The sequence below is a fragment of the Canis aureus genome, chromosome 8 (assembly GCF_053574225.1).
Source record: "Canis aureus isolate CA01 chromosome 8, VMU_Caureus_v.1.0, whole genome shotgun sequence".
NCBI classification, from domain to species: domain Eukaryota; kingdom Metazoa; phylum Chordata; class Mammalia; order Carnivora; family Canidae; genus Canis; species Canis aureus.
In genome coordinates, this window is record NC_135618.1 from 65,997,404 (window position 1) to 66,065,204 (window position 67,801).

Below are 67,801 nucleotides of genomic sequence, written 5' to 3' on the forward strand. Positions count from 1 at the left end.
CCACTAGGGAAGTCTGCTCAGGGTACTCTGTGGGGCTTGGCCACCACCCTCAGCAAGCTCTGCTGTCCCCATCTCTCTGCATCATATTTTCAAGAGCCAAAACCCTAGACCAGAGCCTACAACTGCCCCAGACTACCACATAACTGCCAGGGTCCTGCCTCCCACATAGTCTGGGGTTTCCTCTTTTCTTAGCCAAATAGCCAGGACTACAAATATCCCTCAAATGGATGAGCTAAAATTATCCATTCCATATTATCAGATATCTATATTGCTTCCAATATATCTGTTTTATGAACAATGCAGAGGTGAACCTTTTCACTCATATATCATCGTGCACCATCTTGTTTCTCAGGACATACCTAGGATCCATTTCTAGATCATTGAGTAAGATGATGGGTGCATTTTTAGGCTCTGGATACACTTACCAAAGCTGCCCTCCAGAAACATGGTGCCTATTTGCATGTCCCTTTCCAATAGCTGCATGGACTCCTCTGAATAGATGTACCTTGATTTGTATCAGCTGGTTTGTACACAAAGCAGAAAAAAACAGAAGTCCAGAGGGGGCACTAAGGGAATCCAAATTCAGGGAGAGGCACACACTCCAGGGCTTCTTTGTAACACCAGAATATTCTCTGTGGGATCTCTCAGTGAACAGTGTGGTGGAAAGGAGTATAGTGTTATAATAATAGTAACTAGCAATTATTGAGTGCCTGGTGCATTTTAAAGCTCTTTTTTAAGAGCTTTTAAAGGATTCCTTTGATCCTTATAATGCTCAGTAGAAGGCCTTTCTCTTAGTATGAGTCCTGACCCCATGGCCTTGGGCAAGTCACTCCACCTAGACTAGCCTAGGTTTGCTTGGATGTAAATAAAGATACTAGCCCTGCTATCTTGGATGGCTGCCCTGAGGCTGGAAATGACGTCATTTGGGTAAAAAGCTTGCAACAGTGCTCAAGCAGGGCTCCCTTGGCAGCTGTCCTGTGGAGGTAAACTGAGGGAGGAAGGGAAGGAGGTGAGCAGGGTTCCGCTCTGGTCCATGTGGTCATTCACCAGACCCTTCCTCACAGGTGGATGAAATCTTGGGGGACCAGCCAACTGCCAAGGAACGGGTATTTGCTGCACTGAAGCAATTCGCAGCTGAGCAGCAGGTAGATGACCTGGTGTGGGCGCTCACCCTGGAGCTGCCCCTTGAGGCCCGTGCACCACTCCTGGACAACCTCAGGTACCTCATTTGGGGGAGGAATAGGCAGGCAGGGTGTGCCTAGCTCAGAGGTACCCACTCTCCCACCAGCACCCAGGCACTGCTGCTGCACGTCCTGCTACTGAACTGGGCCCAACACTGACCCACTCCCAGGATAGGGCCAGTGACCCTGAACGCTGACCCTGGTCAGGGTGGCTGTTGGCTCTGCTGGGTATGAGGGCATTGCTGTGGGTGAAAATGGATTGGCTGCTAGATGTTGGGCTGGCACAGGCTGCAGAGAGGACCAACCTCCTGCAGAAAGGACATCCCCATGCTACAAACAATGGGTACCCTCTGCCCTTTGATGATGCCAAGCCCTGTGCCGAGGACCTCATCAGGGCCTAGAGGAACACTCTCTGGATGAATCGTCCCAGCATGATTGTTATCCCCATTTCTTGGAAGCAAACTGAGGCTCAGAGAGATTAAGAGGCTGGCCCAAAAGTCACACAGCAAATGAGCAGCTGTCACAGGACCGTGAAACCATCAGCTATGCACTTTCTGTTCTTCTGCTTAGCTTTGGACCCCTGTACGTTTATCCTTTAGGAAAAAAAAATTCATGGTGGGTTTATCCCTGGAGTGGCCCTGGAATTTTCCGAACCCCCCCACACTCGCCACTTTCCTGCCAGGGCATCACTGACCTGTACAGCACAGCTTTGATCAGGCCCCCTCTGGGGCTTAGTGATGCCTTTGCTGCCGGGATCCTGTGGCGGGGAGGGGGTGGTTTCTCTCCTCACCCTGCCTCCAGGGCCTGCCACTGCTCCCCCCACTTCCTGGGCACAGCCCGCCCCCTCCCCTTGCTGCCATTCACCCCGCAGGCTGCCCCTCCCTCTGGGCCTGGCCAATGTCAGGGATGGGGCTGGCCAACCTCCCCCCCCCCAACAAAGCCTGGGCGCAGCAGCTCAGCTCTGCAGCGGAGCACAGAAGGCCACCGAAAGAGGCCATCATGAGCTGCCTGGGGTGAGTTAGGGGCTTGCCCCTTGCTAGGAAAATCCAAAGAGGAAAAAAAGTTATTTCTACAGCCTAATTGGCAGTGGAGATGATGCGCTGGCGCCGAGGGCTCCCTGGGGAGGTGATGAACGGGAAGCCCCCTACCCCGCCCAACTCCACCAGGGCTGGGCCAGGGGCGCGGGTGGCTGGCTGTCCCCTGGGAAGTTGGCACGCGTGTCACAAGGCTGCTAGCAGCTGGCCTCCGGACTCCGCTGGAGGCCCCCGCAGTTCCCCCCTCATCTCCCTTCAGAGCTGCCCTGGCTTCCATCTGTGTCGCCTCTGCCTCCCGGGACAGCCTGTCTCCCCACGCCTGCTTTCCCGTCTGCAGTTCATCCCCAAGCGACTGGCAGTGGGTCAAGAAGAGCCCAAGTGGGGGAGGCACCCCCTTGGGTGCACTCAATTTAGAGCCTGGAAAGCGGGAAACCTGGACACCTGGGGATGCCCGGTCCCCCGCAGCATCCCCGAGACGCTGGTGGGGAGGATGAAACAGCAGCCTCTATTGTCAGCGCGTGTCAAGCGCGACATGAAAATTGGGGAGGATGCTGGAGGAAGGGGCGGCGCCCAGCTGGGCTCTGCAGGGAGCGGGGTACCTTGGTAGTGTGGTTTCAGCCACCCCAACCCCCAACTCCTTACCCTCTACCTCCCCACCCCACCCCCAGGCTGTGGTGGGCCACATGCTGGGTTCCAGGATTGCAGTAGGGATCCTCATGCAGAACTTTCTATGGGAGAGTTCTGAGGGGGCATGGAGGAGTCACAGATACAGTTATCTGTGATTCTGAGGGCTGAGTGCCAGCAGCCCAGGGCTAACTCAGCGGGGGGCGGGGTGGGGGTTAATCAGGGCAGGCTCCTTGGAAGAGGCAACAGGTGCCAGTGCTCAACTCATTGACCCTCAGAGTCTGGCAGTATGTCCTATGGGGGCAGAAAGACAGTCCCCAAGAAGAGTTAATCAGGGCCAGGCATCTAGCTACAGAAGTGGACCTTACCAAGCAAGGGGTGGTGCCACTTAGTACCCAACACTGCATACTCAACAGTACCACGGTGTGAACCACCTTGCCTAGGATGGGTGGCCACAAAGAGCTACAGTGGTGGCCTTAGGATGCCCCATTGAGGAGAGATAAGGTTTAAATGAGAGATTGAGTGCAAATAGGTGAAGCTGTGTGTGTGTGTGTGCGTGTGTGTGCACGTGTGAGCATGTGTGTGTCTGTGAGCTTGGCAGAGGCTGGAACCCACCCAAGTCACTGTGTGACCTCTGAGAGGTGGTCTCCCTGGCCAAATCAGAAGGCTTGGGGAGGGCAGCCCCAGTGGCCCAGTGGTTTAGCGCCGCCCTGGGCCCGGGGCATGATCCTGGGGTCCCAGGATCGAGTCCCACGTCAGGCTCCCTGAGTGGAGCCTGCTTCTCCATCTGCCTCTCTCTTGGTCTCTAAGAATGAATAAATAAGAGCATTATCAATTGCCTTTAAGAAAAAAAAAAAAAAGAATGCTTGGGGAGAAAGGAGAAGGAGCAGTGAGACCAGGAAGCACAGTAGCCACATGTGGCTTTTTAAAATTAAATTCAGTGGATATTAAATAAAATTTAAAAGTCAGTTTCTCAGTCTCATTAGCCACATTTCCAGTGCTCAATAGCCCCATATGACTAGCAGCCACTGTGCAGGACAGTGCACATTTAGAACATGTCCATCATTGAAGGAAGTTCTCTTGGACGGTGCTGCCATAAGGGTAAAATTTGGGTCAGTGATGGTAATGTAAGCAGAGGGTCTCATCTTCCTTCATGACGGCAGTTCATCCTGCAGCTCAGAGTCTAATTTGGGTCTATACCCAAAGGGATCCCAGTTTGATGAAGTGATAAAATGACTTTCTAATTAGGACAGGCCAGGCAGCTTGGGAGGTGTGACGTGGTTAAGAGGGAGCAGCTTTGTGGTCGGCTGTATTTCAGGAAATCTGGAAGGAGAGGGAGGAGCAGGCAGTGCTGGAAGAAGTTAGGATCTGGAATCCTGACAGACCTAGCTTGGACCCCCCCAAGTCTGCTCACTGGCTGTGCAACCTTGAGCAGGTTAATTGACCTCTATGGTCTGCTTGTAAAATGGGGTTGGCAATCCTTACGTGTTCCCAGCAGGGATCTTGGTAGGAAATCATATAAACGAACACTGCCAACTGCAAGCAGAAAAGAGATTAGTTGAGAATCTGGGGGTAGGGTGTGAGGGAACACATGTATCCCCTTCATCCTCTTCCGCTTTAATGACAAATGTCAGACACACCATAATGCAAAAAGATTGGGAGAATTCTATGAAACTGTGTAGAAGTACAAAGGACATACATAGTATGTGCTCAGCTAGTGTGGGCTTCCCCTAAGGAAGGTGTCTTTCTCCGTCGAGCAGGTTTCTCAACCATGGCACTTGTGACATTTGGGGCCTGACATTTGGGGGCTGGCCTGTCTGTTGTAGGATGTTTAGCAGCATCACTGACCTCCACCCATTACATGCCAGTAGCACACTCCCCAACCCAATTGCCATTTTGTGACAACTAAAACTATCTCCAGGTAGTGCCAGATGTCCCCTGGAGGGCAAAATCACCAACTGAGAACTACTGCCCCAGAGAATGAATGAATAAATAAGAGCATTATCAATTGCCTCTCGCTGGGGCAGGTACTTCAGCCAAGGCTAGCTGTTGCTTGACCTCCACCTCCCCCATGCTGTCTTGGGCTATCTGGCCAGATGCACCAGCTGCTGTCCCTTTCTGACGGCCTCACTGTGCAATGGGACAGAGGGACAGCATACAGTGTGGACAGACAGGGACAGAGATACAAGAACACTGGGCCCCATGGAGATGTGCACTTCTGCCTCTGTCTGAATTTGAGCATGAGGATTCGCTCCATGCTCATGCCTCCTCTGCCCCCAGTGAGGTGGACAGCTGTCATAACCTTTGGGCTGGCCTGGTTCTGGATGCTGGGCCATTGCACTCAGAACCAAACTTCGGAAATGTCTCTATCATGATACGCTGGCTGTGGCCCTACAGATGTCAGGGAACTGTACTCACTGTAGAGGTTTTCAGGGATCTCTCTCCCTGGCAGGGCTGAGGACAAGGCCTGGAAGGATGTGGCATGAGTGCTGGCTCTGACTTCCTAATGCTGCTGGGGAGAAAAGCAGCCCTGATTGGTCACAGGAAGGTGGTGGCCTCACTGGGGCCAGGAACGTGGGGGCTGAGGTGTCGGGCAGCGTGGTTCGAACCCAGTACCAGTCAGACCATCAGGCCTGTAGGTGCCTCTCTGTGACCCGCTGCAGGAACCTGTAGGCAGAACCATGTAAGATGTTCCTTCCTTCTAGCGACTGAGACACAGGGAGAGTCCTAGGGTTTTCTGCCTCTGCAGCTCCAGTCTGTCTGGGTAGTGGCCAGTGCCTGGTGAGGAGAGAGCCTTGTGTTAATGTCCCCCAAGGAGCCCCTCCTCAGGATGTCCTGGGCTGGTTCCCAGGTATCTATGTGCCCTTCCACCCGCAAGTGGGACAGGACCACCGAGAAATGACAATGCAGTAGCTTCCCTGCAGTGAGCACCTGCTCTGACTTCCACCAGCAGCAGGCCCAGAGCCAAAGGTCCAGACTCCCTTTCTTGTTATCACCCTCTTTTACCTTTAGCTGGTCCTCCCATCCTCTCTCCCAGGAGGAGACCCTCTGTCCTCCCCTACACCCTAACCTGACTCTCCTTCCTCATTTTCACTCACTCATCAGATCTCATACATTCCCTTTCCTCTGTGTTTCTTAGAAGCTAGCCACTTGTCCCACCCCACACCCTTCCCTGTTCCCCTCTCAGCCTCACCCACTCCCCGAGTGCACCAAAACCCCTGGGGTCCCTCCTCCTCTCCTTAAATCCAGAGACCCTCCCCGGGCTCCTCAGTGTTCTCAGAGTTCAGCGATAGTATTCAAGGCCTCCCTCTCTAGCCGCATCTTGATTGGCGCTTTGCCCTGGGTAGGTGAGGAGGGCTTCCCCTCGCGGACCAGCTCCCGAGCGCAAAGGCCACACCCTCCGGAAAGCCTTCGCAGGCTCTACAAAGAAAGTCGGGGCTTCTTCCGAACTGTGGGGTTCAGTCTCGCCGCAGCCAGGTGCCAGGGACTCGCCACGGTGCCGGGGACCTGGGCGCGGCGGCCCGAGAGGTTGGAGGCGAGACACCTGGAGGCGGCCGAGAGGAAGCGGCGTTGGCCGCGCTGAACCGCCCCCCAGCTCCCCGGGAGCTAGCCGGAGGGTCCCCCGTGGGGGCGGGGCGGGGCGGGGCGGGGCCACCCGTAGGGGGCGGGCGCGGGGCCGCGGGCCGGGCCCGCTCGGGAGGGGCCGAGTGCGCTCGCCCGGCAGAGGCTGGCGGAGTCGCGGCGCCCTCGCTCTGCTCGCGGGCTTGGCCACCCATACCTGCCGGCACCTGCCACGCCGCCGTCGCCGGCTCCAGATGGGGAAGGACCAGGGCTTCTCTCGGCACTTTCGGTAGTTCCCCCCCGCGCCCCGCGCCCCGCGCCCCGCGCCCCCGGGAACTGTGCGCCCTAGGCGCGGCGGACCCGCCTCAGGCGGCCTGAGAAGGGGTGGGGCTGGGGTACTGAGGTGGACACTCACCCGGCGCAAGGGGGGCGAGCTCCCCGCGTTGGATGCCTGGAACCTCCACGCGCCCCTGGGGGTCGGGATGGGGGTCGGAGGGCACCGAGGGTCGGGACCGGAAAGCCCTCTTTCCTTTCTACGATTGGGCAGGTCTAGGGAACTGGGGATGTGGTGGAGAGAGAGAGGACCCTAGCGCAGCCTCTAGGAAGACTCTGGACACGGATTTGCACCTGACCCCCCAGGCAGAGGGAACGGAGCTGGCTGACAACATTGTGTGGCCAGGGAAGAGCCCTGTGGTCTCCAAGAAGCCTGTTGGCATAGCAGGGACCTGGACATCCTGGGGCAGCTGTACTGTCAGGGTCAGAGGAGCAGTGATGTGCCACAGTGGTCCATGAGGCCCCATTGTGCCTGGCTGTCCTGGGGTGGGGGGGGGAGTGGATTCAGAGCAGGCCCAGGGCTAGCCCAGACTCGTGACTGCATGGAGGGCCAACACAAGCCAGGAAGGGCATCTGGCTCATGAGGCAGCCTTGCGCTTTGGCTTAATCCCAAGGACGCAAAGCAGGGAAAAGGCTACCAATCATCTCCCACCTGTGCACTTGGTGACTCACCATGGTTACCACCGGGGTGGGGGGAGGTGAGGGGCAAGGCCTTTTTGAATTGCTGCTGGAGAGTAGGGCTGGGATGGTCATCTGGCCCCTGCCCAGGTTGGACCTAGGGTCCTCTGGAGCCTGAGGCTAGAGCCCAAAGCATGAAGTGGACAATCTCCAGCTTGTCATCCATCTTTGACTGGGCATGAGGCACATGGTAGATCTGGGAGGGTGTGGGTAATGTGCAGGCCAGGCAGATGGAGGTGTCAGGTTCCAGGGACCTTGAGTAACCATCTGGGGAATGAGGCCTAGGCTCTAGATTTTTGGGAATCACTGTGAATGGGTGAGGATGAGCATCAGGCCAGAATGCTCCTGGAGGAGTTGAGTAGGTCTTTCATTTTGGCCTCCTAGAACATTCAGACCCAGAACAGAGGTCACTGAGGGGCAGCCTTGATGCACCCGCCTCCTGGAGGATCCACATTCCTTCCCCCCCTAGCAGGCAGCTTATACTGCCTGCCTGGTCTTATTAAAATCCTACCCATAGAAGTCAGGAGAACTAAGTGGAGGACTCCAAACAACCTCAGAGGAGTTGTATTTCAGTTGGCTGCAGAGCCATTGTTCCCATCTTCCTTCCTCCTCCCCACCATGCCCTTGGCACTGGCTCCTGGTACAAAGAGCATGGAAGGGAACGTTGGGATGCAGTCAGGGAGGCCTCACTAGCAACCAGAACTTCAGAGGCCCTCAGCAGAGTCCTGCCACAGTGCTGAGGCTCAGAGGCTGGCCTTCTGTCCAAGCTGTGCCCAGGGCCAGCTGTGTAGCCCTGGCAAGTTAACAGATCTCCTCTGAGCCCCCTGATCCTCTGCCACAGAGAGTCCACTAGGATGTTAACTGCTGCCATTACTTGGAGAGGTACGTTTATGCTGCTGGCGGACCCCCCCCCCTTGTTTCCTGAGTCACTGAGTCCCTCCCCGTGCCAAACTCTGACTGGTCACTATGGCTCTCAGCCCAGCTACAGCTCTAGCCCTCAGGGAACTTCCAGCCTTGCAGAGGACACTCACAGGTACCAGGGAATCATCCCAGGGTGTACGCTCTGCACAGGGTCCATCCAAGCCTCCCCACTGCCTCCCATCACATCCAGGTGCCGTCTCTGAGAGGAGGAACCACAGAGCCTTCAGCTCTGAACCCAAGTGCCTGGCTGGCACAGACAACAGAGTCTTACTGAAGCATGTAAGATCAAACTCACAGAGGGCCAGCGCTGGGCGTTGAAGGTTGAGCCCAGTGTAGCTAGGAAGCAGAGAGAGGACCCTGGGCGAAGGGCTGCAGCCAGGGCAAGAGTGTAAGAGGTAGGGCTGGATGTGGCGGTTCTGGCAATTTCTGAAGAGGCAGCTATAGAAAGGGTTGGGCAGAGAAGCAAGCAGGACGGCTGGGAGTGTGATGAGTGTCTGGAGGAAGTCTGACCGTGACCGGGCTGTGGTTTCAATTTCCTCCAGCAGACTTGCCGGGCATCAGGTAAGAAGAAGATGGGTGGTGGGGGATCCCTGCTGGGGTTTGGCCTGGCAGGTGCAAGAGCATGAAATGAGGAGAAAGGCCAGAAGTGGGAAGGCAGAGACAGGAGGAGGAAAAGGTCCACGGATGGGATTTGGGGGCCCTGAGTAATGGGGGCGGTCCGATTGTGACTTTTCCGAGGTGGAGAACCAGGCACCGCGGTCCTTGTGTGCCCACCCCCCCGCCCCCGCCGGTTGGGGCGCAAGTGCCAGCACCGCGGGGGAGAATGAGGCGCCGGCTGCTGGTTCCCTTGTTACCCCTCGGGAGGGGCGGGGGGAGAGCCTAGGTCGGCGCCCAAGACAGGAGACTTTTAGGGCGCGGTCTGGGGGCGCGCCCCGACTCAGCGGTCCTCGCCGGCAGGATCTTCATCCCCAAGAAGCACCGAGCACGCTTCGACGAGGTGGTGTCGCAGGGTCTGCTGGGCAAGCTGTGCCGCGCTCGGCGGACGCAGGGAGCGCAGCGGCTGCGCCGGAGCCGCAGCGAGGAGCGTCCGGAGCGCCTCCTGGTGTCCACTCGCGCCAGCGCCGCCCCGCGCCGCCCGGATGAGCCGCCCCCGCGCAAGGCTGCCTCGCTGCTGGGCGGCCGCGCGGGCCCGGGGGGCGCGCGCAGGTACCCGGGGCGCGCGGGCACGGGCCGCGGATGCCTCCTAGTGGGCGGGCTGGGATGCACATCTGCGCAGAGGGCTGGGGTCTGGCGTGGACACCTGGGGGTGGGGGTGGAGGGCAGGACGCGGGACATCTCTATCCTCTACCGCCTCCACACCCCCCTCCCGGCCCAGTCTCCCTCTCCCGATGCTGCCAGCCCCCGACCCCGCCCTTTCTTTCTTCCCAGGACAGTCCGAGTCTACAAGGGCAACAAGAGTTTCGGCTTCACACTGCGCGGTCACGGGCCTGTCTGGATCGAGTCTGTCCTGCCTGGTGAGGGGTGGGCGGGTTGTCTAGGATGGGGTGAAGCACTGTAAGGCTGATATTCAGTAACACCCCCCCCCCCCCCACACACACACACACTCTGCCCCTAGGTTCTCACCTTATTTAGCCTGTGTCCTCTAAGTGTCCCAGAGTCACTGTCTGAGTTGGGGCAAACCTCTACCAAGCTCAGGGTCACTGAGCTCAGAGAGCCAAATGTTCCATCCAGACCTTTGGGGGCCCAGCCTCAGACACTGGATAGCCAGGACACACCTGTGCTTGCCCAGGCTGCACCCAAACAGCATGCCCTGTGTGGAGTGCCCACTATAAACTGGCACTTGCTGGGCAGGCCAGACTCCGAGAAGCATCAGGCCCTCGGGATCTCTGCCCGCTATATGGTCCCCTACCCCTAATCTGGACTCTCCTTCTACCCCCACCCAGCCTGCCTCTTTTTGATCCTGGAACAGTGATATCTTGAAGAAGGCAGAGCCTTCTCAGTGCAAGAATTCTTCCTGCCTCTCCAGGGTGGGTGGGGGGAGTGTGGGAAGAAACTCGTTCCTTCCTGAGGTAGCACATTCCATTGTGGAAGGTCTCTGTGGGGCAGAAATGTTTGGTGGTGCTAAACTGAACCCTCCCTCCCGCTGACCACCCCACAGGGCTGGGTCACCCGCTCTCTCTGTCCTGCACCCATATCCTCCCAGCACCTGAGGATGATGCTCCTGGTGATGCATCCCCATTGGTGGCCCTGCTCATGATGACTCCTTTCTACCCTTCCCCATCTCGCACCTCTCATGCAGGGATTTGTGGATTGGACACCTGATCCCCAAGAAAGTGCCCTCCTGCCTTTACATCATTGTTCTAGCCATCCGATCATTTTGAGACCAAATCCTTTTGAGGCTGACATGTCCCAGTTCTTCTCAAATTTGTGCATTACTAAGTTGTCAACACAGTGTTGTAGGGGAAAGGGCCAAGACTGGTCCTTTAGAAATGAGTAATCTCTCCTCTTTCTCCTTTCCAACTGTGCCACAACCAGCACAACTACCTCCCATCACCTACATGTGCAGACAGGGATATGAGCTTGGGGCCATGTTTCAAATCCAGCTGTGATGTTCTCCCCAGCCCAGCCTCCAGGTTGGAAACCCCATTCCTTCCTTCTCATAGGAAGCCAAGTGGATGCTTAAGTGAGAGCTTTTACAGATTGGGAAACTGAGGCCTTTAGAGGCTCTGGCAAAGCAAGGACCAGAGCCTGGGATCTCCTGACTCCTGATCCAGTGATCTTGAATCCCCAGCTACAATCCCTCTGGCCCTCCCACCCCAGGCTGGCCCAAGCTTCCCAACAGGCCAGGTTGGATTTATCACCACCATCGTCCTCCCCTCTCCTTCTTTTCAGTTCCAGGGGAAGGATTCCCCTTCCCAGAAAGTCTTTCATGAGCTCCCTCTTCCTCCCTGGACAAACCCCACAGCCTCACCACAGAATTCCTCACAATCTGAGATTTTCTTTAGGCATTTGTCACTAGCCCCCCTTGCTTCCAAATCAAATTTATTTTTTTAAAGATTTTATTTATTTAATAGAGAGAGCCAGAGAGCCAGAGAGCACAAGCAGGGGGAACAGCAGCGGGAGAGGGAGAAGCAGGCTCCCCACTGAGCAGGGAGCCTAATGCAAGGCTCAATCCCAGGACCCCAGGATCATGACCGCAGCCAAAGGCAGACACTTAACCAACTGAGCCACTCAGGCACCCCCTCCCCCCCAATCAAATTTAGACTAACAGCTGACAAAAGAGGCAGAAAGAAAAAAAAAAAAAACCCTACATCCACAGGAGCAAATCTACCAGTCTCCTCCCCAGGTGTTACATTACTCAAGGCTACCCAGGCAGAGTGAGAATCAGCTGCTCCCATGTGTATAAAATGCAGGTTTTATTATTATTCTGGTATGGTGAGGCCAACAGATCAAGAGATGGTTACCATTTAAAGAAGAGCTTGTCCCTCACAGTTCCCAAGAGCAGGGGGCATGCCACACCACTCAGGGCCATAACACACAGGGCCATAGTGCATGGGGAATGGAAGGATAGGCAAAGCAGGCTGAGCAGGTACAGGATTAGTCTGAGCTGGCTCTGAGGCAGAGGAGCTGTCCCCAGTTGGCAGGTACCTGGCCCTGGGAGATTAGGGCAGTATGCAGATGTGGCCCAGGGTGTGAGAGCCCCATCAGGAAGGGGTTTGGGCGTGGGCTCTGGATCAGTTGGTGTGCATACAAGAAGACCTCTTCTGAGCCAGTTATTTACCATGTAGGAATTGGCTAGCCAGTTGGAAGGCTGTGCTTCCTGGTTCAGCAAGACCCCAAAATACCAAAGCCTCAGGAAGTACAGAAACAAATAAGCATGATTAACTCGCCATGTTTCCCAGCCTGGGGGAGGAAGCTGCCTCCCTGTAGGCAGATGCATTTTCTCCCAATAACAAAGACACAGAGGAATCTATGATGTGAACTGTTACATGCAGGGCAGAGAGCGGGGTTCTCAGCATGTGTACAGATGCTACAGAAATACAGCTCCCAACAAACTTCCTTGTTTCTGCTCTCCCGCAACAGCTCAGGCTGATCAGAGGTCCACACTGCCCCAAAGCCTCCCACCCTTACCCAGGGGCTCACTCCCTGCTCAGAGCAGCTGAGAGCAGAGGGATGCTGGGTCTAATGTGGGATGTGCTGGCCTGAATTTGGCTCTCCTTTGCCACTCATCCTATTTGGCACCTGTAAAATGGGCTCACAGACTGCAGCCCTGCCCAGCTGACCAGCACACACTCTCTTCTTGCTTCTAGGGAGCCCGGCTGACAATGCGTCCCTCAAGTCAGGTGACCGGATCCTCTTCCTCAATGGACTAGACATGAGGTCAGAGGCTACTGGGGACATCAGAGCTGGGTGACAAACCCATCTTCCAAGGCTCTTGACTTTTGGGACACCTAGGCCATGGTCCCAATCTCCTATGACCAGTTTGTCTCCAGGATCTACCCCTCTTCCTATGGGAACTCTTGAATTTGTCCCCTCAGACTAGATAGGATGTCACTTCATGCAAGGAATACAGAGGGTTTTTTTGTTTGTTTGTTTTGTTTTTGTTTTTAAAGATTTTAAAGTAACCTCTACACCCAATGTGGGGCTTGAACTTATAACCCTGAGATCAAAAGTGACATGCTCTCCTGCCAAAGCCAGCCAGGTGCCCTGAGACACAGAATTACATGGACTATGAGTGTCTTGCCCTTTCAGGGGAGCCCTGCCTAGGGATGACATGGGCACAACCCCTCTGCACCCAGAAGTGTCCAGCTGGTCCTGGTCCTGGAGCTTCTCCTGCAGAGGAGATAAATAGGCAGGAGAGGCAGGGCCCTGGCTTCTGGTCCTGGCCCAGCCTCAGACTGCTGAGTGGCCTCTACAGGCAGGACATGGATATCTGGTGGGTGGTTGTGGACAGGGCTCATCCTGGTCAGGCCCTCCTGGGCCATCTCTTCTTGGCAGGAACTGCTCCCATGACAAGGTGGTGTCCATGCTTCAAGGCAGTGGTGCAATGCCCACACTGGTGGTGGAGGAAGGGCTCGTCCCATTTGCCAGCGGTGAGACACCCACTGCCACTTGGCTTCATGGCCCATGGAGACCCTGTCAGGGTCTCCACGTGTGGGACTTACAAGTCCACAGAGGACTCTGCTTTTCCCCCACACCTGCAGCCTCCCTCCCCAAGTGGTGCTGTAGACTCCAGTGGGACAGCCTCAGGGCCCTGCCTGGGGCTGTCCCTCTGTCCCTGTCTCCAGCCTCTGGCAGTAGGTGTGCCTCCCGAAGCCTGGCACTCACCCCAGCTGCCAGAGAAACTGCATCTGACCTGGGGATGCTGGGTCACCCGTGCCTCTCCTGCCTGTGGCCCTGACAGACTCCGATTCTTTGGATTCCCCCAACCCGTCCTCGGCGCTCACCTCCCTGCAGTGGGTGGCGGAGATCCTGCCTTCCAGTATTCGGGTGCAGGGGAGGACTTTCAGCCAGCAGCTGGAGCACCTACTCACGCCTCCCGAGCGCTATGGGGTCTGCCGGGCCCTTGAGAGCTTCTTCCAGCACAGGTGGCTGGGCCAGAGGGGTGGTGTGAGCTGCCCTGGGTGGGCCTCCAATCCTGCCCAGACTCACCATGCGGGTCTCCCTGTCTGTGCCTCCCGAGTCTCCTTCTCCTGGGAGAGACTCAGAGAAAGCAGCAGCTGGTACCAGGGCCACCAGAGTGGTGGTCAAAGTGCCCTACCACAAACCCTGCCTCTGAAACCCCCTAGCCACGTGACCTAGCCCCTGCAAAGTGAAGTGCTGACCTGCAACGTTGTTTGTGGGAAGGTCACAAGACTAGCCTGTGGGCATTTGCTACTAGCTGGCCAGGTCTGTTGGGGTTGGTTTGGGGTTTTCCTCTTTGTACCTGAGTGCCAGCAGCAGGCAGCATCTGTCACCCTCCTTGGTCCAGAGGGTCATTGTCATGGTCTGTGCAAACCCCTCACCTGTTCACCCCCTTTTCTTTTTTTGTTTAAACAGCTTTATTGAGACAAAATTCACACACCATAAAATTCACTCTTTTAAGTGGACAGTGCACAGCTTTTTCATTGACAAATCTGAGCACCCATCACCACACTCCCATTTTAGAACATTTTCATCACCTCAAAAAGAAACCCTGCACCTCTTCGCTGTCATCCCCTCCTCCCACCCCTCCCCCACCCCAAACAACTGCTAATCTATGTTAGGGTCTTTGAGGCTTTCCCTATTCTGGGCTTTCCTATGAACAGGCTCCTGTAGTATGTGTGGGATTTTATGTCTGGCTTCTTTCACTCAACATCATGTTTTCAATGTTCATCCAAGACAGAACATCTACTTCTTCCCTTTATCTTGGCCAAATAACATTCCACTGTGTGTATAGACCACATGTTGTCTGTGCACTCATCCGTGATGGACACTTGGCTTGTTTCCACCTTTTGTTCCCTTTTAGCTACCCCCCCCCTTCTGTGTCCCTCCCCTGCCAAGGCCACCAGTCCCATGAGTTTAATGGACATCCTTTTCTCTGATGTATTCTTGAAGTGTGGGCATTGCTGTTTCATAGGATGTATTTTTTTAAGTTTTTTTTTTTTTAAGTAATCTCTACACCCAACCAACATGGGGCTCAAACTCTCGATCAAGAGTTGCATGCTCTTCCCACTGAGCCAGCCACATGCCCCCCCCCATATGATATATTTTTGTTCTACATCACAGTTGGGGATATTCTGTGCATATTCTGTGTGTGACTTTTTTTTCACCAAGTGCTATTTGTTTAGATCTGTCCATGTTGCTCTGTATACATGTAAGATTTCATTGATTTATTTGACAGAGAAGGAAAAAGAGCACACAAGCAAGCACACACGGGAAGCAGTAGGTAGAAGGAGAGGAAGAAGCAGGTTCCCCACTGATCAGGGAGCCCCATGCAGGGCTCAATCCCAGGACCCTGGGATCATGACCTAAGCCGAACTCAGGCACTTATCCAGCTGAATCACCCAGGAGCCCCCTCTCTGTATACATTTAATACATTGTTTATAACTGTGGCCAAATTCCTGTGGACCAAGGGTACAGGTCTAATCTATTTACCTGCCAGTGATAGAAACAGGCTTGTCACCACTCTCTTCCATCTTGATAGTAGGTGATGAACATCATCATGCACATTTCCCCATGGAGCTGTGTATGATTCATTTGAAAAAAAAATTTTTTTTTTATGATAGTCACACACAGAAAGAGAAAGAGGCAGAGACACAGGCAGAGGGAGAAGCAGGCTCCATGCACCGGGAGCCCGATGTGGGATTCGATCCCGGGTCTCCAGGATCACGCCCTGGGCCAAAGGCAGGCGCCAAACCGCTGCGCCACCCAGGAATCCCCTCATTTGAAATTTATATCTAAGAGCAGCCTTGCTGGCTATTAAGGTGTTTGTTTTCTGAATTTGACTAGATCTTCCCAAATTGTTTCCCAGAGCACTGCTATCACTCACATCCTCGGGGCTCCCTCATCCCCATGTACTCACCAGCATTTGGCACTATCCAGCTTTCTACTCATGCTAGTCTTTTAGGCATAAAGTGACATCTTATTTTATTTTGGGTTTTGTGTATTCGTTTTTTTTTTTAAGATTTTTATTTATTTGAGAGTGAAAAAGAGAGCGCATGAGAGAACAAGCACAGAAGGAGAGGGAATTCCCCACTGAGATTCCTCACATTCCCCACTGAGCAGGGAGCCCGATGTGGGGCTGGATCCCAGGGATGATGACCTGAGCCGAAGGAGGACACTTAACTGACTGAGCTACCCCAGGTGCCCCTATTTTGGGATTTTATTTTATTTTTTAAGATTTTATTTATTTATTTAGGAGAGACAGAGAGGGAGACAGAGAGAGGCAGAGATGCAGGTAGAGGGAGAAGGAGGCTCCTCCAGGGGAGCCCGGTGTGGGACTCGATCCCAAGACCCTGGGATCACGACTTGAGCCAAAGGCAGATGCTCAACTACTGAGCCACCCAGGTATCCCACTATTTTGGGCTTTTAAATTACTATTTTAAATATCTTTTAATAGCCTTGTTAGCTTTTTTTGTTTATCTATAGAATACCTTTTTAGACCCTTAATGCATTTTTATTTTATGGGCTTTTTGTTCTTGTTAATTTGGAGGAGTTCCTTGTATATTTTAGACACTGGTTGCTTGTTGATTTTAGACATTGTAAACATCTTCCACTTTTCTTGTTATTATTTCTTTTATATCTAATATCAATGTGCCAAAAGTGGGCTTCTTTGAACAGATATCCTTGATTTTGTAAAATCAAATTCAGTACATTTTGGGCCTTATGGCTTTGACTTTTGAAATTTTAAGAACTCTCTCTCCACCCCACCCCCCACCCCTGGCCAAAAGATATTTTTCTGCACTGTTTCTATTTATTTTACAATTTTGCCCTTCATATGTTGTCTTTTAGCCACCTAGAGTTCATCCTTATGTGTGGTGTTACGAGAGGATCCAGTTTTATTTTCCCATATAGTCCAAGGATCAGCAAACTATTTCTACAAAGGGCCACATGTTAAATATTTTAGGGTTTGTGGGCCATATGGTCTCCACAGAAACTATTCAACCCTGCCATTGTAGCTCGAAAACAGCCACAGACAATGGATAAATACACAGTCATGGCTGTGTTCCAATAAAACTTTCTTTACAAAAACAGAAGGTGGGCCAGATTTTAGGCTGCAGGCCATCATTTACCAATCCCTGATATAATGAATCCACTTGCCCAATGCACTGTGTATTTTCTTTTCTTTTTTTTTTTTTTTTTTTTGTGTGTGTGTGTGTGTGTGTGTGTTTTCATCTTACAGCGACTCTATGGGGTAGATGCTATTTTTATCCATGTTTTACAGAGGAGGAAACTGAGGCACAATGGAATTAAGTATGAGAAAGGTCACTTGGTTGGTAAGTGGCAGAGCCAGGATTTGAATCAGGGTGGCCCATCACCAGGGCCTGCATTCCTACCTTTCCTCACTTCTCTGTTTTGGCCGGGGTGGGTTCCATGGCCTGCAGTGCCCCCATATCCCTCTCTCCCTCCCCTGCATTGAGCCCCTGAGAAATGAACCCCTTGCTTCTGCACCTTTCCCCAGGAACATTGACACCCTCATTGTGGATGTCTACCCTGTGCTGGACACACCTGCCAAGCAAGTCCTTTGGCAGTTCATCTACCAGCTGCTGACTTACGAGGAGCAGGAGCTCTGCCAGGAGAAAATTGCATGTTTCCTGGGCTACACAGCCATGACAGGTAAGCAGCCTCTCCCCCTCTCCAGCCCACCAGGTGAAGAGCCAGACACCTGTTCTCAGATTACAGCCGACCTGGGCTTCTCCCACATATAAATGGACCTCCATATCATGCAGACCCATGCCGGCCGCACCCAGGCTGGTCCTACACTTGCCCCCACAAATGTGCCTTTTCAGTTTGATCTTTAAGTAGCACTGCAACATTACCTTGGACTCTAGACACCCTACCTATCCACCCGGAACCCCAGGATTCTCACCCACAGAATGGAAGTGACCTCAGTGGCTGTACATCACACACCAAGAAATATGTCACAGATCAAGAAATTCATGTGGTTTCTGTTTGCAGAGCTGGATAGCAAGCACACAGCCAGGTCACACCTGATTGGTGAGCCTTGATGCACACAGATACACAGTAGGGCCTGCCAGACCATCTGCGGCCTCAGTTTCCAACTACTTCATACCTCTTACAGTGGGCCCCAGGTGCCCATACAACCATGCATGTTATCATTGAGGCCACAGGAGTCGAAAGTGTGCCAAACACTGTGCATTTGTTCTAGGCACTCTACACCTGCTATGGTAAAGCTTGCAGATATCCTACATTCTGGCCCTTGTGTGTCCACTGTCCCTAGTCCTGGGGACCCACAATTTGCTGGAGGAGGCTCGAGGGTTTTAGCAAGAGGCTCAGAACATAGTCTGGGTAGCAATGTTCCATATGTCTGCCTAGACCTGGAATCTTGCATCTTACCCCACATGCGAAGCAGGGCCTGGGGTCACAGATTGGTGCAGACAACTGCTGCCTTCACTCCTGTATTTGGAGGCCATTTGACTGGCTGAGAACACAAGGGGCCCATCTCCTGTTCATGTTGCACAGCAGAGCCGGAGCCTGAGCTGGACCTGGAGCCTGAGCCTGAGCCTGAGCCTGAGCCTGAGCCGGTGCCGGAACTCCAGCGGCGGAGTTCCCTGAGGGCCTCCTCCATGTGCCGCCGCAGCCTCCGGTCCCAAGGTCTGGAGGCCAGCCTCAGTTGCGGTAAGGCTCTGGACCAAAAGGCGGGACTGGGTGTGAGGATGCCAGCAGGGCTCAGTTTTCCCACCTGCAGAATGGGGTGGGTGAGATGAGAGATCCCCGAGAACAGGTTAAGCAGGGCTGAGTGATGGCCCTCCTAATGGACCAACCACCAGGGCTTGCTGGTTCTTTCTCCATGGCTATGAACCCAAGCCTTAGAGCTCAGAGGGGTCACTAGACTGTTCCATGGTGGACTCCACCCTCCCCGATTCCCCTGGCAGGTCCCGGCGACTGCCCCGAGATGCCTCTTCCTCTAATCCCAGGCGAGCGCCAGGCAGGCGACGGCACGTCCCTCCCTGAGACCCCCAATCCTAAGATGGTGAGACCTCACTGCCCTCCTGGTGGTTCTGTGGCCACTGGGAATAGGTGGCTCATGGGGCTGGGGCAGATCCCTGCCTTCCTGATCACCCAGGCCTGACCTCTGAGGCTATGTGAGGGCCTCATGGGGGAGGTGAGGGTGGGCTGGACTCACCCTGGCCTCCTCTCCCTGAAGATGTCGGCCGTCTATGCAGAGCTTGAGTCCCGACTGAACAGCAGCTTCAAAGGGAAGGTGGGGACCTCGTCCAGATCCCGTGCCTCCCCACCAGTGCCCAGCCCGGCAGGCACAGCAGGTAGGGGCTCAGCCAGCCCCGGTTCCTGAAAGCAGCACTGGCCTGTGGCCTCTGGGCTACCTATCTAGGTGTTGCCCCCATCTGGGGCACATCCTTGGAGCGTCCCCTTTGTTCCATTACCATGTGACTGAGTTGTGGGGAACCTCAGCAGCCTCCATGGCAAAGGTCCCTCAAGGTCAAGGTCATCAGAGGCCTTCCCATGTCCCCTATGATCCTTACCCCTACTGCAGATTTAGAAAAGCAGAGGTCTTCCCTTGAAGGAGCCCCAGGTTAGCATGTGGCTGTTGGATAAACTATTAAGTGCATGCATTGCTCTGTGAATGGCACAACTGGGAAGATGGTTTCTCTGCAGTTCAGAAGGCAGGACCCCTGGACAATGTTCCTGTCAGCCAAGGGCCTGGTGGGTGTGGGAACCACCTCATGATCCTTGATCTAGGGTCTGGAGAAGTCCCCCTCTGCCCTTTCAGTTGTGTTCAGTTGGTCCTAGGTGGGACCCCTGAGGTCCCTTCCAAGATAAGCTGGGGTCTGGCCTTTCCTGGGGCTAAGTAGTGCTCCCCCTCACCTGCTCTGACCTGTGATTTCCCTCAGATAAAGGCCTGGGGAGGCAGGGTCATCTAGGGTCTTCTTGTGCTGTGTCCAGAGAGGGAAAGGAAGGTACCCAGGGACACAGAGCCAACCTGCCCCCGGCCCCTACCCTCAGCCTGCACCTGGAACCCAGGTACTGACTGAAGAGGGGTCCTCACGCTTGATCCCCCACCCCAGGGCCCAGGACCCTGTCCAGCGTCTCGTGGCCCAGCGAGCGGCTCCTGCCCTCCCCCTGCTACTACCCACTGTGTTCAGGGGGCCTGGCCTCCCCCAGCAGCTCTGAGTCCCACCCCTACGCCAGCCTGGACAGCAGCAGGGCGCCCTCCCCACAGCCAGACCCTGGGCCCATCCGCTCTGACAGCCCCCCAAGCCCGGACCCTGCCCGCCCGCCCAGCCGCAGGAAGCTCTTCACCTTCTCCCGCCCCATGCGAAGCCGAGATACTGACCGCTTCCTGGATGTGCTGAGTGAGCAGCTGGGTCCCCGGGTCACTGCTGTGGATGATTTCCTGAGCCCTGAGAACGATTACGAGGAGGTGAGCACATGCCAGCAGATGTGGAGGGTCAGGGGCCCAGGGGTGACATGGGGGTCTGTAAGGGGAACAGTATCCCTGGGCTCCTGCAAGAATCTTGTTGCCCTTGGGATCTGCCCCAGGCTACTCACTCCTCTCCCTGCTCCAGTCCATCCTGAAATCTGTCCCAGACTACCCCACCCCCTGGCTGAGCTATCCCACCCTTTAACTCAGCTATGACACCCCTCACTCAAGGCTCCCCCATATACCTCGTCTCAGGTCACCCCATTCCTTTTCCCAGACTACTTGTCAGGCCATCCTACCCACAGCCTCAGGCTAACCCACCAGACTATCCAATCCTTGTCCCCAGGTTATCCCACCCCTTGCCCCAGGCTATCCCACCATCCCTCACCTTGCTCTGCCTGGCAGATGAGCTTCCATGATGACCAGGGAAGCTTTGTGACCAATGAGCGGAGCAGCGCTAGTGAGTGCATCAGCAGCAGTGAGGAAGGCAGCTCCCTGACCTACTCCTCCATCTCCGACCACATTCCCCCACCCCCGCTCAGCCCCCCGCCTCCACCACCCCTGCCCTTCCATGACCCCAAGCCCAGCTCCCGCACCCCTGATGGTCCCCGGGGCCCTGCTCAGACGCTGGCCAAGCCCCTCGCCCAACTCAGCCACCCAGTCCCTCCACCGCCCCCGCCTCCCCTGCCCCCACCGGTGCCCTGTGCACCCCCAATGCTGTCCCGGGGCCTGGGCCACCGTCGAAGTGAGACCAGCCACATGAGCGTCAAGCGCCTGCGGTGGGAGCAGGTAGAGAACTCGGAAGGCACCATCTGGGGTCAGGTAGGTGGCCTGGGGCCTGGGGTGCCCTGTACCAGGGGAGTCTGGCCTGGGGAGCAGCATTGAAGACAAGACCCTGGCCAGTTTCTAGTGCCTGGCATTTCCCTGCTTCCATTCCCCCAACATCAGAAGCTCAGGGCAGCTCTGCTGGACTCACCCCCTGCAAAGGACCCCTCAAAACAGGGCCAGACCTCTCAGCCACCTCCGTTAGCCCCCTTGGTTGGCCTCAGTCCCTTAGCAGTCCCTTTATCCCCCTGCTCCACTGAAACTTGCTGCCTTCTGCTTGTGTGCATTACTGTCCTCACAAAGAGGCAGTTCACCACCCCATAACTTGGATGATTTAGCTTCTCCTGCAGTCTCCTCTGGTCCTCAGTTCTCTCCCAGGGCCTGATGAGGGCTCTCCCTTAGTAGTTCCCAGGGCAGCCCTTAGAGGATGGGTGGTGTGGGGGGTGGCAGTCCAGCTGTCAGTGTTCCTCCTCCCTCTGAATCTCTCCTGGCCTCCCCCACCCCTGCCTTGCAGCTAGGGGAAGATTCTGACTATGACAAGCTGAGCGACATGGTGAAATACCTCGATTTGGAGCTGCACTTTGGCACCCAGAAACCTACTAGTGAGTGGCCTGGGGGTCCTGGGGGAACCCCCATACCAAGCCATCTGTGGAAGCCCACCTGCTGCCTTCTGTGGCATCCCCGGGCTTAGAGTCCCAGAAGTCTGCGCTGACTGCCATTTACTTCCTGTGTCCCTGAGTTTACCTCCCAGAGCTTCAGTTTTCCCATCTCAAAGTGGACATAATCATAGTAGCTGGTATTTATTCCATGCTCACCAAATGCCAGACACCCCCCTGTTTCTAAATTAATCCTGTGACAATTCTATGAGGTAGAAACTGTGATCACCTTAACTTCCTCATGAAGATGCACAGAGAAGCTAGGTAATTTGCTCAAAGTCACACAGCCAGAATAAGGGTATCAGGAGGTAACCATATCTAGGAGACTAGATGTCCCTCCAGTCTCTCTGTCCCCTTGCCCTTCTCAGGGTATCTCCCTATAGTCATCGGGTGGGACTCCAGGCAGTGAGGAATATTATGTGTGGAAGGTGGTTCCAGGATGGAAGAGAAAGGCCTTTGTCCATCCAGGAAGCATCTGCAAGGTGGAGAGGTGGTTAGTTCACCTTCCTTGGACAGCTCAGCCCCAAGGACCCAGGGGAGAGAGGGTGGGGGAGGGGCACGCACTGCCCATGCTGAGAATGTTGCACTAACCCCGAGAGTCTCTGAGTGGGAGGCTGAGGAAGGAAGTAACTGGACCCCTGGAGCTGGACTGTGGGTGTGGCCAAACCCCTCCTGGGTCCTCCAACCAGCTTGGACTCCCATCATTAAACCATTTTGCCTTCCAGAGCCGGTGCCTGGGCCTGAGCCCTTCAGGAAGAAAGAGGTGGTGGAGATCCTGTCTCACAAGAAGGCCTACAACACCTGTGAGGGGTTGGGGAGTCCCAGGGGTATGGGGGACAGGAGGTGGCCCTCTGGGCCGCAGAGCTTTGGATCCACCTGTGTGGATGACACATTAGTTCTTGGGGGCCCGACACCGGCTGCTGGGTGAAGGCCCCTTCTGGGGTCCTAGATCCCTCCAAGGCGCAGGTGCGCGCTTGGGCTCCCCCCTCGTTGGCCTCCTCGTTGGCCCCCCGTTGGCCCCGCCCCCAAGGGTCTAAGGCTCCTGAGTTCTGGCCACGCCTCGGCCATCCCCTATTCTCCCTCTCGCGGTCTCCTCCCTCGTTTCTGGCGCCACCGCCACAGGCCCCACCTGTCCACCCCTTCGAGAACCGTGTCCTCACCTCTGTTCGGCCGTGGGAAGGACCCTCCGTCTCTGGGCCGGCCCCGCCCCCGCCCCCGCCCAGGTTCCTCGCCCCGCGCAGGTTCCGTCCAGTCGCCCCGCCCACCATCCGTCTGGCCCCGCCCCCGGCTCACGCTCGCGGCCCCGCCCGCAGCCATCCTGCTCGCTCACCTGAAGCTGAGCCCCGCGGAGCTGCGGCAGGTGCTCATGAGCATGGAGCCCCGGCGCCTGGAGCCCGCGCACCTGGCGCAGCTGCTGCTCTTCGCGCCCGACGCTGACGAGGAGCAGCGCTACCAGGCCTTCCGCGAGGCGCCCGGCCGCCTCAGCGAGCCCGACCAGTTCGTCCTGCAGGTGCTGCGGCCGTGACGGCCGCCAGGGGTCAGGGGTGCTGCCCAGTGGCCTTGGCCGCCTCTGTCGGGGCCCTCGTTGTACCGGGGCTGTGTGGGTCCCGCTCCCCTGCGGCCGCTGCGCCCGTGCCTGTGTCCCATTAACGTCCGGTTCCCACCTGGAGTCCAAGGTAGATGGGATTGTGCTTCCTTTGGGGGCTTATTCTTTCTCGAGGGAATGCCGGTTTGCCGGCTGACCCCCACCCCAGGCTGCGGTGGGGCAGTGGGTCTCCTGGTGGGGCGGGTGAATCCTGGCTTTGCCTTCATGACAGATGCTATCCGTTCCCGAATACAAAACCCGCTTGCGCAGCCTCCACTTCCAAGCCACCCTACAAGAGAAGACGGAAGAGATCCGGGGCAGCCTGGAGTGCTTGCGCCAGGCCTCCCTTGAGCTCAAGAACAGCCGGAAGCTCGCCAAGATCCTGGAGGTCAGGGCGCACCCCCTCCCTGGTCACTCCACCTGCCTGTCTGCCCCCTGGGGCTTCCTGTCTGGAGGTCCACCATGATGGGGGTCCAGGGGGTGAGGTGAGGACCTGGGCAGGACCTGCCCACCTTCCTTTCCACAGTTTGTGTTGGCCATGGGCAACTATCTCAATGATGGACAGCCTAAAACCAACAAGACCACAGGCTTCAAGATCAACTTCCTGACAGAGGTGAGGGAACCAGCTGGCAGTAATCGATGAGCATGCTCTACCATCGAGGATGGGGAGGTCAGGCCCAACCCAAGTTGTGGCAGAGGAGAGAAGAGAATATCATGGCCAAGGAGGGCCCTTTCCCCAGAAGCAAAAGCTGGCTGCCTGCAGGCTGGAATGCAGCAAAGGTTGGGGGTGGGAGGCTTTTATAAGGCAAGGCAAGCCTCAGGATCTGGGGAAATGGAGTGCGGGGGGGCAGGGAAGGGAGACTCCAGGAGGAAGGAGAGAATCCCACTTGGTAGGTTCTGTGCCCTTAATAACAGCACGATTGCCAGGCCATCCTAACCTCGAAAGATCTAGGATCTGAGAAAGGACAACTCGAATATCCAGCCTTCCCACTGTTTCTGAGACCTTTTACCGGGGTACCTTTTGTTGTTTTAAAAGAGAGGAAGAAATCTCCATTTGTAGACATGAATGTTTTAGGATGTCTGAGGCACAGGTGGGCCAGAGATGGTTCCAGAAAATCACAGGAAGGAAGATATGTGAGTGGTGCTCCCCTGGGGGTCAGAAAAATCTTGGGCTATATCTGCTGACAAGAGCACGCTCCCAAGGACAGAACAGCTGGTGGCCTCCTCTAGCTGGTGGCTATGAGCCTGGTTCCTGGGTGGTGGGGTGGGGAGGTGTCTCAAAGATCTGGGCTGGAGAGCTTTCAAACTCCTAGGGAGGCCCATGGGCATCCCAGCAGAGCCTCACAGTGAGGAATACTAGAAACTTTGGAGTTGGTGAGTGTCAAGGGCCAGGAACTGCTGCCACACTCCAGGGGAAGTGGGGCCAAGGGTACCCAGACCCATATGATCAGCAATCTGATGGGGTCCTTGAGGAGGTTGTATGTTGGGCATCACTTGCAGCTGAATTCCACAAAGACTGTGGATGGGAAGTCCACCTTCCTGCACATCCTTGCCAAATCACTGAGCCAGCACTTCCCAGAACTGCTGGGCTTTGCTCAGGACCTGCCCACTGTGCCCCTGGCTGCCAAAGGTAAGCTGAGTGGATGGACAATGGGTCAGGAAGCAGAGGCACTGCTGTCCTGGGCTGGGAGGTCAGTGCTCATGAGGCTCTGTTGCCTTCCCTACAGTGAATCAACGGGCCCTGACCAGTGACCTGGCTGACCTCCATGGCACCATCAGTGAGATACAGGATGCTTGCCAGAGCATGTCTCCCTCTAGTGAGGACAAGTTTGCTATGGTCATGACGGTATCCAAAGAGCAGCCTGTCCCAGTAACAAGGTGGGCCCTGGGGTGGCCAGGTAGAGCTGGCTTCAAGATCAACTCCCGTGGCCACTGCAGACCCTGTGTCCCAGCAGAGATTCTGGGCAGAGGCTGCTGTAAGTGGGTCAGGGGGTCCTGGCAGAGGGTCCATCCTGGTGATTTAGAATCCAGGTACTCACACCATGTCTGCATAACTGAAGAGGAGCTCTTTGGACTATCTGAAAGCCACCACCTTGCCCCATCTGTCCTCATGGGCAGCCCAGGCTCAAGTCACAAGATACAGGGACAGACCTCTCAGGCCCTAACCAGCCAAAGGGAATCAGGAGAGGGGCATGTTGCCACTGAGCACAGATAGGGATGGATACTACAAGGGGAAAAAAAAGGAGAGATCAAAACCGAGAGAATGCCAGGGGGCTATTATATGTGGGTGTTTGAGGAGGAAGGGGTCATGGCATCTGAGAAGTGCCCAGAGTAGGGAGAGGGCTGCCTTACAGAGAAGACACGTGGATGGCCTGGATGTTGTGGACTTCAGAGGCAGCTGAGGGAGCAGTGTACCAAGGTCCTGGAGCCGCTGGACATAGCTGAGCGTGGGGCACGGGGCAGGCAGGAGCCAGGCAGCTTAGAGAACCTGAGGGTAGTTTCCTTAACAGAGGCTGATCAGTCCTTCCTAGATACAGCCCAGCCGGTGCTGCGGGCACTGGACGGGTTGCAACATGAGGCCATGGAGGAGCTGGGCAGGGCACTGGCCTTCTTCGGTGAGGACTCCAAAGCAACCACTTCTGAGGCCTTCTTTGGCATCTTTGCAGAATTCATGAGCAAGTTCGAGGTGAGCCATCATGGGAGATCTAAGGGGCCTCTTAGAAGTCCCTCCAGGGGTCAAAAGCAGGCGCCTCCATAAAGCCCAGATTGGGAAAGGGCCTCCAGCAAGTGTGATGCGACACCCACAGAGCTGATAGGTCTCTTTCCTGGCTTTTTTTTGGGGGGGGGGGAGGGGAATGAGGTAGGACAGGGGTCAGGGGCTCCTGGGACCACTGACCAGCCCTTCCTCTTGTACCTTTTCCTCTCCAGCGAGCACTCAGTGACCTGGAGGCTGGGGATGGCCCACGCAGCTCGGGGATGGTTTCACCCCTGGCCTGGTGACCTGCGGAGTCCATCCTGCCTGAGGCCCATCCCAGTAGCCTGGAGCAGTCCATAGCAGCCTAGGTGTGGGAGATGGGGCCCGGCCTCCCCGTGTCTCCAGCTACCTCAGCTGTCAGGCTCTGGGCACTGGGAAGGTGCAGGGTCAGCCTGGTTCCCCTCTGTGGGCCTTGGCTTTGGCTCTGGCTCCAAGTGAGCACTGGGGGCATGGGACAGAGAGGAGGTGCTAACTCCTCGGAGAGTGTGAACCTTAGCTGCCCACAGGCATGCTCACACTGGAAGGCCTGGCTTTGCCCGGCCTCTCTCTGGGTCTTGGAGTGGATGCTGGCTATGCACACCCTCAGGACTCTGGTCTGGCCCAAGGGAGGGGTGGCAGGGCTTCCACCAGTGAGTGGATTGTGAAGTGGCCCCCACCTGGGGGCAGTGTCTACTGTCTGCCCCTCAGAGCTTGGCCAGAGCATTCTCTGCCCCAAGCAAGGACATCGGAATCTCCTTTCCGAGCCTGCTCCCAGTAGGCTGGAGGGATGCCCTTGCAGAACATGCACTCTGGACCCTGGACAAAGTGACAGATGCCCTTGAACATGCCATGCCAGTGAGCATGACAGGCCTTGAGGTTCCTCACCCAGCCCTGGCCTCCTGGGGCTGCCTGGAAGAAACTGGAAGAAAGGATATCCCCAAGTGCAGGGACCTGGGGGCCTGTGTACCAAGCCTGGGTCTTGGAAGCTAGAAGCAGGGAAGGGAGGACAGACGCTGGGCAGGAATACAGGAGAGGACTGGATTAGGAAGACTGCGATGTCAGACTGTAGAACTGAGGGGTTTCAGACTGTAGAATTGAGGGGTTTTATCCAGCAAACAAATTTGAGTCCAGTTTGGGGAGCCCGAGAGTGGGATGGCGTGGTCAAGTAGGGACAGAGAGGATGGAAAGCTGTTTAGGTGCTGGGTGAGCAGGACTTGGTAGCTGATTGCCTGGCTGGGTCATGGTGATGTTCCCTGGAATGGGTCACATGAGCAGAGTGGACGTCAGGGTAGATGACACAGTGGGACATAGTTGGGATCCCAGAGGCCGTTTCACATGTGTGTCTGGAGGCCCTGGTGAGGTCAGGGGTAGAGGAGACAGTTACCTGGACACCAAGAGCAGGGGTGCTGTGGACGGGGAGGATATGTTCATTTCCTCCATCCTTTTCATGTTCCAATTGGCAGTCCCAACATCAGGCAGATTCCTGTTGCCTCTTTCCTTAACTTTCTTCCAGAGAAGTCTGCAATGGGCTTTAAATTTGTCTCGGATTCTTTTTCTCTCCCTACAATCAAATGGCTAATGTTGCTTTTGGACAGTATCTGGGACCCGTTCAGTTCCTGGCAATCTCCCAGACTATTCTTTGAGGCCATGTATATATTCTTTCCTTGTCCCCCACTCACAGCCACCATATAAACTTGGGGCACCAGAGTGGCTCAGTCGGTTAAGCAACTCTTGATTTCAGCTCAGGTCATGATCTCAGGGTCATGAGATCGAATCCCATGTCGGGCCCCGTGCTGGATGTGGAGCCAGTTTAAGATTTAAGTTTAAGATTCTCTCCCTCTCCCTCTGCCCCTCCCCACCCTCTTAAAAAAAAAAAAAAGGCTAACCAAAATGTATAATTCAGTGGGGGTGGGGAGAGAGATCCAGATGTGGCTAGAGGTGTTCATTTCTTCCCAGCAGCTTAAGCTGGATGATTTCATGAATGACCAAAGCCTGTGTCTCTGAGAAACATGTCAGACAGTGAGTTAAAATCCCTGTATGAGATCCATAGAAATGATAGGCTCCAGCCCCAACACACTCTCCAAGTAAATCCAGCCCTATGCTGGGGAGGAGGGTATGGTGCGAGGGTACACAAGTTGGCAAGCCAGCACTAGCTCTGTTTTCTCCCTGAACACCTTCTATTGGGAACCTATGTGTCACATGATGTCATGTAGCAAACTGTCCTAAATCTTGGTCACTTAAAACAGCAGCCACTTACTGCTCATGAATCTTGGAGTCACCTGGGCAGTTCTGATCTGAGCTGGGCTCAGTGGACTCACAAATCAAATGTCATCTATAAATCAGGTAGGCAGCTTTACTAGTCATGCAGGGAGGGCTCTCTCCCATGTCTGGGGCTTTGGCTGGGACAACTGGGGTGGCTTTGTGTGACCTCTCATTCTCTAGCCAAATAGCCAGGATGGTTCCCATAGTGAAGGCAGGGGTCCAGGAGAAACAAAGTCACAGAAGGCCCCTTGAAGTCTAACCTCAGACCTCAGACCTGGCACACCACCATTCTATCACAGTTTCCTGTCATGTAACAAGGCCAGCCCAGATTCTAGGGGCGGTCTAATTGGCTCCGCTCTGGATGAGAGATGAAGCCAAGTCACACTGCGTAGGGTGTGGATTCAGGGTTGGCTGGAGAATCAGAGCCATTTTTGCAATTGGTTTACCACCTGCCTGCTTGGCCAGACATCCTGGTACAGATCTCAGCCTCTTTAATTTTCAGTGGCCTCCATCCTGCCTGGACTTGGCTCAGCTCTGGTTATCATCTCCATGTGTCCTCCTGGTGTCATGCTTCCTCCTCTCTCTTACCTATTCTCCCATTACCTAGTCCCCTGACTCCACTCTGTCCAGTGGGCAGCAATGGCCTGTGCCTCCCTAGCAACTAGTTTCCCTGCTACAGGGAAAGCACCCTGTTTTTCCTTTGATAAATTATCTCTCCCCTACTCACAGGCCCTGAGCAGTGCCAATTGGACAAGGATGGTCTCATGACTCTGGCTGGGTGGCTCAGAGTCCAGTTAAGACTCAAGTTAGCACTATTTGAAAAGGGAGGCTCCCTCTCTTCTGGATGAATTGTTGGATGTATAGAGGGTGGAACCCCAAATGGGGCTGCCAGGACCACCATGTGGAGACACCTGCCTGGGTATAAACCCAATACAGGGAAGAAGAGAAGAGAAGACCACTCCATACATCTCTTTGTCCTTGGATCCAACCATGCCTGAAGCGGACTTCCAGACTTGTCAGTCTCTGAGCCAACAAATTCCCCCTCCATTTGTAAACTTTTAAAATTTAATTTTTTGGCTTAGGCTGGTTTGAATGGGTTTCTGTCACTTGCAACACTAAAAGGGTTAACTAATAACACCCAAGGTGGTTATGGATGTTCACTCTTTTCACATCCTCAGTGAACGTTCTTCATTCATAAATGCATTGGCCAATACATTTTGACTGCCTACTTGTGCCAAGCACCATACTGAGTGCAAACATCTTATGGGTTAACCTCTCCGAGTTCAATTTTCTAGGGTTGTACTTCACGGTGGTTCAACACCCAAGTCACTACAAAGCCCTACATGTGAGCCCATATATGTGCCATATCCCCCCAGCAACTCCTTACCAAGTGACAGGTTGTGAATGCAAGCATTTATCCCCGGGAATTTACTTATTTCTCAATATTATGTCATATATATGTGTCCCAGGGTCACAGATGCTGGTGACTTCAACATAAAGCCCAAAGGCCCTTTCTCACCCCTTCTGTCTTTCCCTGCATTCATTTGCTACCATAACAAATACCAAGACAAAGTGGCTTAGACTCCACCAGTTTTCTGTCTCACAGTCTGGAGGCTCGGAGTCCAAGGTTAAGGCGTCCTCAGGTTTGGTTCCTCCTGAGGTTGCTCTCTTTGGCTTGCAGTTGGTTTTTCTCTGTGTGTACACATCCTGGTGTCTCTGCCTCTTATAAGAACATCAGTCCTCTTGCTTTAGAGTCCCACCCTTATGACCTCATTTAGCCTTAATTGTCTCCTTAGAGACCCCACCTCCAAATGCATTCACCTTCCGAGGTACTTTATCAGGTACCCTGGAGGCCTCAAAGATCTCTGGATGGAGCTGATGTTTCAAAGAGAAAGGCTGCTGTAACCAGGATGTTTTCCCCTTCCCCGTCTTCATCCCTTTGGTCTCAAGTCCAACTCAGAGTGAATTTTGTGTGCTATATTCCTGCTCTCCAAGCTCCCAGAGGACTGAACACAAATCACTCTCCACTGGCTCCCTGCCCATCACCTATAAATATCCCTCCCCCAGCAGCCCTCCAAGAACCGTCTAGACCCCAGCGCCCCATGCCTTGTCACTGCCCCCTTCAGAGCCAGTCTTTCAGAGCTGTGGCCCACTCTCCCTGCTTCTGTGTCCCCACCATCCACTCACCTCTCAGCGCTTGGCCACCTAGCTTTCTCTCCCATCATCCCCCTTAGCCTGCTGTTTCCCAGACAGGAAGCCAAGGGCACACTTGTTCTTATCTTAATTGACCTTTATTGAAGCAACACTGGGCACTGTTTGTCCTCCCTTGGCAAATTATCACACACCCAGGCTCGGGCTCCCAGGTATCTATGCACCGATAACCCTGCCATCAGCTTGATTTCCCCCTGGCCCGGCTGCTTCCAGCCTTTATACGCAGCGAGTGCTCAATAATTGCCCATTAAATCAAGCTGAAATCACATCCAAATAGCGGCTACCAAGCTGCTCCAGAAAATGACCGCCTTCTTTCTGTAAGACAGTTTGGCCACGTGTACCCAAAGCAGTAAAACAAGGGTTGTAAAGTAGAAGTCCACAGAGGCCAAGCAAGCAGGGGGAGCACAGGAAGTGGGCAGGTGCAGGAGAATGATGCAAAGCCCGGGATGAAGGGGAGTTGACACAGAATGACAGGGAGACCCTGGGGGCGCTGGAGGGCAGGTGCCCTGTCTGCAGGGAGACCTCCCCTCTGGCCAGTGGACCTCCCTGTGGGGGAGGCAAACCTTGTGATGCCCTGATCTTCAGGCTTTCTCAAAGCGAGCCAGAAACCCAGATTTTTTAAATTTAAAATGTCCTGGTGAAATGTTGGCAGCCAATGCAAAACTGTAAGGAAGATTATCAGTTATGAGCACCCCCCCCCAAAGAAAACATGTCTGTGAGCCAGATGGAGCCCATCTGTGAGATTGTAACCCCTGAAATAAGATGCCTGAATCATTTGACACATTCATACTACCCTGGGGTATAGAGGGGTACCCCATAAAAAAGACTTGAATCTTTTTTTTTTTTTTTTTTACTTGAATCATTTTTAAATTTTAACAAGGGAACTGTGTTTAGGGCTAATTGACAGTTCCGGGTTCTGGATGGAAAGATGCTATTGCCTTGTTGTGAAGATGCCCTTTGAGGAAATTCACTCGATGAGTGCTTCATTCATAAGAAGGTGGGACCCACACTGTTCTGGGGGGGAGGGACTGTGAGCTACCATGAAACCAAACGCTGGTTCCACAGACCAAGAGATAAAGGGTCTGTTTAGTTGAGCAAATGAGCTACATCTATACCTTGACAGGGTCCTGAAAGGAAAGTATTTTCTCTAAAGAGAATTTGATTAGATTCCCAATGTCGCCAACACTGAATTCACGCAGTGTGTTCTGGACCATGTAGGGATAGTGTGGGGGTTTCCACAGAAAGAAATGGATGCCCCTCACCCTGTCACACATCCGTGGGCAGGAAGGACAATAAGGTATAGAGAGGAGAGCCCACTGGGGTGGAGCTGGGAACCCCCCAGCAGCGAGAAGTGAGCTGGGCCCTGCCTTGTGAGAGCTACAGGGACAGAGGTCCTGGTATGAGATGAAAGTGTCAATCTGGAAGTACTCTCTCCTGCCTGGGTGCTGGGCAGACACCTTGATGTGGCCTTAGCTACACTGGCAGAATTTAACTGTGTTAGGAGGAGAATTGGTTCAGGGATACAAACAGGATGGGAAGAAATGACAACTCAGACAATAGGAGCCAGGCCAAAGTTCAGGGGCCCACCAGAACAGATGTGTGGCACATGGACCCATCCCTACAGAATCCCCTGGAATTGGGGTGCCTGGGTGACTCAGTGGCTGAGTGTCTGCCTTCGGCTCAGGTTGTGATCCTGGGGTCCTGGGATCGAGTCTCACATCAGGCTCCCCACAGGGAGCCCGCTTCTCCCACTGCCTCTCTCTCTCTCTGTCTCTCATGAGTAAATAAAGTCTTTTTAAAAAATCCCCCAGAAGCTATTTGAGGAGGGAAACCCCAGGAGAAAGACTAGAACTCCCGCCAGTTGGAGCCACAGCAGTCTTAGAAGCATTGTGACTCGAGCAGTTAAAAACCCCACTGTGTCATCAATCCACCCCCACCCCCGCCCCCTTACCCTCACCCCCATCTGGTGAAATGGGTGATATCCCATTTCAGTCACTAGGAAAGTCACCTCACCGAGACAGTCAGGAATGCAAATAGACAGCCAGGCATACGGTTGTTTTTTTGTGGAGTTGATCTAACTTCCATGTGATTACCTTTCTGGGAGATGGATGTTCTTCTGATGGAAATATTAATTGTACCATCAGTCATTCTCAAAAAGGTAAATCTCAATGCCTGAAATGAATCTGAGCGAGCTTTATCCTGGGCTGAAGATGACCATTCTTTCTGGCTTGACCTCTAAAACCAGAAGATGCCTGGAATGTTTTCACAGGAGCCAGAGAGCCTGCCCTTGTCCCATGGAGTGTGCAGGGCAGCTCTCTTGGTTGTCTATGTAGACCCCACCCAATGCCCCTCCTCCCAATAAATCCAATGGACCCTTGGCACACACATTTTCCACATTGTGTCTTTTCCACTTGGCTAATATGTTGGACTTTGAGTGGAATCCTGGCCTCAGCTGAGCCAATCAGAACCCCTCCCAAGGAGATGTGAAAGAAGTACCTAGAGATTTCAGGCTCATTGTGGCTGCTCTCTGGAATGAAAGAGATGTAAGCTTGCTGGTGGGCCAGAGAAGGAAAGACCAGTCTGCAGAGAGAGAAAAGAGCAAGATGCATGCCATTCAATCTGTCTTGCCATTTCTGTGTTCTCAGCCATTAAACCTAATCCATGAGAAATTATCTTTGGATTGTCAAGGGTTTTTAAGCAATCATTAATTTAATCCTCACTGGTGAAGGAATCTGCAGAAAGTTGTTCTCTTCAAATAATTTCATATTATTCAAAAGTATATGCATGCGTGTGTGTGTGTGTGTGTGTGTGTGTGTTGAGGCCTATATGAATGTATCTGTATATATACACACATAGAAAATAATTTATCATTCTTCTGAAGACATGGACTCAGATACATAATATGCAGAAATAAATCTCAGATATAACCTCATTCACATACAGAGATTTGCATTTTCTTTTTTTTTTTAATACTTTATTTATTTATTCATGAGAAACACAGAAAGAAAGAGAGGTATAGGAAGAAGCAGACTCCATGCAGGGAGCCCAATGCGGGACTCGATCCCGGGGCCCCAGGATCATGCCCTGGGCCAAAGGCAGGGGCTAACACCACTGAGCCACCCAGGGATCCCCAGAGATTTGCATTTTCACAGCAAACTTACGTGCAAAAAAAGAAATGAGAGAGAAAATGAAGTACAATTTTGTGTCCCCATATTATGTAGTAAACTGAAATGTGTATACAAGGTTTTGGTGATGCTAACTTAAGGCTGAATCTTTATCTCATTAGCTCTACAGAAGAGTCAAAAGAAATTATAAATCTCTTAGATGTTACTGTCCATATGAGTTGAGGTACCACAAGTTTTTACAAAAAAAAAAATTCACAAAGCTGACTATACCAAAAGAGGCATGCATCCACTATACTCCAAATGGAAGCAGAGATGAACAGAGGAGAACTTTTTCATAGTATCTGGACACTTTCAGTGTTTAACTTTGTATTGCCCTGATAGGAGACTGTTTTATCCATCTGTGGCTAAGAATGAAAAATGGTTGTGTGCTTGCTCTGAATCTTTTTCACTACCCCTCCCCAAAAAAGGGTAATAGGTGATAGGACCCCAGTCACATTGCTGAAATATACAGGTGTATAGTGTATGTGAATACAACTGGCAGCATCTCACTACAAATCAATTTGTTTTGCAATGCTTTCCAATGAGTGAGCCAAATAAGAAGCAACCAGGATGTCAAAAAATAGGGGACCAGTGAAAAAATTATGTTTGCCCATGAGTGACCCAAAATATTAAAAGTGGTCTCAGATTTTTATTTTTTTTTATTTTTATTTATTTATTTATTTATTTATTTATTTATTTATTTATTTATTTATTTTGGTCTCAGATTTTTACTTACCACTCGGTAGAAGTAGTCGAAATACATAATATCACAGAAAACACATGACTTAGTTACCAAAAACTATTTAAAGTTCCCAGAAATAAATGAGAATATTTATGACCATATCAAGAGCCATTTCTTAGGTGCTCAAGAAATGCATCCCAAAACCTTGGTTAGCCTTTCCTTCTACTGAGGACTGATATTTCTGAAAGAAGGTGTGTAAATGGACACTAATTAATGCAATGCTGAGTCAGGAGCTGAACTCCTGAGTCACAAGGGATCACTGGTATAGGAGATGTTTTTAATTTTCTCAGTTTTTTCTCAGGCTTAGTGGAAAACTCCATCCTGGGAAACAATCGGGCCCATTGTCTCCTGCGTGCAGAGCTTCTGCCTAATGAAAGGCTGACTGCTGAACCCTTGTGTTGTTCTGGGACTCCCAGTTTCCACCACTGAGGACTTCTTATCTTCTCATTCTCCTCAATTGTTATTCCTTCTTGGGATCATTTTCACACTTCTCAAGTATATATCTTAATTCAGAACTTTTTTTTTTATTGAGCCACCCAGGGATCCCCAAGTTTTTACTTATTAATTTAAGTAATCTCCACACCCAACATGGGGCTTGAACTCGGGACTGCAAGATCAAGGGTCCCATGCTCCACCAACTGAGTGAGCCAGGTGCCCCTACTTTAGAACTTTATGTGGTGAGAGCCTGTCAGGAGTAAATTCAGGTTTTGTATCTGAAAATGTCTTTTTAAAAAGATTTATTCAAAAAAATAAAATAAAATAAAAAGATTTATTCAGGGGATCCCTGGGTGGCGCAGCGGTTTGGCGCCTGCCTTTGGCCCAGGGCGTGATCCTGGAGACCCGGGATTGAATCCCACGTCGGGCTCCCTGCATGGAGCCTGCTTCTCCCTCTGCCTGTGTCTTTGCCTCTCTCTCTCTCTCTCTCTCTCTGTGTGTGACTATCATGAATAAATAAATAAAATCTTTAAAAATAAGATTTATTCATTTGAGAGAGAGAGAGAGAGAGATTGAGAGAAGAGCATGAGTGGAGGAACTGGCACAGAATCTCAGGCAGATCCTCCACCACCACCCCCACCAAGCCCAGAGCCCAGCTAGGGACTTGATCCCATGATCTCTGAGATCATGACCTGAGCCAAAATCAGAAGTCCAATGCTCAACTGACTGAGCCATCCAGACACCCCTAAAAATATCTTTTTATCACCTATATTCTTGAAAGATGATTTTAGTGGGTATATGTCTCTAAGTTGACAGTTACATTTTCTCATCAATTTGAAGATACCATTCTACCACTTCCAATCTTGAGAAGTTAGCTGTCAGTCTAATGATTTTAAGATTTTATTTATTTATTCATGAGAGACACAGAGAGAGAGAGAGAGAGAGAGAGGCAGAGACACAGACAGAGAGAGAAGCAGGCTCCATGCAGGGATCCTGATGCGGGACTCGATCCCAGGACTCCAGGATCACTCCCTGAGCCAAAGGCAGATGCTTTTAACCACGGAGCCACCCAGGCATCCCTAATGATGGTTTTGTTGTAAAGGGTAGACGTATTCATTTTCCAGGTCTGCTGTAAACAAATTACCACAAATTGGGTGACTTAAAATAATGGAAATGTATTCTCTCACAGTTTGGAAGATCAAAAGTCTAAAATCAAGATGTTGGCAGAGTTAGTTCCCTTTGGAGGCTCTGAGGAAGAATCCATTTCATGTATCTCTCCTACCTTCTGGTGGTTACCAGCAATCCCTGGCATGCATTGGCTTATAGACATGCCACTCCATCCTCCACCATCAAATAGTGTTTTCCGTGTGTGTGTGTGTGTTTTCATATGGTGTGTATGTGTGTATGTGTGTGTGTCTGTGTCCACATCTCTGTTTTCTTTCTCTTATAAGGACACCTGTCATTGGCTTAGGACCCATCTTTTTTTTTTAATTTTTATTTATTTGCGATAGTTACACAGAGAGAGAGCTAGAGAGAGGCAGAGACATAGGCAGAGGGAGAAGCAGGCTCCATGCACTGGGAGCCCGACGTGAGATTCGATCCCAGGGCTCCAGGATCGCGCCCTGAGCCAAAGGCAGGCGCTAAACTGCTGCACCACCCAGGGATCCCCGTTTAGGACCCATCTAATCCCATATGATCTCATTCTAACTATTTACATTTGCAAAGATCCTATTTCCAAATAAGGTCACATTCTGAGTTTCCAGGTGGACATAAATTTGAAAGGGATGAGGGAACACTATTCAACTGAGCACAGTGGGTTCTATGTATTTTCCCTGTGGTTAATTTCAAAGTTTTTTCTTTCCTCTTGACATTTTTCTGTGTCTAGAAAGGGATTTCTTTTTTTATTTTATTTTATTTTATTTATGATAGGCACACAGTGAGAGAGAGAGAGAGGCAGAGACACAGGCAGAGGGAGAAGCAGGCTCCATGCACCGGGAGCCCGACGTGGGATTCGATCCCCGGTCTCTGGGATCGCGCCCTGGGCCAAAGGCAGGCGCCAAACCGCTGCGCCACCCAGGGATCCCCAGAAAGGGATTTCTTTATCTCACTTGGGATTCACTGGGATTCCTGAATCTGAGAATTCAGATATTTCATCTGTTTTGGAAAGTTCTCAGTAATTATCTTTCTGAATATTGCTTATCTCTCATTCTCTCCATTTTCTCTTCCTTCTGAAATGCCAATTGGGTATTTTGTTTCTTTTTTTTATTTTTATTTTTGGGGGTATTTTGTTTCTTACTCTATTCTCTGTCTCTTCCAACCCCTCTCTTTCATGTTTTTCATCTATTTGCCCCATAAATTGTTTAATTTCCATATCTAACTTCTAGTTCATTAATTCTCTCTTTAGCTGTGTTTAATCTGTTTGCTTCATCTATTGAATTTCTAATGTCAATTATTATGGTTTTTATTTATAAAAGTTCTATTTAGGGGGTGCCTGGGTTGACTCAGTCAGTAGAGCATGTGACTCTTGATTTCGGGGTCATGAGTTCAAATTCCAGATTGGGTGTAGATGGCTTAAAAATAAAATCTAAAAAAAAAAAAAGTTCCATTTGGTTCTTTTTCAACTATGCCTGATAATTTTTTATAGTCTCTGGCTTCCCATTCATATTTTTTCCTCCTTTTATCTACATAAACATGTTAAACACATTTAATTTTTTATTCTGTGTCTGCTAATTCTAATAACTGAAGTTTATGCAAGTCCAATATCACAGTGTCTTATTTCTGCTCTTTCTATCTCTCAGTGACTTTCTCCTTGTGTGGGTTTTTTGCTTTTTGTTTGTTTGCTTTTGCAATATTTTTTTTTAAAGAATTTTATATATTTATGATAGTCACACAGAGAGAGAGAGGCAGAGGCACAGGCAGAGGGAGAAGCAGGCTCCATGCACTGGGAGCCCGACGTGGGATTCGATCCCCGGTCTCCAGGATCACGCCCTGGGCCAAAGGCAGGTGCCAAACCGCTGCGCCACCCAGGGATCCCATGCTTTTGCAATATTTTATTAAGAACTCTTATTCTTGGAAACTGGCCTGTGGTAATTTTTTTAAAGTGTGGATTTAAAATGCATTTCTGGGGCACCTGGGTAGCTCAGTTGGTTAAGCATCTGTCTTTGGCTCAGGTCATGATCTCAGGGTCCTGGCATTAAACCCTGTATAGGGTTCCCTGCTCAGTGGGACCTGCTTCTCCCTCTCCCTCTGACCTTCCCGCTCCCCTCATGCTCACTTGCTCTCTCTCAAATAAGTAAATACAATCTTAAAAAAAAAAAAAAAGAATTCTCAAGAGAGGGGTGCCTGGGTGGCTCAATCAATTGGGCATTCAACTCTTGGTTTCAGCTCAGTTTATGATCTCAGGGTCATGAGATGGACCCTTGTGTAGGGCTCTGTGTTCAGTGTAGAATGTTAAGATTCTCTCACCCTCTCCCTCTGCCCCTCGCCCTGCTCATTCTCTCTCTCTCTCTCTAAAAACAAATGAATAAATCTTTAAAGAAAAAAAAAAGAATTCTCAAGGGAAGGGCACCTGCGTGGCTCAGTTAGTTGGGCATTCTGCTCTTGGTTTCAGCTCAGGTCATGATCTCAGGGTTCTGGGATCAAGCCTACATTGGGCTCCAAGCTCAGAGAGGAGTTCACTTCAGGATTCTCTCTCTCTCTCTCTCTCTCTCTGCTCCTCCTTCATATAAATAAATCTTTTAAACAATTCTCAAGGAGACTTTTTGTTTTTTGCTCCCTTCACCTGGACCCAAGGCTGAGAGAACCCCTTCACTCTCTGGGATTTCCACCCTAGTCTACCTCCTGAGGTCCCAGCTCCTGAAGTCCTCCCTTCTGAGGGTCCCACCTCCTGAGTGTACCACTTTATATGCAAGTCTGCAACACTAACCCTCTCCCATACTGTACAAGCTTTTTCTCCTGTGTCCTTCTGAACCAAGAGCCATCAACACAAACCTCCAGGCTGATTCTAGATCCAGGGCTTTTCTTCTCTGGATTTTTGCTCTTTTGTCATTTTGGTTTTACCTTTCTTCCAACTCAACCATGCTGTGTAGGTCTCTCCTCACAGCTTGGCTGCCCCAGCAGGGTAGCTGGGGTCCTGGCAGAGCAGTCCAGGGTTCCCAAAAACACATTTCCAAAGAGAGAGGACTGGGAAACTGCCAGTCCCATTGAAGTCCAGGTCCAGAGCCAGAACAGCATCATTGCTGCTTCATTCTGAGTTAATGTGAGTCACAGGCCCATCCCAGAACCAAACAGAAGAGGATTCACAAGCACATGTCTACCAGGTGGTGTGGTTATGGAGGGTGACCACGTGTGGTAACCCTCCCCAGTCTCTCTCCAGTGCTGAGGCTCCATCTGCTGAAATCCCAACACCACAGATGCCAGTCTGCCTTCCCTCCTATCAGTTAGGCTGGGTGTGGGGGACAGAGTCCACAGAGGTCTCCAGCCACATCCCCCAGCCTTATAGCCACTTGGCACTCTATTGTGAAGGAGAAAAGTGAAGAACTCATCTTGCTCCAACCCTCTGCCCCAGATCTTGCTCTATCAAAGAGATACAGAGCAAAATGTCTAGGACCCCAATTACAGACTCCAGTGGTGCAGCCGCCTCAGGCCTTCAAGCTAGATCCTCCTGCTAGGATAACTAAAGTTGTTCTAGTACCAGCCACTCCCTCCTCTCTCTTCTCTTACAGGGAGCCCCCATTGGGGGCTCACAGGATTGTCTGGAACTAGGCTTCCGTTGCTTCCCCAAGTCTTCCCAAACAGGTCCATATTTGAGGAACACCCAGTTAAGACACAGTTTAAATTCCCCCCAGCCCACCCCACAGTTGGCAAGACTCTGAAACTCTGGCTGTTCCCTGGGAACTGGGTTGTTGTCATGAGGGGGGGGTCCCTTCTTAACATGACACCTTCTTTGACCTTCTGCCTTAGAGCAGACAAGGTCTCCAGTGACTATGATTATCTAAGTTGTGAACTTACAGGTGATTTTGTTCCCCTGTCACTTTTACCTTTTTATATTCTCAAATATCCTATAATGAGCGTGTGTTCCTTTCTATTATAAAAGGGGTACAATAAAAGCTTAAGTTCCATGGAACAGTGATGTTCAGAACGAATTAATGATGAGAAAGAATGATTATACTGTTTTAATCTATTAAAAGCAAGATGTAATTTTACATTATATGTGTGGTACATACAAAAAAACAACAGGACAAAATACCCCCTGGCCATCTGTTTACCATGGGATTGAGTGAAGCCGAAGCTCCAGAGCCCTGCCCTCACTTACCCAGGCTACTTCCAAGACCCTGGCAGGGGCTTCTAACACTGCATTCATAGGGACATATGCTTTCAGAAATTTTATAAAAGTGGAATATTTGAGGTTGCTCCTATTTGCTTGTTTTCCTTCCCTCACATTCTAAGTGTTAATGGAGAGGCCACAGGCACTTTTGTGGTCTGGCTAACGGGAAGTTGCACAGGGTTTATGTTTGGTTGAGGTTCAGTGGGAAACATGTATGGGGCCCACAGTCCTCTGTATGTATAGTTATGTGACTGCTAGCTGTCCCCGCAGGGGAATGGCTTCCAGGAACACCTGTACCAACTCCCTTAATATAGGGACAAGCCCATGACATAAACATGTTAGGCTTGATTCTGAGAGGAGCACATGTTACCTGGCATGGAGAGGTCTTTGCATAGCCTTCTAGCTCCAGGGAGTGCTAGCTCTTGGGCGAGGGTGAGGAGTGGGGGCATTTCTACAGGCTCAAAAGTTTCATGGTAGCCAGGGAGCTAGAAATGGTTGAGGCCTCTGCCCAAACACCTCCAAACTGTGTATGTGGATTCCAGGTTCTTTCAAGCAAGGCCCTGACCTTGACATAACAGACTTGTCTTGGTTGGGCAAGTTCATTAAGTTTCTTTCACGGTCATCTCCGGGACTATGATGGTTTGAACTTGAGCCCTGATTCCCGACCTCCCATTATGCTGGAGGACTTCCCTGCACGCAGCCATTGTATCTGTTGGCTTTCTAGCCTTTCTTTTTTTTTTTTAAGATTTTATTTATTTATTCATGAGAGAGACACAGAGTGAGAGAGAGAGAGAGAGAGAGAGAGAGAGAGAGAGAGGCAGAGACACAGGCAGAGGGAGAAGCAGGCTCCATGCAGGGAGCCCGATGTGGGACTCGATCCCGGGGCTCCAGGATCATGCCCTGGGCTACAGGCGGCGCTAAACCGCTGCGCCACCGGGGCTGCCCTCTAGCCTGACTTTCAAGGGACTTGAAACTTGTTCTCACCTCTTGTCTTTTTGTAGATGTTGAGTATAAGCTGCACTTAGGAGCCACCAGCCAATCCTATCATCCTCCTTGTGTCTATTTCCTCCATAAGGTTCACCTGGCTGATACATTGTACCCACTGGTGTTTTCACTTCCACTGATACAACCTCCCAGTCCACCACCAGTTAGCTTTCATGATTGAATATCTACCTTCTGCCAAGGGCTGGCTGTGCTCCAGTGGCAGCCACTGCCAGCCAGCTCCAAAACCACACCTAATCACCTGCTTTCTTGAACCCCTCCCTGTTCCAACTGTCATGAGATGGGTTCTCCAGAAGCAGCCACTGCTGAGACAGTTGGAGGTATGTCATGTTTATCAGGAATCTATATCCGTGGAAGGAAGAAAGAGAAGCAGCCCTGGGCGTAGAGAAAGCAAATTGTTACACAGGCCCAGTAAAGTCCTGGCCACATGATGGATGTTCTAGACTAAGTGTGGTCTGCTAGAATATTCTTCTTTAAGATGAACTGGCCAAGCCTTTATATCTGCTTCACTCAGTCACTGGAAGCCGATATAGGTTGCTCCATGAAAGGTGTGACCTTGGGTGAGGTGGCACTCCATGGGTGAGGCCAGCCCTGATGATGCTGACACCTGCATCCTGACTACATTTCCTACAGCTGGGCAGCAAGCCCCCCGCCTTTTAAAAAGATTTTATTTATTTATTCATGAGAGATACAGAGCGAGAGAGGCAGAGACACAGGCAAAGGGTAAAGCAGGCTCCATGCAAGGAGCCCAATATGAGACTCAATCCTGGGACTCCAGAATCACGCCCTGGGCTGAAGGCAGGTGCTCTACTGCTGAGCCACCCAGGTGTCCCAGCAAGCCCTTTCTTGAAAGGGGATCTGGGGTGGGGTGGAGGGGGGATGGTGCATCTCTGTGAAGGAGAAACAAGTTGTGCAGGGTAGAGGACCAGACGCTAGTCTGCAAAAAATCCTGCCAGCCAGTAAAAGCGTAAAAGGGCAAGCGGAGGAGTGAGTTCTCCCCGATGCTGCATCCAAATGGAACTTCTCTCCTGTGCGAATAGACTCAGTAATCCAGTTTATACAATTATGGACACATGACTCATTTTTGTTTTTATGGAAATCCAGGGAAATAGATCACAATTCCTCTGTACTCTGTGTGAGGCACGAACCCTGATAGAACTCGGACATCTCATGTGTCTTTGATGAAGCTGCATGTTTTATGCATCACTTCTGTATTAGTTATCTGTGGCCAGGTAACAAATTACCCCAAAACTTAGTATCGTAAAACAGCAAATATTCATTATCTCATAGTTTGGGAAGTCCAGGAATTTGGGATTGATTTAGCTGGCTGCCTCTGGCTTAGGAAATATCATGAGGTTGGGTAAATAAAAATCTAAAAATAATTAAAATTTCCTTGGTCCCCAAAGGGAAAGACACCATGAACTTTTCTTTTAGCATTTCCTTTAGAAAACTTGTAATCTCAAATCTTTTCTGTCTTTTTCAGATTATATAAATCTTTCTAAAAGCTAAATATATCTCTTGCCATTTTTGCATCCCAGGACAGTCTTTCATAGGGGCTATGGGAATGGAAGCACCAAAGAGGATGACACCTTGTCTCTCTGTCTCTCTAGGAGTTTAGCTTATGTGCCTGGCTCCAAGTTTTAAGTTTCTGCTTGTTGAAAAGATACGAGGTGGGGCACCAGTGTGGCTCAGTCAGTTAGGCAACACTTTTTTTTTTTTAAAGATTTTATTTATTTATTCATGAGAGACACAGAAAGAGAGGCAGAGACACAGGCAGAGGGAGAAGCAGGCTCCCTGTGGGGATCCTGGATGTGGAACTCGATCCCAGGACCTAAGCATCACAACCTGAACCAAAGGCAGACGTTCAACCACTGAGCCACCCAGGCATCCTTAAATTGTATTTTTCAATATTGCTAAGAGAGTAGATCTTCAAAGCTCTCATTACAAGAAAATAAATTATAGCTCTGTGTGGTGACAGATGTTAACTAGACTTATTGTAGTGATCATTTCATAGTAACTACAAATATTGAATCATTATGTTATATAACTGAAACCAAAATGATGTTATATATCAATTACATCTTAATACAAATATAGAAAAAAGTACAATGTTCTGCACTATTAAAGTTTTAATCCCAACACACAGTCATACATAAAAATCATTGTCATGGGAGGAAGTGTCCAAAGAATATACACTGAAAAAAAAAAGAGGTAAAAGGATACTATGGAATTGTATGAGGTTGTTAGTTAATAAAAATATAGTGATATTTTCAGGATTTTGTGCTGTTTGCAGTATCTGTCAGCAGGGCTGAGTTCTTGGTGAGCGATCAATGCAGTTTCACAGGGACAGAATGGCCCCACATTTAAGGCTTAATGCTCTGTGGTCACCATCTTCAAATTCTTAGTAATTTTATCTTTGAATTTGTGTTTTGCAGATGAGGTTCAATGAGACAATGGGACATACAGTGGGGACTTGGAGCATTGGCTTCTGTGTGGTTCCACTCTTGCCTCCTCCTTGCCTCCTCAGAATGGGTTCTGGGCTGCCTGTTCCCCTGTGCCCTGGCATCTAGCTTCCTCCTCTCTGCTCCCGACAGTGACTACAGTCACCCTCCACTTAGGTAGGGGCATGGGTGCAGGTATGGGGTGGGTCCAGCTGGGTCAGAGTGGCTCTGGGTTGCCCTTTGGCCTCTCTGAGCAGGACATGGCAGGTAGCTATCCCACCATTTAGCAGCCAACTCAGCGGGGACAAGCCTCTCACTCTCCCCTGATCCAGATACCTCATGCGTCCTGGCACTGAGGTTACAATACCCTTGAGGGCTACCTTCTGCCTATGGGTTGAGCATGGAAAGGGAAGCTGCCTGTCTTGACCTCTCAGCCACAGAATTACCAGCTGTCTGAAGAGGCAACCAGCAGCCAGCCATCAGATCCATGTGCACACTCCACTGGAGTCCAGAGCAGACCTTGGCTCACGTGAGTGATGGCACTGGCTCATCCAGTACCCCCATGCCCAAAGATGTGCTCTCTGAGGGGCTCTGTGCCTGGTGGACCCCCTCTCTATCCTTCCACTCTTCCTGGGTCTGTGCTGTGTCCATCTCTCCTGACCAGCTCCAGGACAAGCCCTGAAATACGAATTGTGTCCATTTCAGGGACTTAACATTAAACAGTTAAGGGTTCTGGTGTTTGCATTCAAAACTGACATGGACCCATATAAAGAAAATCTGTGAAACTCTTGATCATAATTTAAAGCTTTTTCTTATTCAGGGGTGCCTGGGTGGCTCAGTGGGTTAACCACCTGCCTTGGTCTCAGGTCATGATCTCAGGGTCCTGGGACCCAGTGTCTGGCAGGGCTCCTTGCTCCCTGGGGAGTCTGCTTCTCCTTCTCCTCCCGCCTCCTGCTTTCTCTCACTCTCTCTCTCTCTCAAATAAGTAAATAAAATATTTTTAAAAATGTTTAAGGGACACCTGGGTGGCTAAGTGATGCAGAGTGTCTGCCTTGGCGCAGGTCACAATCCCCGGGGCTTGGGATCAAGTCCCATAGGCTCCGCCTGTCTGAGGAGCCTGCTTCTCCCTCTGCCTATGTCTCTGCTTCTCTTTCTGTGTCTCTCATGAATAAATAAAATTTTTTTTAAAAAGTTTTTTAAAAAGACTTTTTCTTATTAAGAGCATTAAGTAGCAAATAGGAAAAACCCCAAAAGAGACTGCAAAAGATAAAAGGAAGCAGGGATCCCTGGGTGGCTCCGCGGTTTAGCACCTGCCTTTGGCCCAGGGCGTGATTCTTGCGATTCTGGAGTCCCAGTATCGAGTCCCGCGTCGGGCTCCCGGCGTGGAGCCTGCTCTACCGAGCATCTATCTATCATACCGAGCATTTATCTATCATAAATAAATAAATCTTAAAAAAAAATAAAGGAAAGCTTTGTATTTTGGCCAGAGCTTTTATTGCCTGCTTTTGAACCCGAGACCCCAAGTTTTCAATTAGCACTAGGCTCCGCAAATTATGCAGCGGATTGTCAGCTTTTTTCTATTTTGTAATTCCTTGCGATTTATTTTCTCATCCTACAGAAATGTTCAGATTTTTTTTTTTTAAGATTGATTGAATTATGATAGAGAGAGAGAGGCAGAGACACAGGCAGAAGGGGAAGCAGGCTCCATGCAGGGAGCCCAATGTGGGACTTGATCCTGGGACCCCAGGACCACGCCCTGGGCTGAAGGCAGGTGCTAACCTGTTGAGCCACCCAGGCATCCCCAAAACACTGATTTCTTAAAATTAAAATTAGGATCTATGATCCAGACGTTTCTTTTTTTTAAGGTTTTATTTATTTATTCATGATAGACATAGAGAGAGAGAGAGAGAGAGAGGCAGAGACACAGGCAGAGGGGGAAGCAGGCTCCATGCAGGGAGCCCAATGTGGGACTTGATCCTGGGACCCCAGGACCACACCCTGGGCTGAAGGCAGGTGCCCAACCGCTGAGCCACCCAGGGATCCCCGAAATGTTCACTTTTTCTCCTAATTCTGCACTCTCTTTCTCAAAGAGAGTCCCCAGAATGGTAAAAACTGCAACTGCCCGGCCGAAGCGGCATGCTTCCGTTCACCCCCAATAACGATCTCATGTCTGAAGCGAACCCATCGCTCATTAATGTTTTATTTTCCCCTTCACTTTTTCATCCAGCAAGCTTGCAAGAGCTCTTAAGAACAGTAGGAAGGTAGGGAAAAATCCCTCACAAGGAAGTATCATTTCAAAAATTAAAGGAAATCGCTGGAACCCGAGGGGAAGACGGAAACCAGTAGGGTGAAGTTGGCCAGGGGTCGGGATCCTGGGAAGGGAGCCCCCCCCCCCGCCCCCCTAAGCGGGCGCTTCGGACCGCGCCTGCGCTGGGCGCGTCCCCTTTAAGGGGCGGGGCTGGGGCGGGGCCAGGCGGCGTCCCGCTCTCCCAGACTCCCCCGCGCGCGCCGGCAGTTCGGCCACGTCCCTGGCCACGTCGCGCCGGCTCTCGCCATCTTCGCCGCTTCCTTTCAGGGGCCGTCGCCGCCGCCGCCGCCGCCGCCGCCTGAGCCGCAGAGCCCCGGGCCGCCGCGCCGACCGCCGCCGCCATGAACATCTTCCGGCTGACGGGGGACTTGTCCCACCTGGCGGCCATCGTCATCCTGCTGCTGAAGATCTGGAAGACGCGCTCCTGCGCGGGTGAGCGGCGGGCCAGGTCCCGGAGAGGCTCGGGCGCCAGGCCGGGTCGCCCCGAGGAGCCGCCGACCTCGGCCGCCCCTCTGCCCGCGGGCCTGCGGCGCCCGACACACCCCCTCGGCCAGCCCGGCGAGCTGCCAGCCCGGCGTGGGGGTGTGTGTGGGGGGAACCCTGCGGCCGCTCCGGGGTGGGCGCCCAGGCCGGGCGGGGTGTCGCGGCGCTGGGCCCAGCTCGGCGCTGGGTCGGCCCCTGAACTTGAGCGGTCGGGGCGGGGCGGGGGAGAGGGCGCCAGCCGGAATGCGCGGGCCTCATTCTGTCTGAAAAGTTTGGATGGGGCGGGGGCCGGGGGAGTCCGGCAGGCTCGCCCCCGGCCTTCGGCTCTGATGGGCGCTGCTCCGCCCGCCTGGGCGCCTGGGCGGCGGGTCCGGAGGTGCTGGGAGCCCGCGAATCAATGGGACGGGAGGGAGGAGGATGGGCAGGCCCGCGGCCCGCTCGGCCTGACGTGGCAGCCAGGCCGGCCCGGGAGGTGGAGCGGGCGCGGGGAGGTCACCCCGCTCCCCACCCAGCCCCTTCGAGCACTGGCCTCTAGGTTAGGGTGTCGGGCCAGGCCTGATTAGAGTGGTGTGGGCTTCACCCCAGCGCTGGGGCCCAGGGGCACGCCCGCCGTGGGAGGGGGTGTGAGGAGGTACCTAAGTAAAATTTTGGGGGGACCGTCAGTGCTGCTTTGAGAAACGAACTAGTTTGTGGAACTCGGGTGCCTCCGTCTAATAACGGGTTCTCTTCAACCTGCGGCGCCGGGGTACCGCCGAGGTCTGATGCGGTCTCCTGTAATTCCTCACTCCACGTCACCAGTGAGTTGGCGACTCCCTCCTCTGGAGTACACATTTCATGCATGCATTGCTGGAAGGCAGTGGGACAGATCTTCCCCAGATAATAGCAGTGAAGTTTTAACATTTCATTACCCCTAAAAGCTTCAGAGTGGCGACTTTTTAGATGATTTCTTAAAATGCAGTGTCTTTAAACGTCTTTTTGATGCCATGGCGTCAGTGAAATAACTTTTGAATTCAAGAGCTTAATTTTCTCAGAGGCAGTAAAAGATGGACCTGGTGGCAGAGATCCCATTTCCCTGATCAGTTTCTAAAGATTTCCACATCTAGAGTAACACTGCACATCACTGACTGTTGTTGTCTTCAGGACTCCCCTGTCTCCCCAGAATATACCTGAGATGGAGGAAGTACGCAAAAACAAAAGAGACCTTTGAGCAATCAAAATGGATGTTACAAAGTCCATGTACTGAAACCAGTGTTGTGTGGCTTGGAGGTGATCTCTCATTTTTGTACATTTTCTGAGAGATTCAGTTGTAAGATTTCCAATTATAGCAAGGTGATTGCAGCAATTGTGATAGCTGACATTTACTAAGTACACTTAGTGTGTACTAGGTAGTGCAGTAAATGGTTTGTATTGCTTATTCCACTTAGTCTTTAAACTGGTCTTAAGAGCCAGGTGCTATCCTCCCCATTCCATGGATCAGGGAACTGAGTTTTAAGGGAGGTGAGGAAATTAGTGGTAGAGCCAGGATTGAAACAAGGAAGCTAACTCACAGTTAAGGATTTTGAATCAGTATCTATTTTGGCCTAAGTACTTTTAGTTTAAACTTTGATGCCAGTTCGGTAGTTTAGGTCATCTTTTTTGTTGCACTCAGGCAAGGTGTGATAGTGTCGTGTCCTGTCTCCCCCCCTCCCCCACATACCCTATTTTATTAAGATATAATTGACATATAACCTTGTATTAGTTTTAGGTGTGTAATGTGATTTGATATGTGTATATATTGTGAAATGACGACCACAATAAGTTTAGTTAACATCCATCACTGCACATAGTTAACCATTTTTTTTTTCTGGTGATGAGAACTTTTAAGATCTACTCTCTTATTAACTTTCAAATATGCAGTATAGTGTTATTGACTGTAGTCATCGTGCTGTACATTGCATCCCCAGGACTTACTGATTTTAAAACTGGAAGTGTATACCATTTGACTACCCATGTTTACCCATACCTCACTCAGAAAGTGTTACTTTTAATCTTGGTTTTTGCTGCGAAATTTTTGTATGAGTCTCTTCATCTTCCCTCATGTGTTTCTCAGAAGCCTGTTTCTGTCAAGTCCTTAAGTGTTGAAGCATACTGTCTTTTAAACACGTATCTAGGGATGCCTGGGTGGCTCAGCAGTTTAGCGCCTGCCTTTGGCCCAGGGCGTGATCCTGGAGTACCTGGATTGAGTCCCACATGGGTCTCCCTGCAGGGAACCTGCTTCTCCTTCTGCCCATGTCTCTGCCTCTCTCTGTGTGTGTCTCTCATAAATAAATAAATAAAATCTTTAAAAATAAATAAACACATATCTAAGATATGGGGAAGAAGCCAGTGCACCAGGTATAGAATTCTTTTTTTTTTTTTTAAGATTTTGTTTATTTATTCATAGAGACACAGAGAGAAGGAGAGAAAGAGGCAGAGACAGAGGCAGAGGGAGAAGCAGGCTCCATGCAGGGAACCTGACATGGGACTCGATCCCGAGTCTCCAGGATCACACCCCAGGCTGTAGGCCCTGCTAAACTGCTGCGCCACCGGGGCTGCCCCAGGTATAGAATTCTTAAGGGAACCCTTGAGTCATATGGAGAAAGTGAGACAGTTTGCTGTTTAGTTTGCTTAATATTCACTATCTGCATATGGGAGATTTAGGAAAATAGAAAATACTTCAGCCAAAATAATAAGGAAGATAAGTAGTTAAGTTCATGTGTATTTGTCTGGTGTTCCTACAGTTAACCTGTACTTATAGGGCATTATTGAACTCTAGTATCTTTATTAGAGTTAGGATCATTTTAGTTCTTAAACATGAGATTTCCTGGTCTTTTAAAAATCAAAACCACTGAGATCATTTATTCAGACTGAAGTGCTAAATTTGATTGGCTGCTTTGTTTTTCCATTCTAAATTATGAAAGTTGTTTAGAGGCCTTTGAAAGAGTAAGAATTTGATATGAGTTTCTCAAATAACTGGAATAAGAGACTTGTACATTCAGGTTGTGTTTCTCACTCTGACAATACTGGTATTGGGAATCATTTTAGGATTTTGGCACCTGTTTTAAACTTGCCTGCAGCTAGAACCAGGGGACTTTGTTCCCTTAGGGTAAGGGATGTGACAGATTAGTGAGGAAGCTGGAGATTCTGTTTTCCTGACCATCTAATTTGAGAATGGCTACCTTAAAGGGCCTGTTTTGAAGTGAGGGCAGAAGAGCTGATCTTGGTGTCGCTGTCTGTGTCTTTCTCTGCCACTGTCGCTACAAAGTGGTGCGCCCACATGAAGTGTGACTTTCTCATATCCCTAAACTGTCACTGCAGCTGGATCCACAGTATGCTCAAGATATGCACTTTATCCTTGTTCTAAACACTGACCTGGATAGCCTTGGGAGAAAAGCCTTGGTTTGTAGATGAAGAACTTCCCAGCAACATTTTTTCTGTAGGCTGGCTGATAGTTATTAATAGTGCTGTATCTATTGTGCTTAAATTACTAGTGGAGTCCTTTTGAGATCCATGACTCCCAGCCACCATCTCCTAGTCTCTCCTCCTCCCCCATCTATTGCTTTGATTGTTGTTAGCTGTTGTTATGTGGGTTGTGTTGACTTTTTGTCCTTCCAAACAAGACAGGAACATATAGTGTCCCCTGCATTCCTCATAATTGGACAACTTATAATTTTGAAGTATAGAATCTCATCTTTTATTATGATCATTGAGAATTCAAGAAGCTTCTGTATCACAGCTTCCTCTTGGTAGCAGCTGTCACCTCTACTCTTTTGAGTGCCAGTCTGTTGACTAATTGTTGCTCTCAAACATCTACTGACCATGCATTGTGTGCAAGGCCCTGAGGACACAAGAGCAGCACCTTGTGCCTATCAAAGTCTCTGTTTCAAGAAAGTTGCAATTTATTTGAAATAATAAGAAATACATAAAAAATTAAAAAAAATAAAAGGTATTAAATATTAAACCATGTAGGCAGTAAATCTTGTGGATGTGAAGTGGCTTGGAGGATCCCAGGGAAGGCCCCTTGACTTCCCAGCAAGGTGTATATAAGACCTCTGTAAGAAAAGTCTGAAACTTTGTTGATTGACACAGAAGATGACCTGACCTAATGTATCTTCATAACCATGGTCCTGCATAGGACCAGGTAGGCTGGTAAGGAAGCAAGATGATTCATCTCCCGAAATGAAGTCACTGATTTAGAATATCATCAAAGTTAAAAGACAATAACCTGAGAGAAATAATCTGTAATATATCTAAGTGACAAAAAGTTAATATGCATAATTAAATACTCCTATAAATAAAAAAAGGGTAGAAAAATGCGCAAAGTTGGCAGTTCACAGAAGAGTAACAGAAGGCTCATTAAGCATGAAAGCATGCCCAGCCTTACTAATAGTTAGGAACTGGGATAATAAAATGGCAATGCATACCATTATTTCCTTACTGGGTGAAAAAAGAGGTTTATAACATCTAACATAGGCAAGGATGTGAAAGGGCATTCTCCTTTAGTGTTAGTATGAAAATTGGCACAGCCTTTCTAGGGGAAATCTGACTGTTTAGCAATTTGATGTTCATATGTTTTATCCTAGCAAAGGATATCCTAGCAAAGGGCATCAAAACCACAGAAACCGCCACATATGTGAATAAACTGTCTATGGGTATAAAGATATTCTTGTACCTAAATAAGTACAAAACACTGTTTATAGGTAAAAAGATGTTTGTAGTATTCATAAAAACAAAAGTTGTAAACAACCCAAATATCTGTTAATAGAGTGGTTGCTCAAATGTGATATGGTTATACTATAGAACACTATGCAACCTTTAACAAGAAAGAGCTAGAAGTATTAACAGGAGAAGATATCTGAGAGGTTGAGTTTAAAAAAGCAAATTGAAGGGGCTCCTAGGTGGCTCAGCTAGTTAAGTGTCTGCCTTCAGCTCAGGTCATGATCCCAGGGTTCTGGGATTGAGCTTCCTGCTCAGTGGGGAACCTGCTTCTCCCTCTCCCTCTGCTGCTTCCTGTGCTCTCTCTCAAATATGTAAAATCTTTACCAAAAAAAAAAAGGTAAAGCAAAAGATTATATGGCTCCATTTTCAGAGCAAATATATGCAGGTACATATACAAGCATATATACAGAAAGGAGTTTTTTAAAAGCCTGGAAAGTTGCACTTATTTATTTATTTTAAAGATTTTATTTATTCATGAAAGGCACAGAGAGAGGCAGAAACATAGGCAGAGGAAGAAGAGGCTTCCTGCAGGGAGCCCAGTGTGACACTCAGTCTCATGACCCAGGGACCACAACCCTAGCCAAACGCAGACACTCAAACACTAAGCTACCCAGGTGTCCCAGGAAAGTTGCATTTAAAACAGGGGTGGGAGAGTTGTTAAAAAGTCATTTTGAACAACAACAAAAAAAAAAAGTCATTTTGTTTTTATTCCATATATTTTAGCCCAGTTAGAATTTTTAATTAAATAGCATGGATTTCTTTGAAAGCAAGAAGAAATAGCAAATCAGTACATAATAAGAGCTGTCATTTATCAAGCATTTGTAGTGTGGCAGGTATAGTATAAAGCACTTTTTCTCTAATGGTCCCACAAAGTTGTCATAATTTGTCCCCATTTGACAGATGCAGAAAGTGAGGTTTGGCAGTCGGGAGAGAGGGCAATGTATGTAATGGGCCCAGGCTTAACTCTGTTCCTGGGCTGAGCTTAAACCCAGTTTGTCTACCTCTGGAGCTTCTTTTTCCCTAAGTAACAAAAGTTGTGTTACGAGTTAGTTCCTATTAGGCTGCTGGTTCCAGGGAAAGTTAATGGACTTTAGGAGAATATCCATAAGACAATGGCTTGGAGCATGGTTCCTGGGGCCCTTGTTGAATGCTGCCTTATTGACAGTGCAGAATGTTCTGGTGGTCTAACCTGGGGGGGAGGGGGGGCTTACAGCTCACCTGTTACCAGAACAAAAATAATTAATGGAAAGCTTTTCTGTTTGATCAAGGGTTCTTTTCTATAAACCACTGGGAATATAAGAAATCCAACTTTAACCTGCAGTGTAATTTAAAGTAATATATACTGTAGTGTATAGTTGTAGGATTTTATTAAACCTAACTTGGGGGATCCCTGGGTGCCTCAGTGGTTTAGCGCCGCCTTTGGCCCAGGGCATGATCCTGGAGTCCCGGAATCGAGTCCCACATCGGGTTCCTTTGGAGCCTGCTTCTCCCTCTGCCTGTGTCTCTGCCCCTCTCTCTCTCTGTGTCTCTCATGAATTAAAAAAAAAAAAAAAAAAAAAAAGAACAAAAAACAAACAAAAAAAAACCCTAACTTGGCCCAATGGGGAAAGATAGGAATGGTGTTAGGTTTAATGACTGATTTCTATTTAACATGTTATACTCCTTAATACAGATATTTGGTGCATTTGGTATTGGGATGGCTCTTTTAGAAACATTCAGGATGAGTATTCTTGAGAGCTTGTTACCTGCTAGCCTTTACATGCTTTGATCTCAAAACAGGGAGAAAGTGACTGTGGGACCCCTCAGGCTTTGCAAGAGGTTCTCCCCCTTTAAGGAGATTCCTGCCTCTGCCTGCTCTGGGGTCCCTGCCATCTTGTGAAGACAAGAAAATTTTTCTCTCTTAAGGGAAAAAGCTGCTGCTTGGTAATCAGGATCCTAGACCAGGAAGAATAGGGTAGAACTGAATAAGCAAACTTATATTTCCAGCATGTTCTTTACATGGATTCTGTACCACAAGACAAGCTGCAGGCCACATGCTGCCTGTCTCTCTTTCCCTCTCCTGCTCAGAGGGCTCTTCTACCCTCTGGTTAGCAGTAAATTAGGGCAGAACCCAAAGAACATTGCCTATTTACAGTCATAGAGGCACAGTATGACTTAGAAACTCTTTGGAAATGTTATCCCAAAATACCACAAAATGAGAATTTACCCCATGACATGAAAATAAAATGAATTCTATCTTTTTTTTTTTTTTTGGACCATTTGTTCATTCATTTGGCAGATATTTTCTTAGCCCTGCTGTGTGTCAGGCCTAGTGCTGAGCACTGAGAATACAAAATGGGTAAGACATGACCCCAGCCTTTGGAGATCTCAGTGTCTGTTGGAGAAGAAGGAAGACAGGCAATCAGATAATCGCAGTGTATTTTATAAGACCATAATAGGAGCTAGGGCAGCAGCTGGTGGGGAGTAATTCCCATTATATACTTGCTGAATGAATAAACATCACCAAGGGAGGGTGTCTTCAAAGACGATTTCCCAGAGTGAAGTGATATGTGATTTGGGTCCCAAAGGGAGTGGTAAAAGCAATATGATAGTCCTGGGTTTTTAATTTGGGAATGCTGAAAATGAAAAATTACAAATCTGACTCCCAAAGTTCCATTAGAATAAACCCCTTATAACAAATTTGCCTGCATGTACCCTGTAATTTTTTGTTTAAAATATTGGAAAGAACCAGATGGTAAAGGATCTGGGAATTTCTCTCTCAAAGCTTCAACAAGTATCAGATGTGAACTGCATGCTCCCTATCCTTTTCCTCTTCATCTTGTCTTTCTCTTTCTCTCCCGTGTCTCTATGTGAATGGCAGCCTCATTATTTTTCTTTAGAACATTGATCTCTCTGATAAGAAAAATAACTCCCTGTTACTGGGGAAGACTGGAAGGAGCAGACTGTCTGTATCTCCACCTTTGACCCTTAAAATTGGTTGCTATTGATAGATCCAGAAGAGAGTCAACTTTTTCTTCAGATTCTGTTTTGGTGGTTTTGTGAATAGACTAGAACTGTAGTTATTCATACGGAGAAAGTAACATTCTTGTCCAGGCTTTTACAAGCTGCAGAATTGTTTTATAAGATATCATTTAAAAACAATGTGATTTTCGGGGATTCCTGGGTGGCTCAGCAGTTTGGAGCCTGCCTTCGGCCTGCGGCGTGATCCTGGGGTCCCTGGATTGAGTCAGGCTTCCTGCATGGGACCTGCTTCTCCCTCTGTGTCTCTGCCTCTCTCTCTCTCTCTCTCTCTCTCTCATGGATAAATGAGTAAAATTAAAAAAAATAATAATAAAATTAAAAATGATTTTCATGTTATGTATGAGTGTTGCCAGTAATATGGTGCAGTGACATTTCTGCTAAATACATGCTTGCTTAAATATTTAATGGTGTGAAGTTTGCAACATAGAGGAAGGTGGGTGGGTTCTGATGTGTAGTAAGATTCAGTTTCTTTAATGAATTCACTCAATCTTCTGAAACCCATAGTTCACATCCTTTGTCACATAAATATTTGGCCAAATATAGATGTCAAAAAAGCTGAGTGTACATACTATGTGACCTTCAATACCTACCCCCAACCCCCAATGGAGTCTCCACATCCTTAAATGACGCTCTGGAGGTAGACTGGTGGTTGGCAGTAGAAGCAGATTAAAAAAAAAAAATTATTTTTTTTAAAGACTATTTTCTTTTGAGGACTGACTATAGTAGTAGATTCCCACCCTTTTGTTGCCATAGCATCCATAGCAACATTTTTATGGCTGTGTGATGAATCTAAGAGATGGAATTTTTAAAAATCTTAACATGCTGCCCTCACAAAATCAGTCACCTTGGGAGGCCGTACCACCACTCCACAGGGTTACCGCTCACTCTTACCTGAAGCAGTGCAGTGTTCCTCACTGAGTTCCTCATCTCCTTAATCAGGTTAGACCCCAACACGATGAAGGATTTGTCTTCATGAGATATATTGTTTTAAAGTGGAAAGAAGGATGCTAAAGGTAGCAGACAAGTTATAACACTAAATACCAGCAGAATTGGTGAAATTATTTTTGTCTAAAGTATATATTTGAAAAATACAATGTTCAGGGGCCCCTGGGTGGCTCAGTCAGTGTCCAACTCTTAATTTTGGCTCAGTTCCTGATCTTGGAGTTGTGATTGAGCCCTGTGCTCAGGGTAGAGCCTGCATGGTCCTTCTCCCTCTGCTCCTCCCCCACTAGTGTATGCACGCGCTCTCTCAAAAATAAATAAAATCTTTTTTAAAAAAGAAAAATATAATGTTCATTCGAACAGTACACATCCTGGTATATTGATTGGCACTGGCATAATTAAGGCACTTTCCCATAGTCACCCAGCATGATAAGACTGCAGAGCTGTTAGACCCTCTCCAAAGAAGCATGTTCAGGAATGCTAAGTGAAAAGAAAACTAGAGCTGCTGTCATTTTGGAGTCACCCCAGACATCAGCCTTTGACCCTGGAGCCCACTTGTCCTGTCTCCACTTCCTGCAGTGTTCTCTGCAGGAAGCACTCAGCTCCTCTAAGAGAGGCTTTTCTAATACTTTCCTTTTGTTTCTTTAGGTATTTCTGGAAAAAGCCAGCTTCTCTTTGCACTGGTCTTCACAACTCGTTACCTGGATCTTTTTACTTCATTTATTTCATTATATAATACATCTATGAAGGTATGGTATGGCATCCAATGGAATGCATTTTATACATAATTCACAGGCCTATGGAAACTATTAAGTTGATGTCAGTTGTACAGTTAAACATTTTCTAGAATAATGTCTAAACATGCTGTTCTAGACCTAAGCACTTTTAGACCACCTTGTACAAAGAAGTGGGGATAGTGTTATCATTAAGCACATTTTCTGTTTCAGAGTATCTGTTTAATTGAAGTGCTTTGCAGTTAGAGATTTTTTAATCTTACATTCCTTGAGTATGATAAACCTCTAAAGCTCTTGATAACCCTGTAAGAAAGAGAGATAACTATTATGTTTCAAGCAGGGAAATTACAGACTCACTGGGAAATCCAGCAGGTTGGTTCAGAACAAGGACTGGAAGCTTAGCTAGGCTCCTCGCTGCAATACCTCGTTTTGCTCTTGTGGGAGAGATTATGTATAGACTTCGACTTCTTTTCTTTTTTTTTCATGCTAAATCCATGTTTCTGGAACTTTTTTGTGTGCCATCTTTAGTACTTTTGCTATGCCTAAATAACATCTGTACCATAATTTTCTCAATGTGTTTATAAAACCTTTTAACTTTCTTAAGCATTAGTATCCATGGCTTTGGTGTCCTTCTATTTTTCTAAATCCACATTAAAACAAACTTGTAATTATTAAAATGCAAGATGTTTGTGTACCATCTCACATCTTGTGGACTACTGGGGGTGCATGCTCTCTACTTGCTGAGGCCTCAGTTTCCCAGAGTCATTGAACTTACATTTATTGAGCACCCGCAGTGGTGGGTACTTCCCTAGGATTGAAGATAAGGCAGAAAACGAGCAGAAGTCTTATTAAGTTTCTGGTTGGGGAGAGTAGACCAATCATCCCAATCGATACTTAGTGAGTGATAGCAGTTTGTGATGAGTGCTAAGAAGTATGGGGGGAAAGAAAAAGAAGTATGGGGCTCTCAGGGTGTGCAGTAGAAGTCTCATTTCTTTCATTCATTCGTTCTACATAGTTTACTGAGCACCTGTGTATGTGGGGGGGGACAGTGTTGTAGGCACTTGATTATTGGCACACCTGATAAAGTCAAGTTTAAGCTGAAGCCTATTTGGTGTGGTATTTAAAAAGCGTTTTTCATAAACACGGATCAAAGTAGACAAAACCATATTTGGGTCTGTGGTCTTTACTAAAAAACTAATTTGAGTTGCCTGTAATCATTTCATTCTTCATTACTAAGTGACCAGGGCCTAGTAATCAGGAAATAATTAGCTTACTTAAAACCGGTAGGTCCCTGCTTATTGTCCAGGCAAGTCAAAACTGCAGATATTACTAGTGTGTAAGCAGAAATCCTCCTCCGTTTTCCTTGGGATACCTAGCTTTCAGAGGAATCCTTCTTGCTTGGTTCTAATTTCCAAGCACATCCTGAAAATCAGAGGAGTGACAGCCAAGTTTTATGTGCTCATTGCCTTTTTTTTTTTTTTTTTTTTTTAATTCATGAGAGCCAAAGGGAGAGAGGCAGAGACCCAGGCAGGGGGAGAAGCAGGCTCCATGTACGGAGCCTGATATGGGACTTGATCCCCGGGTCCCCAGGATCACACCCTGAGCCGAAGACAGACGCCAAACCACTGAGCCACCCAGGTGTCCCTACTCATTGCTTTGACTTTAAATGCACAGCACTGGTGAGAGGAGAGAAGCAGCTGCTTACCCCAGTGGCCATAAGACCTTTATGAACCAATCTTGGCTGGCTGTAGTCCGGGCGCTGGGGAAGGACCCCCACAAACATGTGCCTTGGCTGGATGTTCTGCTGGAGGAGACTTTGTGTATAAATGTATATATGTTGTGTTGATACCTGTAGATTGTATGTTATTTATATATATGTATACATATCTATATGGAGAGAACTCTAACCATATATTAATTTTTTTTTTTTAGTAGTTGGTATATGGGTATAACCAACAATTTTAGTACCTTGTCAACTATGTATTTGCAAATATAACTTCATGATGAGGTACCAGGGATAGTTTAGTTATTTTGTCTTTAGACATATGAGGGCTTGATGATTGCTCTCATTTTCCTAATAAGTTATTTGCCCAAATGTTTTCCTAATTAAGTTTCACGAGGTGGTTTTCCTAAGGAGTGGTATCGGGTAGCCCAGCTGATATCCCATTTCTTTCCATTCAGAGGCTAAAGCTGCCCTTTGATTCTTGTGTGTAAAATTCTGCATTCTGAAAATTGCTATAATTTCAGAATAACAGACTTTTCCTTTGGTGTTTGACCTTTTGAATATGAAAGGACATGACTTGATTGTAAGCCTTTAAACGACTGTACTGCTATGTGAGCTCCCTCGTAGGCGTCAGTGTTTCACAAGTTATCCCTTATTTTTGGTTTGCTGTCATATGCTACCAGACAAAATTTCATAGAAATGATCTGAATGTTCTGTGTTAAAGTAACACACTATAAGTAAAAGTGATCATTGTAGAGTTAAATGTGAGCTATGTTGTATCTTCTATTTAGAAAAGCCCTAGCTGGGGGCACCTGGGTGGCTCAGTCATTTAAGCCTCCAACTCCTGGTTTTGGCTCAGGTCCTGATCTCATGGGTCGTGGAATCGAGCCCTGAGTTGGGCTCCCTGCTCGATGGAGAGTCTTTTCAAGATTCTCTCCCTCTGCCCCTCCCCTCACTCTCTTTCTCCCTCTCTCTTACAACTAAATAAATCTTTAAAAAAGGAGGGGTGCCTGGGTGGCTCAGTGGGTTAAGCATCTGCCTTCAGCTCGAGGCATGATCCTGGGGTCCTGGGATTGAGCCCCATGTTGGGCTCCCTTCTCAACAGGGAGCCTAGTTCTCCTTTTCCCTTCTGCTCATGTTCTTTCTCTCTCAAATAAATAAAGTCCTAAGGAAAAAAAAAAAGGAAAGCACTAGCTAAGAAATAGCATCGTGCTGGAGGGAGGTGCACTGGTTGAACTGCATTGAACTATGTGTTCTTTTTTTTTTTTTCTTAAGCTGCTGCTAATAGTTTAAACTGAGGTTAATAATATATAATAATTAATAATACATAATACATTATTTAACATATGATCCAGCAATCCCATTCCTAGGTATTTACCCAAGAGAAATGAAAACTTAGGTTCACATGAATGTCTGTACATAAATGCTCATAGCAGCTTTATCTGCCATCCCCCAAGCTAGAAACAACCCACCTGTCCTTAAGCTAGTGCGTGGATGAGCAAACTGTGGTATACCCAAACAGTAAACTGTTCAGCAGTAAAAAGGACTGCTTGTTAATACACACAACAACGTGGTTGGATTGAGAATCCATTATGTTGCTTTTAAGGGCTTCTGGGGGGCTCAGTCAGTTAAGTGCCTACGGCTCACGTCATGGTTCTGGGGTCCTGGGATTGAGCCCCACGTTGGGCTGCTTGCTCAGCGGGGAGTCTGCTTCTGCCTCTCCACTCTGATTTTGCTCTTGCTTGGCTTTTCTCTCTCAAATAAATAAAATCTTTAAAAAAGTGGGGGGAGCATTACGCTGCTTGAAAGAAGCCAGTCTTAGGGGGACATACGATACAATCTCATTATTTGGCATTCTGGAAAAGGCAAAAACTGCAGGGACCAAGAATAGATCAGTTATCAAAAAGAGGAAGAAGAATAGATCGGTTTCCACTAGAGGTTGGGCCTGGGGAGAGGGCTTGACTACAGAGGGGCAGGTCTGAGGGAGGTGTTTAGGTGTCACTTGATAAGACTATTCTGTGTCTCAGTTGTGATGGTGGTTATATGACTTATAGAACTCTCTATTCCCCAGAAGCAAACTTTATTGTATTTAAGTTTCAAAACAAAAAAAGCTAAGAAAAAAAATCATGCCTTTCTGAGCATATGGATGATGTAGAAAGCCAAGGGAGTTGGAACTGTTGTAAAATATGGATGACCTGGTGCTTTTCTTCTGTCTTTAGCTCATCTACATTGCCTGCTCCTATGCCACGGTGTACCTGATCTACATGAAATTTAAGGCAACCTACGATGGAAATCATGATACCTTCCGAGTGGAGTTTCTGGTGGTCCCTGTGGGAGGCCTCTCCTTTCTAGTCAATCATGATTTCTCTCCTCTGGAGGTTAGTGAAGAGATTATTTAGGGAAATAGACGTGTTTGCAGATAATGTGGGTGGTTCTGATTTGTTTTTTTGATTTGACAAGCTTCTGGTGCAGCATATACCCTATTAGGTCTAAATAAATCACAGACAGGAGTTAAGCTTCCAGGTATTTGGGCATCTGCTGACAGATTATTGCTGGATTCTCCTCTAGAGAATGAACCAGGCTTCTGTGGTAGCAAACATAGTGCCTTGCCTGTGCAGGTGCTTCAAGAGCACCTAGCTTTGTTTCCTTTTCATGTAGGGGAGTTGCATGTTGATGCTGCGTGCAAATCCCCTAAGCAGTGTTGCTACACTGCTGGTATTTAGAAGAGTGGTTTGTTTGCATGGTGCCCTGTACTCCACAGAGCAGCAGCCTGCTCCTGGATGCCTAACCCTTCCCTTAGCATCTTGGGGAAGCTGCTGGTCGTGGATTCAGAACACTCCCAGAACTACCTGCAAGGCTTACTGTGTGAATCAAGTGCCATTGTTAGGCAGAATGTTTGCATGATTACAATTCCCATTACTTACCCTTTGATTTAACCACACCAAAAAAAGCCTAAAGAATAAGAGAGATGATGTAAATATTGAGATAGTCCGTGAAGGAGACCCAAGTGGTAAGGAAAAGCAGCAGTGGGAGAGCTGTCAGCCTCATTCACCCTGGCAGTGAGCAGCGTTCATCCAGGACCCTAGATTCGGAATGGGACAAACTTATCCAGGAGAAACATCTGTGTAGATTCATGGAAAAATGTACCAGGAAGGAGATGTTGGAGAGATGGCTAACGAAAATTCACAGAAGCAAGAGTGTCTGGGTTACCCAGCTTGTCAGTGGAGTGTTGTGCCTCTTCAATGTAGCTCAAGTTTCTGTAATTCATTAAATTGGTGAGCTGCCATGCTTGATGCTCCGATGCCCAGACTCCTCACTTTTTGTGCTGCTCCACAATAAAGCAAGAATATGTCCTATGAACTCATGGTGGGTACTGGGTGCTAATGAAGCCTGTGGTTACTCTTACAGATTTTGTGGACCTTCTCCATCTACCTGGAATCTGTGGCTATCCTCCCTCAGCTCTTCATGATCAGCAAGACAGGGGAGGCGGAGACCATCACCACCCACTACCTGTTTTTCCTGGGCCTCTACCGTGCTCTGTATCTGGTCAACTGGATCTGGCGCTTCTACTTCGAGGGCTTCTTTGACCTCATTGCTGTGGTGGCTGGCGTTGTCCAAACGATTCTATACTGCGACTTCTTCTACTTGTATATTACAAAAGGTACCTCAGGCTGCCTCCTCCCTGCTTTGTTCCTACAGCCATGTGTTTTTAGGAGCTCTCCAGCCCAGCATGCTCCTAATCTGGCACTAGCCCATAAAGCAAAACTGGTTTCAGGAAAACATTTTAATGACTGTCAAATAAAATTCTGGGTGTTTTCCTTTTTTTTTCTGTAGCTTCATTGTTTTTCCATAATAGGATGTTTTTATTGTAAGAAATTTAATCAGCTTTTATAACTCTGAATACGTGATCTTTTTGTAGTTGATGAGCATAATGATTGGGTGTTCACGCAGTTGTGTGACAATGTGCCTCCTCAAACCTTGTTACGACCTTGGCATATTATCCATCTGACGTAAAAAATAATAATTCTGAAAATAATCACTTGAAACCCTACCACTCAGAGATGATCGTAATGTTTCAGTAAATGTAATTCCAGATATGTCTATACATATACACAGGTAAATGATTAAGCTGTACATGCTGTTCAATAATCTGGGTTTTTTTTTTTTCCCCCACTCACATTTTTTCAAGTCTGTTGATAGAAATCTACATAGTTTTCAGTGGCCGTAGACTATTTCATTTTGTGTATTACCATAATTCACTCCCCCCCCTCCTCATGGGTATTCAGACTGATTTGCTGGTATTAAAATCCAGTGCTTGGGGCATCTGGGTGGTTCAGTTGGTTAGGCATTCCACCCTTGATTTCGGCTCAGGTCATGACCTTAGGGTTGTGAGATTGAGCCCTGCATCAGGCTCTGTGCTAAGGGTGGAGTCTGCTCAAGACTTTCTCTCTCTCTCTCTCTCTCTGTCTCCTCTTCCTCTCCCTCCCGCTCTCTCCCTCCCCCTCACTTGTGTGCATGCTCTCTCTCTCAAAAAAATTTTTGAAAAAAAACCAACAAAAACAGTGGCTAAATCAGTATCCTTGTATGTGTATATTTTCATATTTATATGAATATAGGACATGCGAACATCACAAAGACTTGATGAAAACTGTGGTCCTTGTTAAAAAAAAGGCATATTTATGCATGTGCACACAAATAAATATAGTTTTAGGGGATTCAGGAACCCTGTAACCCAACCACAGTCTCAGGCTAAAAACCCTTGCTATACAGTATAATTTCTAATGATGGAATTGGTAGGTACAAGGGCATATATATCTTATATCTATTTTAACATCCAAAATTTCGTAGATCTCTCTGTACATATTAACAGTTATATTTTAATGTATGTTGATTAGGTGAGAAAGTAATGATAAAACACTGCTATGAACTTAGTGACAAGTTCAGTTGAATTTGTGTTTTTTAAATTCAATTGCTGGGACATGGAGGTACATGAAAGAAATCCCAGTATATGTGTACATGACATATTCATATTTCAGAAGTTTGTTTTTTGACACCAAAATCAAATGACTTTTGGTGCCAAAGACTTATTTCCTTGTACCTTCCTCTGTAGTGTCTTGAGGTGACAGATCTCTAGGAGCAGGAAGAAGGAAACTACAAGCTTGTCAATACCAATAACCTTTTTTTCTTTTTTTAATACCAATAACCTTTTATTTTCTTTTCCTCTCTTTAAAATTCTAGTACTCAAGGGAAAGAAGCTCAGTCTGCCCGCGTAAGTGCCAAAGACCATCACCAGCATCTGTCCTTCAGGGTGCTCGGACAGAATTCTTACCACAGCAAAGGCACAAGATGCTTGATACGGAAAATCAGAAACTTAACTCTTTTGTTGCAGATAGTCATCAGTGGCTCTGTAAGAACCCAGAGGAAAAGAACCAGAAGGTTTCTGTTAAATGCATCTTGCCTTATCTTTTTTTATTACTATGTACAAAGATTTTTTTACACAAAGAAACTTAATGCTGTATTAATAAATTCAGTGTGTAGCTTCAATTGGAGTAGTTCCAAAAGTGAAGATTTTGTGAGGAATAAGTGCAAACTTTTTTTTTAATTCTTTGAAATTGTTGATTCTTTGTGTCTGCAATGAAATTGTACTCCTTGACAGTTGATAGATTATATATTCTTCCATCTATCAAACTTGCATTCCACTATATTTATTTTTGCCAAAAGATGAGTTTTATTTGTTTGAAATCTGAGACACTATGTTCAAATTGGTCTATCTTTGTTCAAATTTCTTCCCACCTAATGTGGAAATCCTTCCTTGGACATCACACTACATGTAAGGCTGGTAAGGATGACTCACACAAGCTTATGGTTTTCATTACCAAAATTTTCAGATTCTGAATGTAGATGGAGTCTCGTTTAAGAGTCACCAAAGGTGCCTGCCCCCCTTTCCTGCTAAGAAGAGTCCCTTTGAGACTGTCCCAAGAGTGTCAGAGAACTCAGTGGGCAGGGGTTCTGGTCTGCTTGCCATCTAGGTGTGGGATGTGAGGGACATTAATGATTATGTTGAATCTAGGCTCTACTCCTCTGAGGAATGGAACACAAGGTAGTCACCTATCACTTAAATTTACAATTCCAAAAGATTACTACAACCATGTCCATGCTCAGATTCAAATGGTTTTTCATATCACTTTCGGGTAGTAAAATGATTTACATTTTTTTCTTAATTGGCAGCACCAATTGCCATTCCTTACACTCTTTGATTTGTTTTTGTTTTGTTTTGTTTTTACTGAGCTCTTGCATGATTTATCTTGTGTTACCATCCTAAATAAACATTTTATTAAATGTAGAATAAATTGTCTTATTTTGGGGGGGGGATGAATTAGGCTTTTGGAACATCCTACGTCAGGATGATTTTTTCATTTTCCGATTGGCAACAAAAGCTCTATATAGGGCCGCAAACATTTATCGTTCACAAATCAATCTAAAAGTTTCTGTATTTTGAGGGAAAATTGAAAATTTTCCTCCTAATTTTGCCATTTTATTGATTTGCTACATTTTTTTGATTTATGCAAAAGCATATGACTTTGTTTTTCTCTGATGCGCCATAAATGTTAAAGTGTTGAATACTAACAGTGCTTACTACAAGAAGGATGTAGTATTTTTGCTTGCTGCATTAAAATATCTTATGGAAGAAGGGAGCAAGATGGGTTTTATTTTTATCTAATATGTCTCTTAACATCTTTCTAAATTGGCAGTGTGACTTGCACAGTTGAACCTCTTGTCTTTATCTCTCATTTCCACACACACCCCACCCCCCCCCATACCTCATGGTTGTCCTTTTGTGTATCTGTCTTTCTAGCATTCTAGTCTTGGTTTAGTTTCTGTTTTCATCCTCCTTGGAAGATTCTGAGAGTGTGGAGGAAGGATGGGAAATCTCAGTATAGGTGGAGCAGCCTGCTGCCCACACTGGGGGCAGGGTGGTGGGCTCACACTGTTTCTGTGCATGTAAATCGAACACAAGCTGGGATCATTATGGGAGAGCACAGTGCAGATGACAGGGATCTGGGACCTCAGCAGGCTGCCTGACTGAAGGCATCGATCTGAAGTATCAGTGTCTCCTCTGGTCATCCTGCCCACGTAAAAGTGAAACTGGCTAAGATGTTACCACCATTTTGTAGTCAACCAGGATGACATCATGATAAACAGGGTGGCTGAGTGGGAGTGCAGGACTGGGGCAGCGTCCTCACACATGTAGGGGTAAAGGCCTTGTATAATGCGCCTTATGAAGCACTGTTTCAGAGTTCCTTTCATTTCAATAAAGATTATCAGGTAATTAATATTTTTATCCACCTGTTTTATTTGTGTGAATTTTTTTTTCATGAAAGCATGAGGAGAAATAAAGTTAACAAATTTGCCCATTAAGTGGGTTTAAGTTGGCTGCTTACTGACACCAGTGTCAATAACATTTCCTGCTTCCTTCCAGGCTGCTCAGGAAAGGAGTAGGTAGAGAAATAGCTGAGGGGAAGAGAGAAGGTTGCAGGTAGAAGGCCTTGGGAGAAGATCCAGGCCTGCCTTTTCAAAGATGCCACTAGTTTGGACGACTTCCTGGAAAGATTGCTTTTCAATAGAAATCATGAATGCTTGGTGGGAATCCTGTGTAAGAAAAGTTCAAGCTGTGGAGTCAGCCTTGTGTTAGGATTCATGGCTCCTCACACCCTAGCTCCATGAGCCTCCATCTCCGTTATTACCTGCAGAGACTTCCACCACAGGACTTTTGCAAGTTGTGAATGGCCCATATTGATGAAGCTCGAAATAGAGCTTGATGCACACACACACATCTAGAGCTCGGCACCTTTGGCCCTCCTCCCCCTCCCCCTGGGCTTAGTTTGGGACAGCTGCCCCGAAAGCTGGCTGGAAAACACTTCGGGCAGGAGTCCTCATGACCTATATGATGACATAGGTCAAATTTGCCCTAGTTGGGAGAGTGATGCAACTATAGACATTCACTGCTAAGTCCCTTCCCAAAACTACCTGAGTGACTAATTGGGTGGGAGCTTCAGGTGCGGTTTCTCTGTGCACTTCGCCCTCTAGTGACTGAATGGGGAATTAGCAAGGAACCCACATTAGCAAGGTTCTCACTCCAACTCCTCTGAGCTAGCCTTTGGAGTGTGTGGAGTCGTGTGGGTGCTGTGGGCCTTAACTCCTCGGGTTCTGAGACCATCTCCTCTCATCCCTGCAGTTTAAGAGCAAGTTGCAGCATAATACAGCACTAATGTTTTAAAACAATGACAGGGATACTTTTTTCTAATACTAGAATGCTCCTAGTCTCTACCTCCAACTTCCAATTGGTCACTAAAAAGGTAAGAGTGGGCAGCCCTGGTGGCCCAGCAGTTTAGCGCCGCCTTCGGCCAGTATCCTCCCTGCATGGAGCCTGCCTGTGTCTCTGCCTCTCTCTGTGTGTGTGTCTGTCATGAATAAATGAAATCTTAAAAACAAAAAACGGTGAGAGTCTTTGGGCAAGTGCTACACTACACTTGACTCTGTTACCAAAACAGAATGAAAATACGGAATGTGTTTATTCCTCTGATAAGGGATCTAACACAGATACATGGCTAGGTAACAGGAGAACTGGTGTGCCCTACAATGAAAAATTCCCTCATTTACTTTGAATTCTGAGGATTGAAGATCCCAGGGCTGTAAAGAAGAGCTTAGAAAAACAACTATGGAACTTCCTGAAAGGTCACCTGGCTGACACTGCCCACCCCCCACCATCTGAGGACTCAATGCAAGGATATTAATTTTACAGGACACAGACATTTACTCGAAGAAAATTAAATGCTAAAGGGAGAAAATGAACCAATTGATTTGGAAAAATGAAAGATTAAAGATCACAGTTGCTCCAAGTTAACAGGAAAGTGAAAAATACTGTACTTTGCAAATAGTGAAATTAACTCTGCTTGAAAGAACAAGCAGAGAAGGATATCAAAGATTTTTTATTTTCTTCAAAATTCAAGATGGAGCAAATATGGTAGGATGTTATCCCTTGTTACAGCTAGATGGTAGCTCCTTAGGTGTCAGGAATCTCTGTATCTGAAAATTTTTATCATTTCAAAAAAAGTCCTGGGACACCTGGGTGGCTCAGTGGTTGAGCGTCTGCCTTTGGCTTAGGATGTGATCCTGGGGTCCTGGGATTGAGTCCTGCATCAGGCTTCCCATTGGAAGCCTGCTTCTCCCTCTCCCTGTGTCTGCCTCTGTCTCTCATGAATAAATAAATAATATTTTTTAAAAAGTCATGATGGCCCATTTACCTTTTCAAGGGCTGTGCTATGACTTGGATATTTCTTTTCTTTTTTTTTCTTTTTTTTTTTTTAAGATTTTATTTATTAATGAGAGAGAGAGAGAGGAAGAGACACAAGCAGGCTCCATGCAGGGAGCCCGACGTGGGACTTGATCCCGGGTCTCCAGGATCAGGCCCTGGGCGGAAGGCAGTGCTAAACCGCTGAGCCACCCGGGCTGCCCTGATATTTCATTTTAGAAAGAGGAAATACAGTTGACTCTGAACAACATGGGTTTGTACTGCATGGGGCCACTTACACACAGATTATTTTCGATAAATACAATACAGAACTATAAATGTATTTTCCTTATGGGTTTCTTAATATTTTCTTTTCTCTAGCTTACTTTATTGTAAGAATACAGTATATAATACATGACATAGAAAATATGTGTTAACTTATCGATGAGAGTTCTGGTCACCAGTAAGCTATTGGTTAAATTTCAGGGAAGTCAAAAGTTATACTCAGATTTTCAGTTGTGTGGGATTGGCATCTCTAATCTCTACGATGTTCAAGGAACTGTATTTATAAAGATAAATCTTTTAAAAAGATTTTTTAAAGATTTTATTTATTCATGACAGATAGAGAGGCAGAGACCGAGGCAGAGGGAGAAGCAGGCTCCCCACTGGGAGCCCGATGTGGGACTTGATCCCAGGACCCCAGTGTTACACCTGAGCCAAAGGCAGGTGCTCAGCCACAGAGCCACCCAGGTGTCCCAAGG

General features: G+C 48.7%; 2 protein-coding genes, 1 long non-coding RNA gene and 1 other non-coding gene across 6 annotated transcripts; 3 read left to right on the forward strand and 1 right to left on the reverse strand.

The window, feature by feature from the left end:
• Nucleotides 1-6,560: 6,560 nt before the first annotated feature.
• On the forward strand, nt 6,561-33,628 carry GRID2IP (Grid2 interacting protein). The gene is made up of 21 exons (XM_077907738.1): nt 6,561-6,689; nt 9,290-9,538; nt 9,761-9,846; nt 12,643-12,712; nt 13,331-13,425; nt 13,737-13,920; nt 17,475-17,629; nt 18,500-18,652; nt 18,910-19,007; nt 19,182-19,299; nt 20,062-20,417; nt 20,823-21,239; nt 21,757-21,844; nt 22,624-22,701; nt 23,212-23,408; nt 23,716-23,871; nt 24,010-24,096; nt 24,984-25,113; nt 25,211-25,329; nt 26,005-26,169; nt 26,412-33,628. Exons 1-21 carry the CDS (start codon nt 6,655-6,657, stop codon nt 26,481-26,483), a joined length of 3,108 nt encoding a protein of 1,035 aa, XP_077763864.1. The 5' UTR covers nt 6,561-6,654; the 3' UTR covers nt 26,484-33,628.
• Nucleotides 15,915-30,229, reverse strand: LOC144319517 (uncharacterized). Of its 2 annotated transcripts, none has more exons than XR_013385334.1 (6): nt 30,043-30,229; nt 27,602-27,778; nt 23,229-23,772; nt 20,331-20,397; nt 19,161-19,225; nt 15,915-18,716 (listed from the first exon to the last, which is right to left on the reverse strand). It is a non-coding gene; the product is annotated as an uncharacterized LOC144319517 (long non-coding RNA). The 2 variants fall into 2 exon arrangements; XR_013385335.1 differs by having other exon boundaries at nt 23,229-27,470.
• A 12,682-nt stretch (nt 33,629-46,310) lies between the features above and the next one.
• On the forward strand, nt 46,311-65,082 carry KDELR2 (KDEL endoplasmic reticulum protein retention receptor 2). 2 transcript variants are annotated; one of them, XM_077907740.1, is made up of 5 exons: nt 46,320-46,540; nt 55,940-56,040; nt 59,968-60,126; nt 61,157-61,409; nt 62,987-63,155. In XM_077907740.1, the coding sequence occupies exons 1-5, from the start codon at nt 46,450-46,452 to the stop codon at nt 63,019-63,021; spliced, it is 639 nt and encodes a 212-aa protein (XP_077763866.1). In that variant the 5' UTR covers nt 46,320-46,449; the 3' UTR covers nt 63,022-63,155. The 2 variants fall into 2 exon arrangements, with proteins under 2 accessions (XP_077763867.1, XP_077763866.1); XM_077907741.1 differs by lacking the exon at nt 61,157-61,409 and having other exon boundaries at nt 46,311-46,540; nt 62,987-65,082.
• On the forward strand, nt 61,656-61,759 carry LOC144319839 (small nucleolar RNA U13). The gene has a single exon (XR_013385548.1). It is a non-coding gene; the product is annotated as a small nucleolar RNA U13 (small nucleolar RNA).
• Nucleotides 65,083-67,801: the final 2,719 nt, after the last annotated feature.

Excerpts from the sequence above, each read along its gene's own strand:
- GRID2IP (XM_077907738.1), top strand. The coding sequence starts at position 6,655 with ATGGGGAAGGACCAGGGCTTCTCTCGGCACTTTCG. Across the intron at positions 20,418-20,822 it reads CTGAGAACGATTACGAGGAG|ATGAGCTTCCATGATGACCA; the intron begins GTGAGCACATGC and ends TCTGCCTGGCAG. Across the intron at positions 21,845-22,623 it reads TGGCACCCAGAAACCTACTA|AGCCGGTGCCTGGGCCTGAG; the intron begins GTGAGTGGCCTG and ends TTTGCCTTCCAG.
- KDELR2 (XM_077907740.1), top strand. The coding sequence starts at position 46,450 with ATGAACATCTTCCGGCTGACGGGGGACTTGTCCCACCTGGCGGCCATC. Across the intron at positions 56,041-59,967 it reads TATATAATACATCTATGAAG|CTCATCTACATTGCCTGCTC; the intron begins GTATGGTATGGC and ends TTCTGTCTTTAG. Across the intron at positions 60,127-61,156 it reads ATGATTTCTCTCCTCTGGAG|ATTTTGTGGACCTTCTCCAT; the intron begins GTTAGTGAAGAG and ends TTACTCTTACAG.